At 37.2% G+C, this 71,970-nt stretch overlaps 7 protein-coding genes across 11 annotated transcripts in view; 2 read left to right on the top strand and 5 right to left on the bottom strand.

Moving 5' to 3' along the window:
- The first annotated feature begins 14,359 nt into the window (after window positions 1-14,359).
- LOC135207443 (basic proline-rich protein-like) lies at window positions 14,360-20,499 on the top strand. The gene is made up of 3 exons (XM_064239169.1): window positions 14,360-14,490; window positions 17,674-19,303; window positions 20,281-20,499. The coding sequence occupies exons 1-3, from the start codon at window positions 14,360-14,362 to the stop codon at window positions 20,497-20,499; spliced, it is 1,980 nt and encodes a 659-aa protein (XP_064095239.1).
- Window positions 20,500-30,390: 9,891 nt separating this feature from the next.
- LOC135207442 (zinc finger BED domain-containing protein 5-like) lies at window positions 30,391-31,131 on the bottom strand. Its single transcript, XM_064239168.1, has one exon. It carries the CDS (start codon window positions 31,129-31,131, stop codon window positions 30,391-30,393), a length of 741 nt encoding a protein of 246 aa, XP_064095238.1.
- An 835-nt stretch (window positions 31,132-31,966) lies between these two features.
- Window positions 31,967-41,402, bottom strand: LOC135207549 (conserved oligomeric Golgi complex subunit 7-like). Its single transcript, XM_064239380.1, has 16 exons — window positions 41,251-41,402; window positions 40,338-40,427; window positions 40,032-40,112; window positions 39,230-39,334; window positions 38,596-38,727; window positions 38,299-38,482; window positions 37,862-38,055; window positions 36,700-36,919; window positions 36,416-36,541; window positions 36,199-36,299; window positions 35,241-35,409; window positions 34,625-34,795; window positions 33,504-33,706; window positions 32,647-32,756; window positions 32,286-32,440; window positions 31,967-32,161 (listed from the first exon to the last, which is right to left on the bottom strand). The coding sequence occupies exons 1-16, from the start codon at window positions 41,251-41,253 to the stop codon at window positions 31,989-31,991; spliced, it is 2,217 nt and encodes a 738-aa protein (XP_064095450.1). The 5' UTR covers window positions 41,254-41,402; the 3' UTR covers window positions 31,967-31,988.
- A 6,547-nt stretch (window positions 41,403-47,949) lies between these two features.
- Window positions 47,950-61,222, bottom strand: LOC135207546 (homeobox protein Nkx-6.1-like). The gene is made up of 3 exons (XM_064239373.1): window positions 60,331-61,222; window positions 57,006-57,292; window positions 47,950-48,413 (listed from the first exon to the last, which is right to left on the bottom strand). The coding sequence occupies exons 1-3, from the start codon at window positions 61,220-61,222 to the stop codon at window positions 48,075-48,077; spliced, it is 1,518 nt and encodes a 505-aa protein (XP_064095443.1). The 3' UTR covers window positions 47,950-48,074.
- On the bottom strand, window positions 61,088-65,492 carry LOC135207548 (NF-kappa-B inhibitor epsilon-like). 2 transcript variants are annotated; one of them, XM_064239379.1, is made up of 5 exons: window positions 64,655-65,492; window positions 64,053-64,224; window positions 63,697-63,907; window positions 62,667-62,839; window positions 61,088-61,222 (listed from the first exon to the last, which is right to left on the bottom strand). In XM_064239379.1, exons 1-4 carry the CDS (start codon window positions 64,769-64,771, stop codon window positions 62,713-62,715), a joined length of 627 nt encoding a protein of 208 aa, XP_064095449.1. In that variant the 5' UTR covers window positions 64,772-65,492; the 3' UTR covers window positions 61,088-61,222; window positions 62,667-62,712. The 2 variants fall into 2 exon arrangements, with proteins under 2 accessions (XP_064095449.1, XP_064095448.1); XM_064239378.1 differs by lacking the exon at window positions 61,088-61,222 and adding an exon at window positions 61,501-61,639.
- The window catches only part of LOC135207547 (cathepsin B-like), a 47,748-nt gene continuing 39,961 nt past the window's right edge, over window positions 64,184-71,970 (top strand). The window contains exon 1 of the mRNA XM_064239375.1: window positions 64,184-64,242. Coding sequence (XP_064095445.1) covers window positions 64,199-64,242 — 44 coding nt within the window. The 5' untranslated portion in view covers window positions 64,184-64,198. The remainder of the gene's footprint in view (window positions 64,243-71,970) is intronic.
- Window positions 70,791-71,970, bottom strand: part of LOC135207545 (stress-induced-phosphoprotein 1-like) — a 19,331-nt gene continuing 18,151 nt past the window's right edge. For 3 of the 4 annotated variants that reach the window (XM_064239370.1, XM_064239369.1, XM_064239372.1), the window contains one exon: window positions 70,791-71,970. This exon is cut by the window's right edge and continues 598 nt beyond it. Coding sequence is in view for 1 of the 4 variants with exons in the window: in XM_064239371.1 (XP_064095441.1) it covers window positions 71,363-71,435 (73 nt within the window). In the remaining 3 variants the exon portion in view is untranslated. The other variant, XM_064239371.1, reaches the window with a different exon arrangement.

Below are 71,970 nucleotides of genomic sequence, written 5' to 3'. Positions count from 1 at the left end.
CGACCTCCAAGTACCTGACCGTCTTCCCCTACAATTGGGTTGAATACCTGGTTGCCGGACGAAGCTCCTCTGTTGCCAGAGGTTCCATTTACGTCGTTGTCGTTTATTCCTTCATTTCTTTCCATCATTGCTGAGTTTTGCTATTTAACCCATAGCTGGACCCTACCCCATCAGGGATAGGTACTCATTTACAGGTGAGTAGACTGAGGAAATTATGGTAAAGATCCTTTCCCAAGGAATCAACGCCGAGGAGAGCGGTCACCCATCCAACGACTGACCAGACCCAATGTTGCTTAACTTGACTTAAGTCTATTGACGACCTAATGGTATTTTCCTCTGATTATTATTATTATTATTATTATTATTATTATTATTATTATTATTATTATTATTATTATTATTATTATTATTTAGAAGATAGACCCATATTCATATGGAACAACCCCACAGGGGCCATTGACTAGATCTTCAATCTTCCAAAGAATATAGTGTTCATTTGAAAGAAGTAAGAGACTACTTATGAATTAGCAGAAATATTCTTAGGAGTTGAGAAGGTGGTAAGTCTATCATCATCAATAAACACCTGGAATATATACTTTGCAAAAGAATATGTTTCATTTCAAATCGCAGGAAAGCGTTTGTATTGACTCGGTAGTGTGTTTACTCCTACAAATTCAGAAAGTGAATAGTCTTTTGTTTTCAACTAGCGCATGAAATATACCCTCTCCAAGGGAGTATTTTTATTTCATTTTCAGAAAATTCAGGAGTTTAATCCTTCAGTTGTTTATTCCATCAAATTTAGAAAGTAATTTTCCTATTGTCATCAGCGAACTCATTAAATGTACTCTCTCCAAAAATTAATTATTCTTCTCTCACTTTGAAAATTAAAATCCTCTCAAAAAATAAATTATTTTTCTCTCGCTTTCAAAAATCAAAAACATATCCTCTCAAAAATCACTATTTTTCTCTCGCTTTAAAAATAAAAAACATATTCACTTAAAAATTAATTATTTTTCTCTCACTTTGAAAATTAAAAACATATCCTCTCAAAAATGAATTTTTTTCTCTCGCTTTGAAAATTAAAAACATCCTCTCAAAAATCATTGTTTTTCTCTCACTTTAAAAACTAAAAACATATGCTCTCAAAAATGAAGGATTTTTCTCTCACTTTCACAAATCAAAAACATATGCTCTCAAAAATGAATTATTTTGCTCTCACTTTCACAAAATAAAAACATATCCTCTCAAAAATAACTATTTTTCTCTCGCTTTCACAAATCAAAAACATCCTCTCAAAAATAAATCATTTTTCTCTCGAAAATTAAAAACATATCCTCTCAAAAACGAATTATTTTTCTCTCGCTTTAAAAATTAAAAACATATTCTCTCAAATTTCTCTTACTTTGAAAATTAAAAACATATACTCTCAAATTTCTCTCAATTTAAAGACAAAAAACATCCTCTCAAAAGATCATCATTTTTCTCACTTTAAAAATTAACAACATATCCCCTCAAAAATGTATTATTTTTCTCTCGCATTCAAAAATTCAGACGTCTAACCTTCGACACCCATTCCCAACAGGAAGTTCAAACCGAGCGGCTTGGAACCTCTGCTCCTGAAGGCGAAGGAGAAGGACAGGACGAAAACCACTTCGAAGATTTATGGGCCCAGATAGCAGATGGCTTGAATAGCCTCGACAAGGAGTCACGAATTCAACCTCCTCCCCACTCTCCAACCCTCTTTGACCTCGTCTGCCCTTCCCCTCCTACAGGATAAAGGCACAGTGACCTCCCCTCCCCCACTACCCTCTTTGACCTCGTCTGCCCTTCCCCTTCCTACAGGATAAAGACACAGGGACTTCCCCCATTAACTTATTTGGCCTTATCTGACCTAACTCTTTCCCCATCACCCTCCTACAGGATAAAGACACAGTGACCTCCCCTCCCCGCTACCCTCTTTGACCTCGTCTGCCCTTCCCCTTCCTATAGGATAAAGGCACAGTGACCTCCCCTCCCCTCCCCCATTAACCTATTTGGCCTTATCTGACCTAACTCTTTCCCCATCACCCTCCTACAGGATAAAGGCACAGTGATCTCCCCTCCCCTCCCCCATTAACCTATTTGGCCTTATCTGACCTAACTCTTTCCCCATCCCCCTCCTACAGGACAAAGGAGCAGTGACCTTCCCTCCTCCCACCCCTCCCTACTCCCTGTGACCTCATGTGACATGACCCCTTCCCCTTTCCCTCCCTTTCCTACAGGACAAAGGAGCAGTGAACCATTTTCCTCCCTAACTCCTCCCTCCTTGAGCAAAGGGAGTTCGTCTCCTCTATCCTCTTTGGCATCGTGTGAGCTTACCCCTCCCTCTCCCTCCTAAAGGACCAAGGCACCCTGACCTTCCCTACCTCCCTCCCTCCCTCTTCCCTCCCTCTTCCCTCCCCCTCCCTGAACAAAGCTATTAGGTACTACAAACCTTCAGATCTCTGGGGAGTTATCAAGAAATTTATGGATGCGTCTGTTGAAGGAAATACGTAGTGGAATACAAACGTAATTGTTGGTCAGAGTGCACGTTTTTTTTTTTTTTTTTTTTTTTTTTTTTTTTTTTTGCAAGAGTAAACGTGCTTTTTTATGTTTGTTCAAAGTGCACGTGTTTTTATTTATGTTTATAAAGCCAAAGTTATTACAAAAAAAATTAATAAACAAACTGAGGTGATGAAATATACCCGATTATCCATACGTGTAATCCGTGAGTTTTCGTGTGATAGTAATATATTTCGTGTGTATGTATTTGTATGTGTGTGTGTGTGTGTGTGTGTGTGTGTATTACGCATTTATGTTTGTATTATTGCATATACATATCCACATGGCATTTTGAAGTGCATAAAGGAACTAAAATGTAAAAGAGACAATGGCAAAAGGTAAAATGCATATCTTAAAGTAATGTGTTATCACTGCATTTATATTAGTACAAAATAGGCATTTTTCTCACGATGATATAATGTTAATAAGAAACTGAAATGATAAATGTAAAATTGCATCATAAGATCAGCCTTTTGCTAAACTTTATATATACGTGTTGTTGGCTATTGATAAATAGATATATAAATATATATGTATATATATATTCGTATGCATATACATATATAAATATAAACACAGTGTGTGTCTGCATATGTGAATGTGTGTGTGTATCAGTGTAACTAGTAAGTAAGTGTGAGAATTATTTTCAGCTTTCAAATGGTTTTTACTTTTATCTATTATGCCTCTCAATTCCCTCAATAATTTGATTGCATATCGAATTCGGATAATATGATGTTCAGCATATATTTGTTGCTTTTTCATTAAGTTTTCGTATAGTTTTCCTGAGTTATTGAAAAGTATGTCATTTTAGAAAGACATGATAACATTCCTAATACGAGTATTTACACCGAAAAAAAATTATAACTCGTGATCTTTTGAGCCAAAGATTCGCTTCACAGACCATTCCAGCACATGTATGGTGCAATTGTCATATGTCTGACAACTTTGATATCACATTAGTGTTGAGAAGGGGGACTAAAGTTATAATCAGTAGCCATTCCAACGCAAGGAGATGCAATTGTTATTGACGTGAAGACCCAAGTTATTGCTAGTCATTTGTCTGATAAGTTTAATATCATTTTACTATTTTTATGAAGACCAAAGTTATGGTCAAGTAGTCGTGGATGTACCTTTGTACCTGTAATGAAAAGATCTGAAACTGGTTTTAATACTGAAACAGGATATTACAGCTGAAACTGAGAGTAACCAAGTCGCTTCCAGTATCAGCTGACTATACTCTGTTTTTTTTCCATCTGTCCACCCGCCTGTGTTGTTTACGTATGGTAACACTGCGTCCCGGGCTTTAGATAGTTACATACAGCTTACATTCAACAACAATAATAATATCCTATTTCGAATATAAACGGTGTAATTAGCATACAGTAATTTATTAAAACACTTCAGTTGCAAATGTACACCCAGGTATCCTTTTCTTTACTTAAAACTTACACAAAGCGTAACTATCTACAGCCTGGGACGCAGTGTTACCATGCAAAAACACCACAGGCGGATGGACAGATGGAAAAAAACAGATCATAATAATTTATTTCAGTAATTTACTTAAAGGTTAAACTTCATTGAATTTAGGGATAATAATATTCTTGTGTCATTAGAACTTTCGGATTGAAAGGAAGAGATGCTGTGTCTTACTTCTTAATGAATAAGAATTGCATGTTACCGTTGTATAAATGCTAAAGTGTTCTGATATTTCAATGATGTATTCGTGTGCCAAAAGTACAAATTTATATTTGTAAGTTATATGTTATATATAATACATATACATACATACATATACATATATGTGTGTATGTGTGCTATATGCTGCTACATGTTCCATCATCTTAAGGACTGTTATTCGTAATTCTCGCTTCTTCAATATAAGTTGTCAAATGATTCATAATATAATTGATTCTGCAGCTATTCACCTACAACAGAATTTTTGGTCTAATAATTGCCAGCTTATTATTATCCACGTTTTAAATCATTTAACTAATTCATTCATACTTATTTTTGTATTAGAGGAAAAATCGTCGCCTTTGAATACATATCATCGGCTTTACCTCTGTAACAAAGTCAAAACACATCATTTCATGAAACTGTATACTGTACCGGCCATTTGCATAATACATAATGTATTTATAAAATACATACCGTAACCTAAGACTTACCGATATGATATATATGATGTGATTTATGATATAATGATCATCTTGAAACCAAAGATGTCGAGCTTCCAAATAATAATATGCCGTAGTTGAATAGATGTTTGTAGATGGTACATAAGTGTAAATAAACGGGAGAGGTGTTGTTCCTCCTTTAGCTTATTATGTGCATTCCTGGCTGTGTTTGCTGGATGTCCAAGAGGAACGTTTGTTGTAATATATTTCTTGTATGTAAATACAACTGAACGATGAAAGAGTCTTGTGTTTTATTTTTTCCCTGCGGATGAGATGGTTGGATGTCTGCAGTACCGCACAGCTCGTGCAACTATAGGACTAGTTTTTGCATCAATTTTTGATGATGTAATTGTACGTTTTTGTAATCGTTTACTTTAAATTGTTTCCGACTATCAAACTGCTTATTGTGGTCATCATCTTTTCATAGCTACAAATTATTAAGCAGGAATTTGTATTAGTTAAGAAAAAACACTTTAACTCATGTTTTGTGAGTCCATGGTATTTCACAAGTGTATGCACTAAGAAATATTTGTCATAAAACACTACGTAAAAGAACTTCTTGGGTAAATATCACTGGATATGCCATATTCACTCTGATTGGCTGATGCGCTTGACCAATCAGCTCTGTGATCAAATATCTCTTGAACAAACTCCAGTATCCAGTTCGGTAAGTCTGTTATCATGAACTCAGCCTGATTGCATCAAAGTGCTGCACTAAGGTCTAGTATTATTAATTTCTACATTCGCTTCATTGGTCAATAATCATTCAACGCTTTGGTTTGTAAGTTTTGGAAATTTTATTTGTCTAAATATTTCGTATAATAGGTTTAGCATGAAGCTCTGGTACTGGGTACTAGATTATTTTATAGAAGCTTTTGTTTGTTGAAGTTTCATTTTCCTTTATTATGTGAGAACTTTGTAAAGTATCTTGATTGCGTTTATTTTTAGAACTTCTTCAATACAGACAATGTCTCATCCCATTACATTTACCGAAGAGCTATTCAATAAAACATATGACATTCGACCCCTTTACCTAAAATAATAGATAATCATGCTCTTAGCTCCTGGCTTAGAAAATTATCATAAATATCTAAGTAAACTGCAATAAAGGGCGCTAAGAAAATGTCTCAAATAACCTCAAATTGAATTATTGTTGTTTACCCTGTCAAATTTTCAAGAAAAAAAAAATGCATCCCTACGATTTCGTTACTGGATACAGTTCGGAGTATACCAACCAATCAGCGTAGGTATTACATACGCTTTAGTTTCGCCTGACACAGGATGGACGTCTCTGATTGGCTGAACTAAAAACTGTAACCCAGCACCTTGGAGGAGACCAGAGTTGCTTACAGCTTACTCAGCCTTCAGTAATCATTTAGTGTTGTGACCGAGAGGATGTGCTATATTGCTGGAAGGTAAATAGTTTAAAATTAACTTTTTGGAACATTTGTATCTGTAAGTATTCTTATATTCAATTTTGTTCGAGAACTTGTGCAATTTTAATAGTTTTAATTAGATTTCAAGGTTAAAGAAATTGGTCCATCTGTGAAAATGCAGTAGGGCGTGAATAAAGCTATGAGATGTTTTTAAAATCATTTGAAATGCAAAAACTTCCTTTAGTTCTAATTTTTTTTTTCCTTGACATTTTGACATTTATATATCAACAGTTCGACCAATCAACTAATTAGACTAAAATTCCTTCTCTCTCTCTCTCTCTCTCTCTCTCTCTCTCTCTCTGTCAGGATGACAAAGTATTACCACTACTAATAAGTTCAAGAACAGATTAAAGTTATCGACAAACTCATTTGCACTGTTTATCTTACGTGTTTCCTAGGATAGAATAAGTTTATGAAGTACCTCTATTATTGTAACTCGATATAGTTCTGGTTCTATCCATTTCCCATGAGGTATTAGCCTTCCCCCCCCCCCCCCCCCCCCCCCCCCCCCCCCCCCCCCCCCCCCCACCCCCCCCCCCCCCCCCTCCACTCTGTCTCTCTCTCCAACTGCCAAACAGAGAGAGGAAAAGATGATATTCGATGAATTAAGGGGGAAAAAAGCAGAGACAGAGGAAAGCACTATAAATCCATCAAAACAGTACTGTAGTATAGTACATAGGATTCATAATTAGAATTCATCATTTGACTCCCTTTTATATCCTAAAATTCCGAATCAGTTCGAGAAAGCCACTAATCAGTAAACCTCTGGAATGCATTTAGGCTTCGAAATAAGTTATTATAACCAATGACAGTTATCTTAAAAAATATGACTATACAGCCTTCGAGAGTTTTGTATTCGTAAGGAATTTGAGGTTTAGATTTATAACATGGGCCTTTTTTTTTACATATCCTTATAGTAATAGAAAACTACTAAAAATGAGTGATTTATTCTAGTTTACTGATATTGGAATTCGTATTTGATTGAACGTATTCATTTCCATACGATGTACAGTCACTGTAATATTCAAATTCTACGTTCACAGTTTGTTTTGGCGTTTCAAAATTCGTGTACGCCTTCCATTACCAAACACTATTAGCGGAAACCCTTCAAGATTATTTATTTTCTTACCACAAACTTTCATAATAATTCAAAATATTTAATTAGATAAATTATAAATATTTATATACGGATGTTATAGATTCAAATATTTTTATTTAATTTCTGAAAGAAGGGACCATTTATATTTTCGAAGAACTTTACCAACTAATAAATGTAACTTCTTTAAGTGGTTTATCTGACAAGAATGACTTATATTAGTGATATAACAAATTAAGTACCATCTATAAAAGTTATATATTATATCACAGAGGTGAAATCTAACCGTTTAAATAAAATCATAAGTTTTTCCGTCGTTTAAGCTAGAGTGCTAGGTAGGCTATTGTTTACAGAATTTTTAACTAATTTCACAACTCTCAATAGATGTCACTAGCAGCAAATATGACAGTGCCTCTTTTCATTATGGTTGTGTCTGCAGCTTCAAAGAAAACGTAAGAATCCTCGGCTGACAACAGTTTTTTTTAAACATTAGGTTATTGAAAGCCATGACTGACAACAGTTTTTTCAAACATGACGTTGCTGACACGCTTTATAGAGAGAGAGAGGGCTGGTTTTCCACTCATAATGGAGCATAACGTTACAGTTATGGATGATGAGGTATTACAATATCAATATTTTAAGGAGAAAGTTATCGTACTTCACTTGAATTTCCAATTCTAGGCCTAAAATGCCAAAAATTCAAGAGCCAAAGAACTTTATTTATTTAAACTTCCATCGTTTCCTCTTCTCTTACAGGGGCAAGTCCACTAAGTCGTTGTACAGTTTATCGTGCTAAGGATATCTTTCTTTAAAGGTCCTTCATTTAATAGTGTCTAAAACCGTGTCATTTCTCGCTTTTTCCTGTTTCTAAGTTTTTGTTTCCCAGACATTACAGGAAGTCACAAATTTTATATTGTTTAGTATGCCTACTTCATTTAGTTAATCTTATAGTCTTGCGCACTGACTACATTAGAACTGGTTCTTACGTTGATCTCCGTGAAAAGCATTTCACATTATGGAAGAAATGCAAGAAGTAGAGCTAGACCTTTGTTCAGTGACTGATGCTGGTTCGTTTATTATTAGCTTAATCTAATGACTAGAGAAATCAGAGAAAATCACATTAATTGCCATCCAAAGCCCATCATAGTAATTTGTGCGTTTTAGCAGCCGTTACGAACTTCGTGCTTCTGCATAATGATTTTATTTGAATTTCTGCATGGCTCAAAAGACCGGGACATTTAACCCTAACCGGTTTCTCATTCACAGCTTATGCACGAGACGCCTTAAACGCCATCATAGCTTTCTCTATTCACCAATAGCTCAGTACATCATTCTGTATGAAGATTTTAGACTTATACAAATTCTTGCTGTCGTTCAAGATGTGACAATTCCATGTGTCGTCTGCTTTGTCTGTGTGTCAAAATTATTTTTTCAAAAATTCTTTTAGATTATTATTTTCATTATAAATTTACCTTTATCCGCATAAAGTATCAATAACCTTTATTAAACGAGAACAATAATCATTTATTTTTTGCAAAAATAATTATAGCTTTGTTTTTTTTAATCAAGACTATAGTTCTTTCTAATTTTGCCGTTACTCATATTTGCTTTCACCTCCACGTATGGCTACTGGCTAGCCAATCAGCAACTTGAAAGGCGGGGACTGTGGCGTACTGCAACTCTTAATTGTTAATCTCTAGTGATTTTTTTAGCAGGTTCCCGCTTTCATTCATAGATCGATCACATCTTGAATAACCTACTTATTTTTTATATATAAACACCGTTAAGCCCAAGTTTTTCTTGTGCGATTAGTTACAATACAATTAAATAAAAAAAGAAAAAGGATCGCCTTATTGTCCAACCACTCCAAGTCCATCTTTCCACTCTCTTAAGCACTGGCTAGCAGAAAGTGCTCCAGTGCTTGGCATGATAGGCCTATATTTTCTAAATCATAATTCAAATCAATATAAACATGAGAAGTTTCATATTAATTCGCTCACAAGAGCACATAGTCATTATTTGAAACGAGCAATTTGTTCAACCTGTGTAATACCGAGTTGTTTGACACACATTAGCCTCTCTACAACATAGATGGTGCCACCTTAGACGCTAAAAAAAGGTAGGGACAAGGTCCTACAAAATATTTGACCTAGTTTTTAAGTTATAGAGGAAAGTTAGAGAGTAGAACCTCGCCTTTTCGTTTTTGTTAGTGAAGTGAATCGAAAGTGAAGGTAAGATGAGTGTAATTCTTTAAAAGTAACTGTTTTTCACAAGATATCAACTCTTGAGAGTCTATGGTGTTTCCATAAGTTCAATTCGTGAATGTGAAACTTCCTTGTTGATAGCTGTGTGGTAGAATGGTTATAGGAAATTTTTAGTGTTTGTGTATAGTTAAATTATGTTTGAGATACGGTTTCTCGTCCCATGGTTTGCCATTTGTTCATATTCCAAAAGTCCTTTATGATAGCACGTGAAACAATTCTCAAAACTGCCAGGTGCACTCAGCGATTTGGTTGAATTAACATTGGTCGATGTTAAGTTTCTTCAAGTTTAACTTTAATATTTCGCCCCTCACGTTCGTTTGATCCGAATATTTCTGTGAATTACTGTAATTTCTGCTTGAAACTTGAAGCTGAAGTAAATCCTTTTGGTGTTTTTGATCGTGAAAAGTTACTTCAAGATTTAGTGGTACCCTCTAGGATGGTTCGTGAATGAAAAACTTTATGGTGGCATTTGTTGTAGTGCAAGTTAGGAAATTTTAAAAAATTGTAGATGGATTTTATTTCATTTTTATTTTTTTTATTTTATCTAATTTTTTAACGATAAAATTTTATTCAGGGGAACTGCTAGATTTTATTTGCGTAAGCGATGCATATTTACTTTTTGCATCGTACTAGTTATTGGGTTTTGTTGGTTGTAAGTGTTTAGGCAGGCTCAAAATGAAAAAGAATCTGGATTAAGTTTATAGTCAGCTCTAGCTTACTCCAAACTTTACGAACATTTAATATACATTCAGTTGTGTTTGGGCACTTGATCAAAGATTCATCATAGCACACGTAGCCATTCGTCCTAGGTATTACTTGGTACTATGCTGTATTTTTGCTGGACTTCGTAATCAAGGGTTATTAGCTCTGTTTAGTTCTAATGTCGACGACGCAACATTTTGTGTTATAGCGCACATTCATGAATCATTGGCTGAAATGGTTTAGTGACAAAAGTTAGCCTGTATATAGTGGGGTATCTCACGCCATTTGATCAATAGTTAAAAAGATAAATTGACGATTAAAATAGAGGGGCCTCCACGAAGCCAACTCAAAAAGATTAATAGTAGAGTTTATGGTATTGGCTTTAACGGCGTTATGTTCCTTGGCCAGAATCGGCCTATAGTACATAAATTGAAAAGGTGCAGTTATAAGGTTTGTCAAAAATTGCCATTTATTCCCCTTGAATGAACTTTTCTAGTTTTTTATGAGGACTTGTTTTGAAGTATTTCCCAGTTTCTATGAAAATACGTTCATATATGATTATTTTGCTCCACAGAAGTAGTTTTATTATAGTAACTATAGCAATGAGTTGGTATAAATTAGTACATTGATATTCAAAGTAATAAACCACTTTTTTTGCATATTTTGTCCATCTCTATAAAATTAGATGACGTATCATTACAGTGTCAAACTTCTTCCTATGGAGACTATATATATTATTTTCTTATTGTAAGGGCACATGCCAGTAATTTATGCTTTCCTTTTGAACGAAATCCCTTTTTTTTTTTTTTTTTTTTTGTATGTTGGGTTACGATTAAAGCTCTTGATGTTTGTTACGTTACCTTGTAATTTTGTAGATGTGACAATGTGTTATGCAATATACTCCTCCCTAGTTTTCTTCTAGGGTGGAAAGGTGAATCTCTCGAATTTTAGCATCTGACTCCACGAAGGCAAGTAAAAGAAGATATTCTTGTAGAATCCAGCCACATCACCTCGTGAATTGTCTTCGCCATTGCAGTAACTTCTTCATAAGGATATTCTGGGATCCTGTTTTGCCATTTATGTTTTACTATCGAAGTAACGTAACGTTTTGTTAATTTTTGCAGTAATTGTTAGTTTTCTTGCTGCTTAACGTAATTTGGATAATTATTTAAATATTAATTGTTTAAACCTTTAAATGCGTCTTTGTGAACCCGTGTGGCATCACCCAAAAAGAATTGGTGCAGGAAATACAGTTGATTGTTTCTTAACTGCACTTTTGTTGAATAAAATGCAAGGTTTCTTGACTTTAAGTAAGTTAGTAAACTCCTCAGCACTGTAACTTGGTCTCATTCAAAGCTAGTGCAGGAGGGCTTAAGGTTGAATGAAATCGTAACGAATGTGGCCCTAAAATTCAGTTTAGTTTCACCACAAGGTTTATCAAATATAGCTTAAGGCTTATCAAATATAGTTTAAGATTTATCAATTGTTATGCAGTTCAGGAGACTTTGCGTCTAGGTAACAGGCGTGAGTGTTAACCTTATCTATCACCTTACGGCATTCATTTATGCAACAAACTTTTACAGCCTGTGATTTTGCAGAGAGCTAAAATGCAGTACGTTTTTTATGATCACTACTGGCGTCCAAACATTACTTTTAACATTAAGAGCATTTAGATAACCATCCCGGAATAGAAACGCTCATGATAAAGCCAGGGAATACGTAATGTATGGTTTACTGGATTTTGGTTTGTAATTCATCGGTTGATTTACTAAAAACAAATTGACAGATTTAAGACTCTTTATACAAATGAAGCTACAGGAGTTTACTTTTAAATTTTTATGGGAAACTTAGGTCAAATGGAGGAAGTTTATGATTAGTAATATTGAAACTAAAAAATTTTGACCGATTTGAAGGACTGAGTGAGTGTTTAGAGCTTCTTTCATGCCTTTTTAACCTCTTTTTATTGGGAGTAATTCTAGGTAATAACTCCCCATTGGGTATTTCTTAGGAAATTGGTTTCCTATAGTAATTGGATTGCTTATTAAGACTTCACTGTTATTTTTTGTGGGGTCGACTGTAATTAACCCCCAGGGGCCAGTACTAAGCAAGGCGAAATACATTTAACGCCCCAAACCCTAGTGGCTTACGTATTCACGGGAACGTTACTTGCGGTGCGTGCGGAGTTATTAACTAGAATTACCATAGCTTCTTTCATGGCTTTTGTATTAGGTCTAGGGAAGATTTTCTTTTGTTCCCTATAACTTCAAGAAAGTTCAGTCTTTAACGTTCGTAAATTGTCCCCTTGTGACGAATTTTTCACTACCTTGAAGTGGTGATCTTGACTAATGATACTCTGTGGATATTTCTGCCTAAGGATTTCTGTTTATGGCACTACTAAAATATTTAAGCTTTTTTTTTTTCTGATGCATACCAAAGCAACTTACCTAGGCCCTGTTTAAATACTACTTATCAATTTAGAATGCTTTAACTTATAAATTTAGATTTTAGCTTGGAATTGGTCATTCACGTGAAACATTTATTTACAAACATTTCGTTGTCCGTAGAAGTATAATAATCTGTACATAATTTTCAGATTGCTTTGTGAATGACAACGTTGAATCACAGGAAAGAAGCTTCAAGACAGTTTCCTCGTACACTTTTCCTCATACACATCACTAGGAAGTAAGTACTGTGGATTTATGTTTTACTTTGGGTTTTATAGTAAACTTAATGTAATTCTCACTAAAGCTCTCCTCAAACCCTTATAGCTTAATTAACGAATATCACGTAGATTGTGAATGGAGTTATTTGTGGCTGCATAACAAAAGCTTGCCTTTATAACTGTAGGAATGCTGTAATTCGAAGGCTCCATTAAATGAAATAAAGGATAACAAGCTGCCTTTGGTGAAACGCAAGATTAACTTTTTGTTGTTTTAAGAGATATGGCACAATTATTGTTTGGCGTGAAGCTCAAGAATTAGAGAATATTACTTTTTTTTTATCAAGCTTTGATTATTGGACTATTTTGGATAGCCTCCAAGGGACGAAATAAATCAGTGGAATAACTACAAGCGAAACCTTCGTGTCCAGTAGAATAATAAATGTGTGTTAATTTTGAGTAGGAATTATTGCCAAAGTAAGGCTGTACCAGATGCACATTATGGTGGAAGCCTTTTGAGTCTTTAGTCCGCACACATTGAACTAGAGTAATGATAGCAACACTTATTTCTACAGCTTTCCAGAATATAAACTATTTTATTAAAGTCTTTTAAGTATTATAGTTTTCGTGCAAAATGCTAGACTTGAAGCTAGTTTTTTCAATGTTATTTTTTTCAGTTTTATTTACTTTTTTCAATTTTTTTTAAAGCTGCCAGACTTGAAACTTATATTTCTTTGAAAAGTTTATGAAAACTGCTAGATATTTTTTTTTTCAATTTGAAAAAGTTTATGAAAACTGCTAGACTTAAATCCTGTATTTTTTCAATCTGAATCATACATCAAAATTAAATCTGTTTCTCTGCGAAGTCTGTGTCAATTAAGTAATTTTTCTCAATTTCAGGCGAGACAGTTGAAGTGGCTTTTGAAATCAGTTTCCTTTAGTTTATTTGCTGTTATGTGCAGGCAGAAGCGTGGAGCGTGATAGTTAAGTCCTCTACTTTTTTTTTCAGCCCTTATACAACTTGCATACATTGTTACAAGAATCCTATATTGAGCGTGTTACTAGAATCCTATATTTAGTCCTTTTATCATTAATAAAAGTTTTGTTAAAAAGGCACAGATTACCTGTAACTGTAAATCTCAAAGTTAAGCTTCAAAATTTAATTTATAAACTTTATAGTTTTTTAAAAAATTCAGACTTCAGTGTAATCTCTTGATCTTAAGTATCCATGATTAGTATAGAAAAGTCTGCCAGTTATGTTTCCTTCGGCAATACGTATTTGATAGTTTTTACTTTATGCTAATAACCAAACTTTTCAGGCAAAACAATGGCGTCCACAGCCCTGCCAGCTTATGAGATTACTTCTAGCAAGCACGGCTAAAATTTCCTGAAGAGCGAGCAACCACACGAAGAACAACGCTTTAGTGATCTTGTTTGGACATGCGATGGAAGTAGAAGAGCAGCATTTTACATTATTTGATGGTCGAAGAGCAGCAGTCAACACAGATATGGAACGGTCGAAGAGCAGCAGGAGTCTACGTAAATATGGAATGGTCGAAGAGCAGCAGGAGTCTACGTAAATATGGAATGGTCGAAGAGCAGCAGGAGTCTACGTAAATATGGAATGGTCGAAGAGCAGCAGGAGTCTACGTAAATATGGAATGGTCGAAGAGCAGCAGGAGTCTACGTAAATATGGAATGGTCGAAGAGCAGCATGGAGTCTACGTAAAGATTGGAATGGTTCGCAAGAGCAGCAGGAGTCTACGGTAAATATGGAATGGTCGAAGAGCAGCAGGAGTCTACATAAATATGGAATGGTCGAAGAGCAGCAGGAGTCTACATAAATATGAAATGCAAGATCTAAAGTTGATGGAAAAAATTTTTTTTTTTTTTTTTTTGGGTTATTCGGGTCGAAAGAGCAGCAGTCTCTACGTACCATAGACACTGTTGTTCAAAGATTCACCTTGAAACTGATATCGACGTCTACAATGTATTTACAATATATTCGAATGGTTCAAGTGAATTCAAACCACTAACAAGATTGCCCTCAAAACTTAGGGCACTCTTCTATCGTTAACCAACGTTAGTAGGTTTTTAACCAGACTCCTTAGTCTTCGTTAGATATTATGTCTATATAGGGTATGGAATAAAATTACACAAATAATTTATATTTCCAGGGTATGGTTGATAAATATTACAATATATAACTGCAGGTGACTAGTTGTTGCATACTACAGAAACAGGACACACGGCTCATAATCTAGTTGCTTTATGGCTTTTTCTCCCTTAAAACTCCTCATGGCCCGTCGTTGCCCAATAACACTATACGTTCCAAATGCAGGGCATGGCCACTTCAAGCACTTGCTGCTCCTGATAGCAGCAACTTACTAATCTCGGCGGTGGCCACTCCACTGGAAGCACTTGCTAGTTAGCCAGTGGCCACTCCACTGGAAGCACTTGCTAGTTAGCCAGTGGCCACTCCACTGGAAGCACTTGCTAGTTAGCCAGTGGCCACTCCACTGGAAGCACTTGCTAGTTAGCCAGGGGCCACTCCACTGGAAGCACTTGCTAGTTAGCCAGTGGCCACTCCACTGGAAGCACTTGCTAGTTAGCCAGTGGCCACTCCACTGGAAGCACTTGCTAGTTAGCCAGTGGCCACTCCACTGCAAGCACTTGCTAGTTTGGCAGTGGCATCTTTCGAAAACTTATAGGCTGCAAAACTTAAACATTGCTAGTCTCGCCAGTGTAACTTCATCGCAACCATTTGCCCACTAGCTAGTCTGCAGTAGCAAAACTCTTAACGTGCTGGCTGCAAAACACACATTGCTGATAGCTGCGGTGACACAAAATTGCAGAAACACTTATCCGCTAGCTGGTTTTGCTAATGTGTAAGCTGCAAAGTCTCTTGACTATACTGTTTTTTCCATCTGTCCACCTGCCTGTGGTGGTTGCATATGGTAACACTGCGTCCCGGGCTTTAGATAGTTACGCAATATGCAAGTTTTAGTTAAGTAAATAAAAGGATATCTGGGTGTACATTTGCACCTGAAGTGTTTTAATAATTTACTGTATGCGAATTACACCGTTAATTTTCGAAATAGGATATTGTTATTGTTGAATGTAAGCTGAATGTAATTATCTAAAGCCTGGGACGCAGTGTTACCATACGCAAACACCATAGGCGGGTGGGCAGATGGAAAAAAACCGAGTATAGTGATCATGGTAGTAGCATTTCCTAGGCCCTCCACTGCAAGCACTGGCACGATGGCTGGGTCTTGGAAGTAGTATGACTCTTGATATAGACGTGCAGTTCTCAGAACCTCATATTTCTGATCTTGGAGGTGGTTTTCATCTCTTGGCAGCAAAGATAACAGAGAAACGGATTTCATTGACCTCGACTCACTTTTCGAGTAATACCTCCGCAACTACGTTGAATTCATCTGACTAGTGGAGTCTGTTTTGACGTTCCTCACGAACCTGTAAAATAAAAGTCCTTACTAAATGATTTTAGGGCATTTTTAGTTATAAAAATTTGCATAAAGTCTAAAAGTAACTTAACCAAAAAGTCTCTACAAACCTTCCACAATCAAATTATCCATTGCTCGGTTACTTGAATCAAAGGTTTTAGACCAATTGCAACTATAAGTTCAATTGTAACATAAGAATTTAACTCGGCAAGAAAATTGTGCAGTTTACGTATACATGACAATTTTGCTTCAACAGAATTAAATTAAACAGAACTTAGAAAGTGAAACACCAAACACTGCCCATCATGAGCAATCCTCTCAATATTTTCTTCTCATGAACAATCCTATCAAAATAATCATTTTATCATTTCATGATTATTCAGAGTCACTAAACTAAAAATTTACTAGATAAAGTGTGGTTACACAGTACTGTAGGAGTGATGTATATTTTATTGGAATACAACATTCTTTAAAACTACTGTGATTCAAATTGACCGTCCGTCACAGAATTGTACAAAGAATTTCCAGTCACATAACATGGATTCCCTGGAAAATGACTTTGTGGTTAATCAAAGGTGTGTTTACTTTTGTTCTGTTACTGAATTGGGACTGAATTTAGATTCCAGGATTAATGGTCGCTGAACCGCATTCATTCAAAACAATTCTTATTATTTCTATGTTCTCAAATAATAAGATAATTGTGAATTGCATATTTACATCGCATTTTTAATGTGTTACAAGGGGTCTCAAATATTTCCGACGTTCAGAAAGCTGCTTGCATATTATATTAAACATATACACAACGTCTTAGACTAAGGTTGCGTTCGCACCAAATGCGTCGCGTCGAGTCGCGCTAATTCATGGCAAGTGTCATTTTCGCCGTAAATAAGAATAGGGATGTTAGTGTTTTGTACTTTGTTTTCATATTGCATTTCAGTTTAGGAACGCAAGTTATGTTCTAATAAAATTGTACTCCTTTATATCTTTTTTTCACTTTTATGTAGGAGAAAATGTAATATAATTAAATTTCAGTTCATCTTTTCTTTGTATCCATATGATATACATTTAAAATCTTAAAACTTACCATTAGTTTTTGAAAATGTTTATGGTTGAGTTATATATATATATATATATATATATATATAATATATAATATATATATATATATAGATATATATGTGTGTGTGTGTATATATATATATATATATATATATATATATATATACGCCTTGGGGTGCCCGCCCAGTCCCGGACGCCTGACGGCCTCCCGCCCCCCGTCCCGGGACGCCTAGCGGGCGGCCCCGCCCGGGGCCCCCGTCCCGGGCCCCGTCGGGGCTGGCGGGCCAACGCCCGCCCCCGTCCGGGACGCCTGCGGGCCTCGCCCCCCGCCACGTGACGGGGGCTCGCCCGCCCCCGTCCGGGACGCCTGGCGGGCCTCGCCGCCCCCGTCCCGGACTGGGACGGACCCTCGCCCGCCCCCGGGTCCCGGGACGCCTGGCGGGCCTGCCCGCCAAGTCCCGGGGACCCGCCTGCCCCCGCCCAGCCCCCGTCCCGGGACGCCTGGCGGGCCTTCGCCCGCCCCGTCCTGACCGCCTCGGGCGCCCCCTGTCCCGGGACGCCTGGCGGCCTCAGCCCGACGCCTGGCGGGCCCCACGCCCGCCCCCTCCCGGGACGCTGGGCCTCGCCCGCTACACGCCTCCCGTCCCGGGACCTGGCGGGCCTCGCGCCCCCGTCCCGGGACGCCTGCGGGCCTCGCCCCCCCCCCCGTCCCGGGACGCTGGCGGGCCTCGCCCGCCCCCGTCCCGCCCCTGGCGGGCCTGCCCGCCCCCGTCCCGGGATCGCCTGGCGGGCCCTCGCCCGCCCCCGTTCCCCGGGACGCCTGGCGGGCCTCGCCCGCCCCGTCCCGGGAACGCCTTGGGGGCCCTCCCGCCCCCCGCCCACCCCCGTCCCGGACCCGCCCCCCCTGGGCGGGCCCTCGCCCCCCCGCCCACCCCGTCCCGGGACCCCCTGGGCGGCCTCGGGCCCCGCCCTCCCCCCCCGGTCCCGGGACCCGCCCCCTGGCGGGCCTCCCGCCCGCCCCCGTGCCCGGGAACGGCCTGGCCCGGGCCCTTTCAGGCCCGCCCCCGTCCCGGGACGCCTGGCGGGCCAGCCCGCCCCCGTCCCGACCTGGCGGGCCTCGCCGCCCCGCCGCGGGACGCCTGGCGGGGCCACGCCGCCCCGTCCCGGACGCCTGGCGGTCCACGCCCGCCCCGTCCCGGGACGCTGGCGGGCCTCGCCCGTCCCAGTCCGGGACGCCTGGCGGCCTCGCCCGCCCCCGTCCCGGGACGCCTGGCGGGCCTCGCCCGCCCCCGTCCGGACGGGCCCTGGCGGCCCGCCCGCCCCGTCCCGGGATTCGGAAGGCCTGGCGGGCCTCGCCGCCCCCTCTCCCGGGACGCCTGGCGGCCTCGCCCGGCCCCGGGGGGTCCCCCCGGACGCGTGGCGGGCCTGCCCGCCCCGCCCCCTCCCGGGACGCTGCGGGCCTCGCCCGGCCCCGGGTCCCGGACGCCTGGCGGCCTCCCGCCCCCGCCCCGTCCCGGAACGCCTGGCGGGCCACGGCCCGGCCCCCGTCCCGGGACGCCTGGCGGCTCGCCGCCCCGTCCCGGGACGCCCTGGCGGGCCAGCCCGCCCCCGTCCCGGGACCCTGGCGGGCTCGCCCGCCCGTCCGGGAGCGCCTGGCGGGCCTCGCCCGCACCCGTCCCGGGACGGCCTGGAGGCCTCGCCCGCCCCTCGTTCTCCGGGACGCTCTGGCCGGGCCCTCGCCCGCCTGTCCCGGGACGCCTGGCGGGCCTCGCCGCCCCCGTCCCGGGACCCGGCGGGGCCCTCGCCCGCCCCGTCCCGGGACGCCTGGCGGGCCTCGCCCGCCCCCCGTTCCCGGGACGCCTGGCGGGCCCGCCCCGCCCCCGTCCCGGGACGCCCTGGCGGGCCTCGCCCCCCGCCCCCTCCCGGGACACCTGGGGGCCTCGCCCGCCCCCGGTCCCGGGACGCCTGGGCGGGGCCGGCCCGCCCGCCCCCGTCCCGGGACGCCTGGGCGGGCCTGGCCCGCCCCCGTCCCGGGACCCGGGGGCCTGGCCCCCCGCCCGCCCCGTCCCGGGACCCGCCTGGGCCGGGCCACGGCCCGCCCCCCGTCCCGGGACCTGGCGGGGCCTCGCCCGCCCCCTCCCCGGGTGGACGCCTGGCGGCCCACGCCCGCCCCCGTCCCGGGACCCTGGGCCGGGCCCCCCCGCCCGGGCCCCCGTTCCCGGGACGCCTGGCGGGCCCTTCGCCCGCCCCCGTCCCGGGACGCCTGGCGGCCTTAGCCCCCCTGGTCCCCATCATACACACTACCTTTGCTTAGTCTTAGAACCAGAATATACCACTGACTCCTCGCAATTCTTCTGGGGCTTCTTTGAGTCCTTTCACTTCTCTTGGGGCTTCTCTCAATCATTTTACTTCTCCTGGGGCTTCTCTCAATCCTTTGCTTCTTCTCCTGGCGCTTCGCCAATCCTCTCATTTTCCTCACGCTTTCTTCAATCCCCACATTTTCCTTTCCCTCTCACGAATTAATCAAATTCATAACAAAACATTTTACCATATTTATTTCCCTATAACTTCAACTTCCTACAACGATCAACAAACCAAACTTATTACAAATAAGCACTCAACTTTCCCTACAACAAACATTCTCTTCAAATTTTTCACATCTAATCCGTCTTTGTCAGGCCAGCCTCATTCCTTCAAGATCGCCCCATTCCTTGAAGATCGCGCCATTCCTTCAAGACCAACAGCTGCTCCTTCAGTTTCCAATTGCCTTTCTCCAGGCCTCTCTTTTTCCCCTGCACCTTCTTCACCTTGTAAACCAATTTCTCCTTCACTCCTCACAGCTGTCCAACCTCATCTTCCCCTTTTTCCTTCTGTTCGCCCTGGACACCGGTCTTCCTCTCCAGCCACCATTTCCTTTCTCTACAAGGCATGTCACCTCCTTCCGCTTGAGTTTCGCAGCCTCAACTTCACACTGGAGTCCACAATTTTCCCTCCTGAGGTCTTCAACTTCCTTCTGCAAGCGCTCCAACCTCACCTCCACGTCTTTCCTGCCGGATTAGCGCTTTTCGCTCGCGTCCTTTTGTTCCTGGATGAGCCTCGCCATCCTCGCCGCTTCTTCGTTTTTTAACTGCGGCTCTTTCTCCTTCTGTCCTACGAGTTCCTCTTGCCTCTCAACCTGGCTGTTTGCCTCTGCCAACCGCACTCTTAGTTCCCTTATCCTCTCACATAGGGCATCGTTTCTCTACCCAATTTCCTTTGTCTTTTCCATCAGCTGCTCATTTTCATCTGTCATCTTGACGATCTTGTCTTCCAGCTGCCCATTTTCCCTCTTTTCTTGGTCGTTCTCCCTCTTCAGCAACAACGTGACATCTTCCAGCGAGTAGGCCCTTTCTTGCCAGGCCTGCTGTTTGTAACACCTCCTCAGTCATCTCGATCACACGAGAGTGTTCTTCCCTTCCGCCCGCCTTCTGAATCGCTTCATTCTTGTCGAGCCTCTGTTGCAGCTGAACAATTATCCCGTCCAAGTTTACCTGCTGCTCTCTCTGGCACCGGATGGTGTCTCGCCAACCCGCAATTCTCTCCTTCACTTCCTTCTCCTTGGGCTGTTCAACTCCATCAACAGTAGTCAGGGAGTACTTCACCAGTCAATAGGCAGCCACAATAAACAACATGACTATACCTGCGTTAGACTTCTCTCCGAATTTCGAACAATGTCTCGACATACCAAGTTCACATAATCTCCTCTCATTCTCTCTCGATTTTTCGTTCATTTTCTATATTCCACGACAGATATTTCCATTTATCAAAATATAGCAGGAAATATTCAGAACATTTATTTAACTCTGCCTTGTCTCTTGGTGTTATAAATTGCTAAAATCTCTTTCTCACTCTCAGGGATTTTTTGCAGTACGTATCTTCTCTCTCTCTCTCTCTCTCTCTCTCTCTCTCATCTTCAGCATCGTCTCTCTCTCTCTCTCTCTCCTCTATCCCTCCTCTCATCCTCTCTCAGTTACGTATCTTCTGTGTCCTGATAGCTCTCTCTCTCTCTCTCTCCTCTCTCTCCATGCGGGATTTTTTGTTAATCTTATCTGTTAAAATAAATTTGGGGATTTCCCTTTATTTACCTTTTTGTCTATAAGAAAAACAATACTACTTACAGGCGGGCAATTGCAACTTAGGGGAAAAATGGCCATTTTTCTAAGGCAAGTTTCATTTTTATTGAATTTTACAGGATACCTAATTAAAAGATACAATTCTAAACGAATTAGCCGAAACATCGCGAGAAATATATATATATATATATATATATTTATATATATATATATATATATATATATATATATATATATATATATATATATATATATATAACTCAACCATAAACATTTTCAAAAACTAATGGTAAGTTTTAAGATTTTAAATGTATATCATATGGATACAAAGAAAAGATGAACTGAAATTTAATTATATTACATTTTCTCCTACATAAAAGTGAAAAAAGATATAAAGGAGTACAATTTTATTAGAACATAACTCGCGTTCGTAAACTGAAATGCAATATGAAAACAAAGTAGAAAACACTAACATCCTTATTCCTATTTTCGGCGAAAATGACACTAATAGCCATGAATTAGCGCGACTCGACGCGACGCGTTTGGTGCGAACGCAACCTTAGTAAGACGTTGCGTATATGTTTAATATAATATGCAAGCAGCTTTCTGAACGTCGGAAATATTTGAGACTCCTTGTAACACATTAAAAATGGGATGTAAATATGCAAGTCACAATTATCTTATTATTTGAGAACATAGAAATAATAAGAATTGTTTTGAATGAATGCGGTTCAGCAACCATTAATCTCCTGGAATCTAAATTCAGTCCCAATTCAGTAACAGAACAAAAGTAAACACACCTTTGATTAACCACAAAGTCATTTTCCAGGGAATCCATGTTATGTGACTGGAAATTCTTTGTACAATTCTCTGACGGACGGTCAATTTGAATCACAGTAGTTTTAAAGAATGTTGTATTCCAATAAACTATGCAGCACTCATACAGTACTGTGTAACCACACTTTATCATCAAATTGTTTTAAAACTGAAAATTTCATAGAGATGATGAAAATTTGAATTCCATTTTCAAGTGTTCAGTCATTGACTAATTAATTATGTAATATACTACAGGGTGTTTCGAGATTAGAGCCCCCCCGTCCCACTCCACAGAACAAATGGAAAGTTATGAAGTTTTCTGCTATAGGCTATCTCCAAGTACATTATCCTAAGATTCTATTAAGTCATTTTTTATTTTACATTTCTTGTATTTTCAGACTGAGTGACGGAGTTAGATACAGCCATGGCTAACAACTTGGAGGAAATCAGATGGATTGACCAAATCCGGGCTATAACCTTCAGAGAGGCCAGGGATGCTGGCGCATCCTTCATTTCACGTTCCTGGATAGCTAAATTACATTAAAAGAGATGAATCCTTTGTTAAAAGAAACTGGAACAAAAATCCATATGACTGTCATCGCAAAAAGAGTGAGAATCCTGTAAGGGCTGAAGTCCTTTCTCAGGAGTCAAAAGACATCATAACTGAGGCATTGGGTAAACCAAGAAAGTCTTTATGTAAATTGGCGCTTGAACTAGAAACAAAAAGGGGAAAGAAGAGAAGTTATAGTGCTGTATATCATGAGTTGAAAAAATCTGGTATCAAGCCATTTCATGTTATCAGCAAGCCCAACATCACGCAGCAACAGAGAGAAACCGTGCATGGTTTTGTGGTTCATTTCTTAAAGATTGGGATGAAGCTGACTTTCTCCATGTTGCCGCATCAGATGAATTCTTCATTTACACAGTCAGGAAGCTAAATAAAAAAAATTATATCATTTGGGCTGCAAAATTGGATGATATCAGCGATGACGTGCGCTATCGCCAAGTTGTGAAATTTCCTGAACGTTTGGTAATTTTTCTCCATTTCACAGCCAAACGGTTAATGTGGATCATCAAAGAAAAAGGACAGTCATGGAATGGTGAATACTTCAGAGAAACTGTGCTTACTGGTGGAGTATTTTCTTTCCTCAAAGATTCTGAAAATGTGTTATCTGTTGAAGAAATCACATTTTTGCATTATAAGGCACCATGTTTCAAGGCTCTTCAGACACAGGAGCTGCTTCGAAACAGTGGTATCGATTTCTTCTCGTCAAGTGAATTTCCAGGTAGCTCCCCTGACCTTAATGTGTGTGAAAACATTGGTAGTATCTTAAAGGATCGTGCTGAAATGCGTACAGTGAACTATGATGGTATACCAAACCTCGACGACCTGCGAAGAGAGGTGACCGAAGTGCTCAGGGAAATGGAGTTTGAGTCTCAGCTTTTTTGCAATTTACTGAAATTATACCCCTCAAGAATGCAATGCAGGCTGTAGTACAGGCAGATGGAGGCCACACAAAATATCAAATACTCAAAGAGCAACTTAAATAAATACCTGTTCTGAATTACTATTGTTTTTGTCCATATCAATTTTAGTTTATGCTGTAGAGCGGGTGGGGGGGCGGCTTTAATTTCGAAACACCCTGTATATATGTTCATACAAACGAGTAACCTACCTATCATATTGGATATCATTTCTATTGCTATAGAATGCATCCACCTACAATTCCAGTACCTGTTATTTAGTATAACACTGAACTGTCTTCTCTACCAGAGAGAGAAAAACGACAGTTACATTTCCTTTGAACTTGAGAGCACTTTTTTTTTTACCTGGTGCAGTAGTTTTCATCAATTGAGACGCAATAATCCATATTTAAGATATTTAATTATATAATTAATTTTGTCTTAAGACCACTAAACTAAACAAAAACAAGAAAATGCTGGCACATATCATAATCATACAAACTCACATTGTTAAGAATGCAGAAGTCTGTAGAAACAGTTATGTAGGGAATATATTAGCTGGGAAAATCTACTAATAGCGTTATGGTAGATGAAGGCGAAGCAGAGGTAGAGAGAGAGGTAGAAATTGAACGCAAAATAGGATGTTTGAAAAGTAAGACCCATAAAACCAGCGCCTTCGACACAACAAAATGTGATGAGGCAAGTTGTAAGTGTTGAACCTTGACCCATCAAGTGGGTGGTTACGATGGATCACAGCACCCACTAGGATTCGCCCAAGGGTGGGACCGGAAACAGTAGGCGTTCAAGTTCAACCAATTAAGAATAAATAGGATGTTCTCCAGTTGAAAAGGAGGAGGAGTCTGATTTATCCTTATTTTCGATTGCTTATTGAAAACAAACTAATGATGACATATGACAGGGAACAAATTTTAATCTGTCCTGGGTCCTGAATCAAATATTGGGGCAAATACAATAGAAGCTCAACTTCTCACTGCATAAAGAAAACATAATTTCAGGTCTATTTTAAATGTATTATGATGCAAACAGATATTACTATAGTAAATTCACATCACCGGTGCATCTGATGTCTAGGCCAGTCCCTTACGACACTCCTGATTGGCTGTTGATAAGCCAATCACGGTGCTGGAAACTCTCAGTCTCTCTCAAGAGTTCACATAGGCAGGATGTATGTTCCACCTCTCATGAGGGATACGTCTTTCAAAAGCATCCCTCAGGAGAAGTGGAACATACATCCTGCCTATGTGAACGCTCTAGCCTTGTCATTGGCTTATCAACAGCCAATCAGGAGCGTCATAAGGGACTGGCCTAGACATCAAATGCACGGCTGATGTGAATCTATTATGGATTGAATAATGTGCACTACTAATTTTACTTCAACATAAATGTCATAGATGACATGATAATGGATTGGCGATCTGGGAAGATAGAATACTTAGTCCGCATAATTATGGTTGCCACTTGATCTTTACGAGTTTTGCAGAGATGCAGGTATATAATATTATTAGAAGTTTCATTGTCTATGAAACGTGAGCTCCAAAGATGTATTTTTGAAACTCTGGACATTACCTTTGTACATAGCAAATTAATTAAAAGCGAGAATTCTGGCATTGAAAATCCTTCGTTGAAAACACTGAGTATCGCACTTGTTTAGCGTACTACCTACTAGCGATAAAAACTGTATCCCATAGGAGATTGTGGAGGTAATTGATCACTTGTTTACTGCACCTATTCGTAGGATATGATGATCATGAACTTCACACACAGGGATTTGAACGATTTATATCAATTTCGTTATACATAAGGTACATTACTATATATATATATATATATATATATATATATATATATATATATATATATATATATATATACAGTAGTACCTCGAGATACGAAAGGCTCAACTTACGAAAAATCCAAGTTACGAAAGCAAAGACGAAAAATTTTACTGCTCTACATACGAAAAGTTTTCAAGATACGAAAGGTTTCTGAAAGTCCGAGATTCGCCCATAACAATTTTGAAACTCGCGCCGCACGCCGCCATCTTAGTTATAGTAGACTCGCCACCATCCTCCTGCTCTCCCATTGGTTCCTGATGCTAGCCAAGCCATGAGATCCTTCTCTCTAATTGGACAGCATCCCTCTCATCATGCATCTTCTATACATACGTACTACGTGTTGGCGTGCTTTACCTCGGCCACTTCGCACCCGAAACTTTACCGTACGCAATCGGCATTCGTTCGCTCCAACGATTTCGTTTGGTAACGTAAATTCATTAGTGATTTCGTTGCAGTACGTACATATTATCGTGTTGTGCTACTTTATCGTGTTGTGAGAACGTAACTTAATTACGTACAGTACATAGAGTCATGGGTCCCAAGAAAGTTGCTGAAGTTCACAGAAAGAAGAGAATGCTTTCTATGGAGACAAAAATGGAGATAATAAAAAAGTATGAACCTGGCTTGCGGTTGAGTGTGATCGCTAAGGAATACGGCCGAAATCCGTCGACGATAGGCACCATCCTTAAGCAGAAGGAAGCCATCAAAGCAGCTACACCTTCCAAGGGCGTCACTATTTTGTCCAACAAGAGGAGCCATGTGCATAATGAAATGGAAAGGCTGCTTCTTGTATGGATCGAGGACAAAGAAATCGATGGTGATACGATAACCGAGACGGCAATCTGCCAGAAGGCCAGCGCTATTTTCGGCGATTTGATTGCCCAAGCCAAAGACGACGGCGGAGAGGGGACATCAACGGCAACCCCAGAGTTCAAGGCTTCTCATGGGTGTTTCGAAAAATTCCGTAAACGGACTGGCATCCATTCGGTGGTGAAGAAATTGAAATTACGTAAACTATAAAAAAGTAAAACAAAATGTAAAAATCAAAAAAAGACAAAATAAATTTTATTTTAAGTTTTCTGTAAAGTTAAGTTTTACAGTTTTGTTAATGTGTTTTGTAAAGTTTAGTTTGTTTTTCTGACATTTTTTTATGTGTTTCGTAAAGTTAAGTGTACGTATCTGCCGTTTGTCCTCCTCCTCCTCCTCTGCCGCCACTTTCGGAGATAGCCTCACTCGAAAGGTAAGCTTCGACATTTTACGTTACAGTAATAATATTTCTTGTACACTAATATACACTTTATTTACAGGTTTGGATTTTTATTCTTAATTTAGGTAATGAATGGTCCAAATTGTTGCAGTATTTCATTGTTTATAGGTCAATTTAGCTTTATTATGAAATTTAATGGGGTGTTTTTGGAGGGCTTGGAACGGATTAGCCATTTTACATGTAAAATGTGTTCCAAGATACGAAAAACTCATTATACGAAGGCCGCCTCGGAACGGATTAATTTTGTATCTCGAGGTACTACTGTATATATATCATATATATAGATATTATATATATATATATAATATACATATATATATAGATATATATATATATATATATATCTATTATTATACACACATACATACATGCATATATAGACATATATATGCAAGCATATAAATTTTATTTATATATACATATATACAAATACATATACACATATATATACATATATAATATATATGTATACTATATATACACATATATATATGTATATATATATATATATATATATATATATATATATATATATATTATATATATATATATATATATATATATATATATATATAGGTATATATATATATATATATATATATATATATATATATATATATATTCATACATACATATATATACATTCATACAGTATATATCTATATTACATATTTATATACATTATATTACATATATTTATATACAATGCACTGTATATATATACATACATACATACATATACATATACCTATATACGTATATATAAACATATATATATATATATATATATATATATATATATATGTATGCATATATATATATATATATATATATATATATATATATATATATATATGTATATATATATATATATATATATATATATATATATATATATATATATATATGTATGAGACAAGTATTATTTTTTCCTTTCTTATTTGTCCCAGATATATTTGCAGATAAGTTTGTAATAAGCATAACAGCATTTATGTATCAGTATATAACTCATTAAATCATATAGGAAATAATTTTATAATATATTAACAGATAGATATACATTAATCATATCACCGTCATATTCTGATAAGAGTCTTATCTTTTATAATATTGTATTTGAATGAGAAATTTTTTATTAGTAAAAAAAAAATATTGCAATTTGTATATGATAAATTTACATGAATGCACCATGAAGATATTGCTGCTGAAAATGCAGATGCGGAATCCGCATCGGCATACAAACTTGGATAGCTTGCCCGTAGACTTTTTATCCCGCATAGCAGACGAAAATTCCGCACTTCGGCAACACCGATGGCCACGTTGCTCTGGAAGGTTTCAGTCTAAAAGCAGTACAAGGAGGACGAAACAAGGTGTTAAAAATTAGGTATAAGCGTCACTGGAAAACGTGTGGGGCCATCTGTAGTTCTGTGGCTTAATTAATTCATTTATAAGGTTATTTGAACAAAGAAATTATTAATCTACCTTTTATGCTCAAGAATTACCAATATCACAGCCACTTTAGTTTTATAATGCCAAAATAAAATCCTACTTGGAATTAAGGTACAATTATTCAAAACATATTTAGCCATATATAATTATCATGGATGTGTGCGTGCATGTACAGAAGTATATAAATGTACTTTTTTTCAAAATAGCCAAATCATAACCACAACTTGACATTTTAAGGATTACGCTAGTTTATGTGACAAGAATTATGACAGAAAACGAAACTCATAATTAAGAAAATGTATATATGAGGTAACTAAATTAAACTAGACCAGTGCTATTCAACCTGGGTGGACAGTCCACCTCATTGTGGACGAGATTAAGTGACGGGTGGACAGCTGTCTAAGGGTGGACTACTGGATGGACGAGATCCTCACCTCCTATATTTCTTAAAATACATACTACAAATACATATTTACCTGTTGTAACATCGAGTTTGCCACCTCGCCTACTGCTTTTTTCTCTTTACATAGCCATAGAAATGAGATATAAAACAGATTTTAGATATTAAAAAAGTAAGAATTTTAATGAGACTTTTTTTGGGTTGGGGGTGGACAGCTTCTACTTAATCACCACCAGCGGTGGACGGCATTAAAAAGGGTTGAAGACCACTGAACTAGACTAAATTGGTAATTTGAAAAATATTTTTTTTATAATATCTAACACAGGTATTGCTGCGGGGTATGTTAATGTTGAAAGCTTAAGCATTATCATTCTATGATTACACAAACCTGTATGAGGTTGTTTAACTAATGTTACCATGAGAAATGAATGGCATGACCTAAACAAGTGTGTCCCAAAGTCTATCAAATTAGCCTAAATGACCGGTACTCAAGACTAGGTGTATAAGTAATTTATAAAGGAATTATCTTGATTGACATATCTTTGTTATGTTAATGCTAGTGATCTTCTGTAGGCCAAAGCACCTTCAGCAAGTCATAAATACAAAATGTTGAAATACTATAGCTAATTATTTTTTTGGCTCCGATCTCCTTGGCAACTACCATTGCCTTTGCCTATGACCAAAAAAGGTATCAGGATTTATATATCTTCATGATGCCGCATACGATGGGCAAGCAAATCAGAGCCTTAATATTAGAGTAAAATCAATAGTAGCAACAATAACCACATTATAAACACTTACCCTAACAATATTTATATCATTAATCCTTGAAAAAGGGCGAGATTCTCAAGAATTCATCCTGTTGTGGAAATGTCTTCATTTCTCACACATTCCAGAAAATACAAGTCTAACTTTCGTCGGCATTGTTATTTGTGGTCACAATCTCGTATTGCTCAACAAGGGGATTTGTTCTTAAACGAGAACTAGAAAACAATAGCAAATTTGCCCACTATACTCAGTTTTTTTTTTTTTTTTTTTTTTCAATCTGTCCATCTGCCTGTGGTGTTTGCGCATGGTAACACTGCGTCCCGGGATTTAAATAATATCCTATTTCGAATATTAAAGGTGTAATTCTCATACAGTAAATTATTAAAAAACTTTTCAGTTGCAAACGTACACCCAGATATCCTTTTATTTACCGAAAACTTAGACATAGCGTAACTATTTAAAGCCCGGGACGCAGTGTTACCATGCGCGACCACCACAGGTGGATGGACAGATGGAAAAAAACAGAGTAGTATAGGTGGGAAGAGGCCCAAGGAAATGTATGAAAATTAAAAGGCATACAGCATTGTGGCAAGGCCACAGGGTTATTGGAAATAAAACCTATATTTTCATCTACATTGTTCCATGTGAAGCAACTAGGAATCTAGAGCAGTGGTTCTTAACCTTTTTACTACCACGCCCCCTCTGGGAACAGCTCTTTCCCTCCACGTCCCCCTTGCATCTATAGACAAATTTCACTCCCAGATTTAAAAAGAAAATTACTAAGCATGAATTACATTAGAGAGATATTTGACACTGCTCTAAGCTACCAGATCTTGAATACGTGGTCGAATGCTTGAGAGTGCACATCGTAAGTCCCCTTCAACGTTCAGGCGGTTTCTGTACTTGGTTTTGATAGCAACGAGCGTGGAAAATGCAGTTTCACATAGATATGTGGATCCAAACATTGTTAGAATCCGAAGAGCCTGATGTGAGATCAGAGGGTAAACAGGAAGGTATTTGATCCAGAACGTCTCTAAATCCATATCTTTGAAGTCTTCTTTAGCTGTAGAGTTGAACTTCAATTCTAGGAACTCTTTTTGGACTTCATCAGCAACATCAGCTACTTCACATTGAAATGGGTTCCTGATGAATTTCCAGGCTTCACGCTTGTCATCTATATCTGGGAAGTATCTGATGAATTCTGCTTTCAAGTCACTTAAATGAGTGATTATTTGTTGCTTTAAGTCAGAGTCGAGGTTACTGTCAGCGAGAGCAGAATCCAAGTTCCTAAAACTGGCTGCATTTCCCTGCTGAACCCGACATTTCCAGAGGTCGAATTTGGCCATGAAGGCTCGAATGGTGTCATGGTGCGTGATGATGTTGATGCTTTTCCCTTGTAGTTTAAGGTTCACAGCATTCAATGCTTCAAAAATGTCCACCAGGTAAGCTAGAGTTATCTGAAAGCCTTCAGATTGGAAATTGTCATGAAAGTCTGCCTTCTGCTGTGAATCTAAAAATATTGCTACTTCTTCTCGTAGCTCATAAAGCCGTCCAAGCATGTTCCCTTTTGATAGCCATCGTACGTTCGTGTGAAAAAGCAAGGCTTCATGTTCAGATTCCATGCTCTTGTCATGAAAATAACCCATAAATGGAAAAACTTCTTCTCATCACCTGAGACTCGTGTCCCCCCTGGAAATCACTGACGGCCCCCTAGGGGGGCGCGCCCCCCAGGTTAAGAACCACTGATCTAGAGGATTGTTAGTACAGCTTCAGCCAAGTCTGAATGATTAATAAAAAAAAGGCATGGAGTCCAATCTAAAATCACAAGGTTTTTTGGGAATGTGTTTATTAATAACAGAAAATATATGTAAATATAAAAACTTATGGGCATACTGTACATTGTCTTAATACCATCTTATATAATAATTTAAACAAACTGTAAATATAGTGAATTTTCATTTTACTGCTCTATGGAGCAGAATGGAATAAGAAATTTATGTCCTTGGCCATATGAGGTCATTCGGCTCTGAAAGGGGGACTTGAGAGTAAAAATGTTTTAAATGTGTAACAGAAAAACTTCACACTTGCACTAAGAAACAATTGTTAGGAGGGTGTAAAGTAATACGGAAGAAAGATAATATGAATGGAGGTACAGTAAAAGGAATGAAAGGGGTTGCAGTTAGGGGCCAAAGGGATACTGCAAAGAAGCTTTAGTAATGCCTACAGTGTACTGCATCAGGTGCACTGATGGCACTACCCCTCCACAGGGAATGTCATAGATTAACTTCAATCAGTAGCAAATAAAATTCCAAAAACCAAAATTACTAAATACATTTGATTACTTGAATAAATGCACTCAATTTTTTTTTGTTTTTTTTATACAAAATATCTACGTAGTGTGAATTCTTTATTCAGACTATGACTGTACAGGAATATTCCTCATCTGTCTTACAGCTGCAATCAATCTTGGGTTATTTCCTGGTGCAATTTTCCAATACTGGTCCACTGGAGCCTTGAGGAGAGCGTTAAGTTTGTCAAGGGGATCGCATGTGGTTACGCCCAAGTCTTCCAAGATATTACAAATGTAGTCTGGGGAAGACAAATTAAATATTAAGGATGCTAGATTTGAATAATTCATATATAATCCTGATAATTAAACATTTATCAAAAACATTTATTAAAATATCTACGCAGTCATAGACCAAACACTCACCAATATCAGTTGTCAACTGTGTGATCATTGAGGAAGATATTTCTGGGATCTTCAAGATGGCATCAGTGTAAAGCTTACAGGTGTTCTGCCCTACGCTATTTATGAGGAAATCTGCTGCACTGACTTCACTCTCGCTAACTACACGACCCCCAGGGCTAAAAGGCAAAACATACATTGGTATTTTTACAAAGAAAACTCGATAAAATATAAATGATTGATATCTATAATAAATATAATTCAAATATAATTAAATTACATCATGAGTGACATGATTTAAGATACAGAACTTAAACTTGAATTATGAAATATTCTTTCATTGCAAATTTATTAATTGCTGTCACAAAGAAGGGGGTTAACTTACCTTGAAGCAGAGGACGTATTAGCTTCCTGTAAAGCTCGGTTGAGAGCTGGACTGTGATTGACTAAGAGAGGCTCCAAGTGCTGAGGAAGTGTCATCAAATACTGCCCAATCTGGATGATAACAAAAAGGTTTAGTTAAAATTAGGTCAAACGGATAATTTCCAAGAAAATCAGCTGGTAGCCATTGATATTTCAGTAGGGAAAGTAATTTTATTCAAACCACATATTTATACGGCACTTACCACAACGAATCATAACATATATCTAAGATAACAATTTGGAAATGGTGCAGTACAAGCTAAGTATTTTTGTCAATCTACAATACATCAGCACAAGGGTACAAAACCTCCAAGAAAATTTGGAATAAAATAAGTGTACCATAAATTTTTTTATTTGTTATATTCTGGGAGGGACGGTAAAGACCACAACAGAAGAAGCAAACCAAATGGAAAAATGATGAAAGCTGAGGTTTAATCAATGAGGATGCAAAATATCTTTACTTTAAAGGAAGGCATGTCATAAGAGTCAGGATACACAAAAGCAGATTGAGAATTCCAAAGTATAGCAGTAAATGTGGGAAGAGCCAGTCTGAGAAGTGTTACTAGGTTGTAAGACAACATGAGATTTATAACAAATATAACAGAAGCAGGCTGTTTAGTAATCCTAACTGGAGATACAACAAATATTAATCACAATTCTTAAACAGAAATCATACACTATTTCATGACTATTTTAGTCTCTCAAAAGAGATCACCGACAATGCAACCAGGAGTGAAAGAAAAATTCTTGAAAATCATTTATCTGAACCTTTCTGCTATATGCACATTAAAACAGCTAAACACATCATATAAATTTTACCTGAGTGATGTATTCTTGAGGAGAAAATGAGAATGACAGATGAGCAGTCGCTCCCTGACGTGAATTCCAGGCAGGGAGGTCTGGAACAGCGGCTAACTGGGTCGACACAGGATTCATGATTGTATGAAGTGCTGCTTCTACACTACACTGACACTGCTCTTGTGCTTGAGTTAAACTGCTCTCAAGAAGGCGCCCATCTTCATCTGATGATAAACACAAGGTGTATTTAACTTAATTTGTCATTTGAGTTGAAACATTATTCCTGTCCCATATAAAGATGTGCCAATACATGCCAATGAATGCCAAAGTATTTCTAGACCTAGGTCATAATAAAAAAATATCAGTTATTACAAAATAACACTATTTCAGAAGACACAAAGCAATTAAAAATCATATAAATACTACTAAAACTGCACAAACAATGACTAACACAGAAAAAGATTTACAAAAGAGATGAGTTATACAGAATGGGTGCACTTCTGACAACAATGGGTGCCAAACTGCTAAAATGTATGTAGCACAATATCTGTGAATGTTAACTTACAAACAATTGAATCACTGATAATTTAAAAATTATTTTAAAATATTAATATATTTTGCAACAACACTTTCTCAATAAAAATTCAAACTTTTAACATCGCCTATTCCTGCACTATGCACAAATCTCAAACACATACTACCACTTTTAAAAGAAAAAAAGGATCAGGTGATTAAGTTTTATTGAAGCAAGCACCTACAGTTCAATACAGGCAGTAGTATGCCTTTTTTTTTTATTGTATTTGCAATGGAGTGTTAGGGATAGTATACACCCAAATGTGCAAATTGGCTACGTAAGAGTAATGGGTTTGAAGTGAAAAAAATTATGATTCACAATTCTAATCTATACACAATGATATATTACTACTACAAAGCATAAAACTAAACAAGCACCTAAATTCTAGATAGGGTACTTTCTCACAATTGCAAGAGCCTCACAAACACTAGAAAAGGCTTCTTATGGAAGTATGAAATCCCACATAAATCTGACTCATCCTATGAAACTGGAGTGAGCCCATACCTATAAAAAAAAGGACTCTGAATAAGAAAATTCATCAAAAATCTGGCAATTAGCCATCACATACCTACAACCTTTGTCACAAGTTTTTTCAAAACCTGGACTCGCTCTCTGGAGAGAAGTAAGTCCGGTGTCACTGAAAATGGCGTTGCTGCTTCCCAGACAAATTTTGAGGCTGCATTTGTAAATATTGTTGCTAATGAATGCTCTATGCTGTCTACTGCCATCACTAATTCACCTGGAAAATAATCAAGAAATGTTATTCATAAAACAAACATTTTCAAAGTCAAAATTGCCCTACTTGAAACAACCAGCCTAAAGTATAGTCTCAGTGGTCACAAGATTCATTGTGTACAAAGTCCATATAATTTAATGTACTAATTATATCTTTTAATGTTTAAAAGCTCTACAAGCTAGTAAAAACTAACAACTGGGACACAACTGGACAAATACAGTAAGTTTACAAGTGTAATATTTACTAATTAGTGCTCAGCTGGAATTATGTCAACAAAATTTACAAACAATCAGTCTTATGATGGCTGTAACCTCACAACAGTAAAATAACTACCATATTTGGTTAACATACAAGAGGAGCTTTTTCCTAAACATATTAATTTTTGCGGAATATCTGTAGATATCGGCTCTGTCCTATAAACTATAAAGTACACATATCTTTAATTTACCTGCAGCTTGTATAAGGTTCAGACACGTTGTGAATACTGTCCAGTCATCAGTAATTGATGCTTTCTGTTTTTCAACGTATCTGGCTGTCTGAGCTAATCTGCTTGTGAACTGTTCCAAGTAGATCACTAATGCTCCAGTTAGATCAGGGAAACTCCAACCATTAGTTAACTGAAACAACAAATTAAAGAGGTTTTGCTTTTTATGACCAAACACAAGGCTTTCCCTGGAGGATTATATACTTTTTTAATAAGTCTGAGCACATAAAACCCAGCCTAATATCTCTCGTAAAGAAATATTATGCTTAATTACTTGTAAAGGTTTGTAATATAAGAAAGAAACTATTATCAAAAGTTATCACAATAAACAAAAAGTTCTGTAGATGATCCAACAAGACAAAAAAATTTATTAATAAACTGCTCAGTTCTTAGCCAGCATGAAAATAGATATATATTTTCAAAATACATAGTTTCCATGTCTTGTAGACACAGCTACTTGTTTACAAATCCATCTATTACCAGTCAAGGAAGTGAAACAATTAAGAGGGTATATTTTCACAACCAAATTTCTATATGTATAGGTAATAAGAAACCAACAGTTGAAACTGTAGTACTTTCCTGTAATTTCCTCATTATAAAAAAAGTGCCAATTTATCTAATAGCTGTTATCATCCTTTACCTGTAGCACCTTCTCAGATAATTTTATAGCATTGTAAGGCAGCCTTATTGCTGTACAATTTCTACATTGTAGTAATCCTTTTCCTTTACTTAATACAGTAAGGTCAAACTTTTCTCATTCTTCTGGCCCTATGCCAAGAAGCTTGAAAAGAATAAGACCATAATAAAGAAACTGTACTGGTAGGAATTGAATCTTTTAAAATGTATGATGTTTGTTATATCCAAAAATTTAAATATCCTTTTGTCATGAAGCAAAAAACAGATTAATTGACAAATATCCTACCTGTAAGCATCTTCCTGCTGCAGCATCAGCCTGGTTACTTAGTTTACTACAGTACTCTCTCAGCCCATGAAGAGTTTCAGCCAAATCATGCTTCACAATATCTGAAATGTAAAGATAAAGGTTTATATTCTAATTGGAGCAAATATTAATAAAACTATTCTATGATACAAAAACTTCCAAAGTATAATACAAAAACATTAAACTTTACATATATTACCAGCTGATATAAGATGAGAAAGCAAGAGAGCTTCTTCATATTCTTGATACTTAGCTACTTGTTCTTGGAGAGGAGAGTACACAGCTTGTGTAACTATTCGTTGCGACTGACTAAATTCAACTTGACCTGAAATATTTGAAGTGTCAATCAGCAGCCTGACCTTATTCATAACACTGGAATTTATGAAAAAACAAACGAATACATAAAATCTCTTTACAATATCATAATAACTTTGAATCACCATGTTATGAATCCACCTGTAACTGAAAAGCAATAGAACCTACCTGCCTTTGCCGTACCAACAGTGGACTCAAAGTCTCTAAGAAAATTATCACCAGCTACTTTCACTTTTATGAGAAAAGCCAGTGGTTCTTCTTGCTGTTTTGCAGAGGCAGCAATGACTTGCATGATTGGAGGATCCAGTGTACTTAAAGTTGATGCTGCTAACTGACTCAGAAGGAAATTTGGATCTGATCCTTCAAAGACTTGGCCACACCACCTCAGCTGGAAAAAGGGAACCGTATATGAATAATCTAAATGAGAGAAAGTTTGAAGGTTCAAAGATGCAAAAGTATAAACCTGCAATTTAATAATTTCAAAACGAATATATATCATAGAATACTCCCAAATATAACTGAGTGACAATTATCTTGACTGGATGGGGAACATAAGTTGACCCTTAAAATTCTGAGGTACAATTCCTGTTTAGTCCTACATTTGTCAATTAAGCTGACCTCCAAAGTTAGGAGCACTAAGTCCATCTGATTATTGCAATTTATTTTACACATAAACAGACACACCATGGAATAAAAATATAGGCCGAAATTCTAATAATATAAAAGAAATGCCAAAAGGACCTTTTTAATATTCAAATTTCAAATTTGGCTCAAAATTTTGACTCACTACTAAAATATATATACACTATATAAAACAAACTTGACACATTAGTAGTATAAATTAATATACTGTAAATATAGCGCATATGATATCATTTAGACTTGATAATGCTACACGTAATATGACATGCAAAACTAAACACTATAAGACTACCTTGCCTCTGAACACCTTTAACTGCACTTTAATAGATACATACAGCATTTTTAAATGAAATTAGTGCAATCCAAAAACCAATTTTTCATGCCAAGTAAACATAGTCATGTACAATCTGGGTTTCCTTGTACAAAATAGTATACAGTCAAATTCTAATTTCACATGACTCTATTAATATATTAAAAAAAATATTGTTAGGCTTATTTTGATTCTAAAGGAGTTAAAAATGAGAAGATTTTCATCTAATATACCAGCTATTACAACTTTCAGTTTTATCTTTTCATATTTTGGTCGATCTGCTGATGTTTGTACAAAAAGAACATGCACAAATCTTGGACAACTCCCTGACATGACGCCAGTAAACAAATTCTTATACACTTATGACATAATACAGACCTGTTGAGATATAAGAGCTCCAAGCTTATCGTAAAATGACTCCAGCCAAGCTGGAGGCCCACTTAACTGGGAACCTTCAAAGCCTCCACGCCATATGATGCCTAACTGCCCTATTTCACATTTGTGATAATAGCTTTCCAGCTCACTTACTCGACCCAGTGACTTGAGCATCCTGGCATATTTCATAGACTCATCTGAAAAATCAATAAGGAAGGCAATGCAAATCATACAGAGAGTAAGTGAAAGTCCTATTTCCTTTTCATTAAATGCTATTGTATAATTATCATGAACTTACAATGATCAAAGAGAAAAACTGACACAATTATGGTGCATCTTAGTCCTTCCAATTGGCAAATTGGCTATCATTAATCCTCCGTACTTTTCCATTATCCAGCACATAACCAGGATCTAAGCTATGAAATGACAGAGTAAATTACCTAGATTATGTTGTTGAAAAGCTGCAACAATATGTGGACTAGCCTGAGCTTCTAGTCGAACTTTCAAGCTTTCCAAGTGGGCCACACGTTCTTCATAATCTGGGGCATGTGTTAATATCCCGAGGCAATTCTGAAGAGCCACCAATTTACCAGCAATGGCATCTATATCCCCACTGTCCATTACCTATTTCATTACAAAAGAAAACATAAAAGAAAATTATTTATTAAAATCTATGAAATAAAAAGGTCTTTTATAAAAATTGGAAAACAGTATTCAGTAATAATTCAGGAAATTACCTCTTCAATATCAGTAGTGAGAGTGCTCCAATTATCAGCTTCTCTTAGTGCCTGTGATGAGGCTACAATACGCCCTTTAACAGTGTCAAGCTTAACCAATGTCTGCATACTGGCTGCTGTATTTTGTTCCACCTGTCAAAAATATGGTTTCAAAAAGATGAAATAATAGAATAATGCATACTTATCTCATTAATGAGTTATCTTTTATTTCAACTAACAGATCCTAAAAGCACCTGTGTTGGTCAATATAAAAAGACTAACAAACAAACACTATGCAATATTTATTCAAACAAATATACCCATGCTACCAAAACAATCTAGAAGAATTTTCATTTTGTATCATCCAAAATCCTTTAATTTACAAGATCCTTTTGCACATCAGCACAAAAGTTTATCTTCATTTTGAGAAATACCTCAATGCAAGTATATTGACTTGGATCTAAGCTACTACCATAGTTTCATGGATACCGTTGTGCTGGACCCTCGCTTGATAGGTAGTGCTCACATGGGTCAAGTGTCCATATAACATCCATATAACACATTTACGGTATATCTGATCCAACTGGCAACATATACTTAGTTATAGCAGGTAAAAGTAATAATCTTACTAAGAAGAAATATCGTTACAACTTACCTTCTCTATATCCTGACGCACACTGTTCATCTGGTTTTTAAGAACAGCAACTTCATGTCCCAGTGATTCAATATCCCTGAGCACACGCGGCAAACTTCCAACCACCTGCCAATATTCATTCATGAGTGCTATACATATCTAAAGAGGTATTATAATAAGGAAATGAAAAGACTATATTATTGAAAATAAAAATAAAAAGCTGCCATTCCATAAAAATTAAGTTTGCAAAGCAAAATTTAGAACATTTACTTCTGATAATAACTGCAGAAGAAATATTTTTCAGTCATCTAATTCATGAAACATTCATCTTTACAATGACCAAATAAGCAAAGTGCAACACACACAAAATTATGAGACACATCAATGTAGATAATCTCACTCATGAATAAATAAATAAATAAATATGGCACAATGAAATCTTGATGAAAATTAATAACATTCTAATAGTAAAACTCGCCTGCAGCATTTATAAGCTTGTCTCCTTTCAAGTCATTTTTTCTAATACTAACCCCTTGCAGGTACGTAATTTTACTAAGATAGTGAACCTCCTGACCATATTTTATGTCCTTGCTAATCAGACTACGCAAAAAATGATTCTATTACTTACTATAGGCCTGAGGGATACCTAACATGTATTATGCCATCCTACTTATGCCATATGATGAATTTTCACTGAACAAATATATTTTGTTCTGAAAAAATTATATCTTGGAATCCTTTCCTGGAGTAAATATCTACTAACAAGAAACAATGCTAGAAAAGTCCAATTAATATTAAAAAAAGAACAAATGATCATAAATACCTGTTGACTAGTCTCTTCTAAGGCATTATTTACTTCTTGAATGGCAAGCTGGAGCCTCATCACGAGAGAAGAAGCATATTGCTGAAATTTCAAAAATAGGAAAAGTAAAACCAATGATGCCACTCTAGTTAAACAATAAAAGTAATTTTCTTAATATATACCATTGCTTTGAAATGGCACATCAAAGCAAATCTTAAATGAAAACTTGAAGTATGTAGAAACAAGTCTTAATTTGTACATGAATACACTTGTGGTGGACAAAATGCTTAACATAAACTGCAGTTTGGCAAAGTAGTTATCACTTACATCTCTATTCTGCTGAGCTTCCTGGCTGCGAAAAACATTATTGATCCAGTCCTTTGGGTCAAAGCTCTCTTGAGAGAATGCAGTGAGATCCTGTAAAGCAAACCATCATAATATGTCTGGATGATACAAATCACATTAAACATCAATAGTGTTTACTTATCTGACAGTGTTCCTAAAAACTACTGACTGACTAATAAAAATGTTAACAGCTAAATCAAAGACCGTTACACACAAACAATCACAATCATTACTTACAAATAAAAATGACAAATTTTAAGATTGGCATTTTTCCCAGATACACAAACCCAACTCTGTAGGCAGACCAGCAGAAGCTAAAGCTAGGAACAAGAATTCAAAAAAAGGATTCTGGAACTCCATGAAACAAAAGTGAAGAAAGAGGGAGTTTCAGTATTTCTTGTTCAAGATCTAAATGTTGATAAGGCCCCATTTCAAGGCCTTCGCACTGGATGGTAGGCTAAGAGTTCTGAAGTGATATCATGGACCTCTGCTATGAAGGCAACTTGCCATAACTAGACAGAAAAAGCTACTTCAAGTTTGTCATAATCTCAAATGGAAATGTTAAATAACTACTTGTATGTTAATTACTAGGAAAACAAAATGTTAGGCTACTTACCCAGTGACTGGGTGCATAGCCTAAGCCAGTAACAATAATCTGTCAAGATTATATCCGTTTCAAGTAGCAAATTAATGCCACAATATTGCAATACTATAAAATTATTACTATTCTTGTAACCTTAACCAGAGGCCAAGTTCCCTGCCGTAACCAACGATACCAGGTAGCTAGCTACCTAACCTAGGTTAGGTTACCTCGCATGAAACTATCGTACCGGTAGAACATGATAAGTTAGTTATGTTAAACGTCTTTAACTCATAAAATTAATTGTTTCCTTACCATTTTAACAGCAATTTAAATCACTCCAGCCTCTCAGAGAAGTGATCACTTATCTTCAACTGGATTCCGAGATCGACGTTTGGCCAGAAGCGACATCGACTTGACATGTCAGCAGTGGTTATAGTAGTAGTAATCATCGTATGGCTAAACTGTAACGGCTCCTTATCATGTTTTCCTTTATTTTGACATGAGTTCCTTGATTTAATTGCTTGGATATGTCAGTTATTTTCAGCAGGGAATATCTACCCTATATGACTGTTTAACTGAATAATTTCACATCTTTACTATAGCGAACTCATTTACGTTGCAAAGTGCAGAATGTTGGAGTATGCTATATACTGGACTAATGTCAGTGCTTAATATACATCACACATTACTGAAAGGTTTAAATAACATATATAGATTTGCTTAGATGTCTGGCACAATAAATGCAACGATTGATTCAAGTACCTGAAAATCTTAGCCAGAATCAGTATACCATAATGTCTAGCTGGTCTAAATCAGAACAATGACGTTTGTGGTGGTACAATACAAATTTTAAATTATCTTTTTCTAAAGATGGCAGAGAATTGCCAGCTGCGTCCGCGTTACTGGTAATTAATCGTAAACTAATATCCTGCAGTCAGACAGGTACTAAGTTATTTAACAACCTTTTCTGGTCATTACTATGTTGCTTAACGTTCCTGGTATTAACTGTAATGCATATTTTCAAAGGGGGTCATTACCTTTTGAACCTTGGAACATAACAGGATAATTCTAATAACAGTATCAGCGTCTTCATTTTTTTAATGAATAAAGTAATTTATATATATATATATATATATATATATATATATATATATATATATATATATATGAATGTATATATATGTATAACTGAATCACGAAAGTTAGGAACGTGATAAATCCATAAATAAAGAAACTAACATAAATGAGGCAAAAGACAATACAAGAAGATTCGTATAACTGACAGATAGGGATTATAAAGACATTAGTACCTAGAATCCGACACACCTGGAAGATGAGAAACCTTCCCAAACAAGCATAAACAATGGGTGCAATTAAAGGTTTAAGATAATCATCTCAGATACAAGGACAAGACAATTAAAGGATTATAGGTGACAGCTATTCAGAACTTGGTAAACAAAACCATATTCACAATACATGTCAGACATACATTACAACAAAGATAACTCTAAGGCAACTGATTTTTATTTAAGTCAGTAATTATATCTTTGAGGTCATTCTTAAACATGTTACAAATACAAGGGTCTAAATGAAAAAGGCCACGACTAACATTGAAATTACAATGAAAAGTAAGTTGTATTAAAGCAGATTCTAAAAGATTTCGTGATAAGACATCTCTTGACCTTGCAATTACTGAACTACCAACCCAATTTATTCGGTGGTTGTTTTCACTTAAATAAATGAATATTGCATTAGATGTTAGCCCAGTTTTTACAGAATATTTATGCTGGCTTAGCCTTACTTCTAGGCCTTTGCTAGACTGTCCGAGATAAAATGAGGGACAATCCATACATGGAATTTTATATATTATGTTGTTGCTTTCTCTGGGGCCATTTTTTATTAACATTCCTTTTAGTGTGTTATTATAAGAAAAAACAAGGTTGACATTAAAAGCTTTTAACAATGATTTAATGGTTTCAAATCCGTTAAAATAAGGCAAACTGAGAATGTCCTTAGAATTTTCTTTCTGCGTGTTACTTACACTATAAAACTTTATGTGGGCTTTATTATAACAAATATCTAATATATGTGAAGGATAGCATAAATCTTTCCCTATTTTTCTTATGTATTCAATTTCTTGATCCAAATATTATGGACTGACAATGTGCAATGCTCGTAAAAACATAGAGGAAAAAATTGATATTTTTATATTAAGATGGTGGCCTGAGAAGAAATGAACATAAGTTAAGTTGTTGGTCGGTTTCCTATAAATGCTGAATTTACGTTGAAATGGTTCTCTATGTATCAAAACATCTAAGAAAGGGAGGCAATTGTCTTTTTCTAATTCTAGAGTAAACTTAATCGATGGTACCTGCTTATTTAATTTTAGCTGTTCTTCCTGTCGGTATTGATGTAAATTATTTACTCTCTAAATTAAATAAGCAGGTACCATCGATTAAGTTTACTCTAGAATTAGAAAAAGACAATTGCCTCCCTTTCTTAGACGTTTTGATACATAGAGAACCATTTCAACATAAATTCAGTATTTATAGGAAACCGACCAACAACTTAACTTATGTTCATTTCTTCTCAGGCCACCATCTTAACATAAAAATATCAATTTTTTCCTCTATGTTTTTACGAGCGTTGCGAATTGTCAGTCCACAATATTTGGATCAAGAAATTGAATACATAAGAAAAATAGGGAAAGATTTATGCTATCCTTCACATATATTAGATATTTGTTATAATAAAGCCCACAAAAAGTTTTATAGTGTAAGTAACACAGAGAAAGACAATTCTAAATGAACATTCTCAGTTTTGCCTTATTTTAACGGATTTGAAACCATTAAATCATTGTTAAAAGCTTTTAATGTCAACCTTGTTTTTTCCTATAATAACACACTAAAAGGAATGTTAATAAAAAATGGCCCCAGAGAAAGCAACAACATAATATATAAAATTCCATGTATGGATTGTCCCTCATTTTATCTCGGACAGTCGAGCAAGGGCTTAGAAGTAAGGTTAAGCCAGCATAAATATTCTGTAAAAACTGGGCAAACATCTAATGCAATATTCATTCATTTAAGTGAAAACAACCGCCAAATAAATTGGATTAGTAGTTCAGTAATTGCAAGGTCAAGAGATGTCTTATCACGAAATCTTTTAGAATCTGCTTTAATACAACTTACTTTTCATTGTAATTTCAATGTTAGTCGTGGCCTTTTTCATTTAGACCCTTGTATTTGTAACATGTTTAAGAATGACCTCAAAGATATAATTACAGTGTTAAATAAAAATTAGTTGCCTTAGAGATATCTTCGTTGTAATGTATGTTAAATATGTATTGTGACTATGTTGTTGTTTACCAAAGTTCTGAATAGCTGTCGCCTATACTCCTTTAATTGTCTTGTCCTTGTATCTGAGATGATTGTCTTAAACTTTTAATTGTACCCGTTGTTTATGCTTGTTTGGGAAGGTTACTCATCTTCCAGGTCGGATTCTAGGTACTAATCTCTTTATAATCCCTATCTGTCAGTTATACGACCCTTCTTGTATTGTCATTTCCTCATGTAAGTCAGGGACATTTGAACGTCGAAAGATGTCACGGGTGCTCCGTTGTTTATTTTCCCTCGTGGCTCAATATCTATATATATATATATATATATATATATATATATATATATATGTGTGTGTGTGTGTGTGTGTGTGTATACACACACACACATACATACATACAGTAAGTCCTCGGGTTACGCTGGTCTCGACTTACGATGTTTCGTGGTTACGAACGCGCCCCCATAAAAATATAAAAAAAAAAATAATATTTGCGTCGTTCCGTCTTACGCGGTTTAGCGTCGTAAGCAACGTAAACAAACGCGAACTAGTTCCGGGCGCACGGCGGAAGAATACGCTTTGTGGGGGAGAGGACGGCATCGCTTCGCTACGCTCATTCCTCGCCCATACGCCATTTTGGTTGTTTACACTGCCTCTCTCTCTCTCGTGTTGTATCGTTTTTGTAACTTTTTGCTCTTTGTTATGGCTCCCAAGCGCAAGGCGGACTCTTCTGATGGTAGTGCATCGAAGAAAAGAAAGGCCATCACCATGGAAATTAAAGTGGACATTATAAAGCAATCTGAGAAGGGAGAAACGCCAACAAACATTGGCCGCTCGCTTGGCCTTAGCCGTTCGACCGTTGCTACCATTATCAAAGATAAAGAGCGCATCGTTGAACATGTGAAAGGATCTGCTCCTATGAAAGCGACAGTGATAACTAAGCATCGGTAGTGGTCTAATATTGAAATGGAAAGGTTATGGTGCTTGGTTGGAAGACCAAAATCAAACGGCGTATCCCAGTCAGCCTTATGGTGATTCAGGAGAAGGCGAAAAGATTGTATGTTCTGCCTCACCTCAAGAATCACCTGCCTCAGCATCTCCAGCAACTTCTGGAGGTTCTTTTTCTCTTCACTAACCTCCCCCAGTCTCTCCAGCACCGCAGCTTAATCTCCAGTGTGCAAGCCAATCAAATTAATAAAGGTAAGGAATTGTTCTCTCGTTGTTATTGATAGGTATTTACATTAAATCATGTGGTATTTTTCAATGTTCCGACTTACGCTGAAAATCATGTTACGACGCATCTTAAGAACGGATCAACGTCGTAACTCGAGGACCCCCTGTATATATATACCTTCCTCGCTTTCTTATGAGTTATGTATTAAAGTTCCTTGGTACCAAATGCCTGCAAGTATATATCTTAAAGTTTTAAGGCCAAGACTCTCTGCGCGCGCGCAAAGAGAGAGAGAGAGAGAGAGAGAGAGAGAGAGAGAGAGAGAGAGATAAAAACCGTTCATCCAAAAATCCTCTAAGAAGATGACGTTCGTATTTTACGCTGTCATTTCAACTCTTGGCTGGATAAATAAAGTTAGGTTGTTTTGTGTGAAGGGTATTCATAATTTTATGCGTCATGATTTTTTAAGATCTGCGATTTTGTGATTTAATTATTTATTTATGACTTTTCTTGGCGTTTATCTGGTTTTCATTTTCATTCTTAATTACTTTTTCTGTGATAAATTAGCGTTGGTATTATGGCATGTTGGAGATTGGTTTTGAGTAGACTTTAAAAAATGAGATTGGAATGAATTATTAAATGCATTTGAACAGTAATTTCTCTTTCTCTCTCTCTTACACTATATATATATATATATATATATATATATTATATATATATATATTTATATATATATATATATATATATATATATATATATATATAATATATATATATATATATTAGTACTACTCTTTCCTCCAAAACTTAGCAACCTCCTGATTGTCAGTGAATCTTTAAAAATGATGTGTCCATGTATATACTCGCCTTTACGTATCCTGGTTGCTACCCACCACAGTCGACTACTACCAACTACATGATTCACTCCTTGAGTCCATTTAGACTTGGGTTTTCAGAAAAACACTTTAAAAATGGTCATGAAAGTGATATTTATTTTTTTTCTTTTTTCTCCTTCAAGCAAGGAGTCTGAAGAAATCATGGGTAAGGAAGACGCGTGGAGAGAGAGAGAGAAACTCCAAAGTGGTTTAACCATCGGTGAGCGACCGTAATATACAGCTATTGACGGGGTAATGTTTTCAATCCGAAAATCTTTTGAGCTGGCTCTCTCTCTCTCTCTCTCTCTCTCTCCGTGACACACGCTGCGTCTTTCAAATCGATCCCGTGAGAGAGTCATTGATTTATTTTATTTTCTTGTTTACATATTGTTGTCGAAATTCTGATTAAGGAGAAATGTTCTGATTCAAATTTCAAAGGAAGATTCTGGTGTAAGATATTCTATATATATACATATATAATTAAATATATATCATATACTATAGTATATAATATAATATATGTATATATATTATATGTACTAATATATATATAAACAGTGCCTGATTATTAATAATCGAAAAAAGTTTAGGTATATTTTTTAGTGCTAATTTTAACTTGACATGTATTACAGCAAAAGTGTTATTGATGTATCGCTATCTTAACCTATTCCCTCTCACACACTCTCTCTCTCTGTCTGTTGTATATTTTGTCTTTAGTCTCACAAAATTTTCAGAAAGTGAACTTACCTCGTTTTTTCGATTTCAAGAAATTGCACTGGAAATGGTGCTATGAATCTATAGCACACAATTTTTAGAAATGCAGGTTGTTGTACCCTCCTCACACTTTGGAAACCAGGAAAGAACTGACAAAGACGGTTGTAAACTGTCTGTCTCTCTGTCAGAACCATTGGTCATTTCAACAAGCGGCAGTTTCCGTTTTCTATCTGTATCGCTTCCCGTTTTTTTTTCTAATGTCTCTGAATAAGAACTGTGCTGCCTGTATTTTCTCGTAATATAATCTGCGACTTTTGGAGTGACAATAAATCTCTGCATTTACCTACACAATGTTTCCTCATTTCAAAAATGATTGTTTGAAGATCCCACGAAAAACATCTCATAGTTATCTTCAAGAGTAATTTCAAAAGAAATAAAACGATTAATTTAATCTAATTACACGTTTTTATTAATAGGGTATTAATAAGTTATATTGCTATACACAATTACATCGTTTTATATATATATTATTAAAATTGTGTCTCTGTATCTCTGTGCATTAGAAACCAGGCTGCAATAAATGTATTGGAAAACCATTTAATTTCTTAAATGAAACGCTAAAATTCACGAGGAATTAAATATTGTCTTATTAATCTGAATATGCCTTCCCTAAAGAATAATGCAGAGCCAGCCATATAGTTAGTTTTCAAAGCTGGGTAATGACAGACATTCTGGTAATATATATATATATATATATATATATATATATATATATATATATATTATATATATATATATATATATATATAACATATACATATACATATATATATATATATATATATGATATATATATATATATATATTATATATATATATATAATATAATATACATATATATAATATATAATATATATATATATATATATATATATATATATACAGCGCATGCAGTACGCGATGCATATGTATTTGTATTGTGTATCAGTAATGCCTTCCCATATTTACAATCTGCGGCAGTCAACTCGTTCTCACAAGCGTTACACAAATTTAGTCTCTGAAACAGCTGTGGAAGAAGCGTCCTCTGGAACCTCCGCTCTTGCGACTACTTTGGCCCTCTGCTGGGGAGACTCCGTCGCTGTAACTTTCCTTTGCACAGAATTATCCTCCTCTGCGGCTTCTATCTTTAATCTCACGGTGGATTCCTTGTTCACTTTCTTGAAGGTTTTCTTGGTGTCTGACGATGAGCCTACGCGCTGCTGCTGCTGCTGCTGTTGGTGGTGGTGTTCTTGAAGGTGACTTTGTTGTTGTTGGTGCTCCTGCTCTTGGCGTTCTCTCTTCTGCTTCCGCCACTTTGCACGCCTGTTCTTGAACCATACCTGCAAAAGAAACCCGCGGGTGAATGAGAGATTAGTTTCTGTTTATATCAATTAAAGCTAATAACCATTTCCTTGCACTTTCGTGCCATTTTATGACGCACATTCAAGATCATAAAATACCTGTGAGTTAACATTTATGGTACTACATGTTAAAATTACAATCAACATACCAAATAGCTTTCAGATGGACTACATAACCAACAACATCTACCACTTCCCACAGCTATTGCCTTGACGCGTACGCCTAAGGCCGCCCGCTGTGCGATTGCCATTTGTTTGGAAGGACAAGAACAACCATCCGATTCTCATTCATGCTAAAATTTCGGCCAATGCACCAGACACCTTTGAAGGAGAATATATAGGTACCAGCATCTACCAGTTTCCACTGCTCTTGCCTTGGCAGGCGCACCAAAGGCTGTTGTGTGATTGTCACTTGTTGGGAAGAGGGGCAAGCAAAACCATTTGATCCTACTGAGTAGATCGAAGTGCTCACAAACCACGGAAAAGTATTCCTCTGTAGTGCCATTCATTTTCATTCATTCAGCGAGTTATGAATTTAAGTCAAAAGTCAGCCTAGATCACACAAGACTAGATGAGAAGGCACACCAATGTATGATCCTGTCAGTGGCGTGAGGTCAGTCTCGTGTTAGCATGATTAGACCCACACACAAGCAATATTACTCGATTTAGTCATTCGTTAATTTATTCGAGTACGGAGGTATTGTATAAATATACTACTAAGAAATAAAGAAAGAAACAGAAGAACAAGACGGCAAAAATTCAAGTCACACTCGGAAACCTAAGACACGTTATGTCAACGCCCATAAAAAATAAATTTTTCATCAAAGTCCATCTTCTCTTTCTTTTAAGATTCCTACTACCACGTAGTGTCATCAGCAAAAATCATACGCACACACACACACACACACCTACCGGAGTAATCTGTATAAATCAGCGGTGGATATTTTCTAAAGCACCTGAAAATAACCCGATTTTTTCGATTGTCATTTTGCTGTACGCCATATGAAAATCCCTGAATTAAGTCCGGAAGACGGACTTTAAATGCAAATGCCAAGCTAAGACAAAGCCGCTTTCTGCCTTCGCCGCTAGAGCTCCTCCGAATTAGCATACGTGAATTAACGAAGGAGGAAAGAGAAGAAGAAGAAGAAGAGGAGGAGGAAGAAGAAACCATTGCACTCCTGCTAATATTTGTCGAGCGAGACAACGAGAAAGTTGTTGGATCTAGACCGAGTCACGGTTGTCGCATATCACATAGCGAGATCGACTCAGTTTGCGCTTAAAAGCCGTCACTTGATTGCCATAAACCACTTAGCTATCATTAAAAACGTATCTTTCTTCGTATTTTTAATTCATGTAAATGATGTCAACAAAAACACAACAATGTATCGGGGTAAGGTCTATTTAGTCTAATAATATCAGCGCGTTGGAACAGAGCGTATGGTAGTACTATCTAGCTAGCTAGCTATCACGAAAAACTAGTTGTTTTTTTATTCCTATAAATGACAGTCAACATAATTATGACAATACATGGACGAACGCTCTCTTAGTCCTTATAAAACCATCGCTGTGAAACGCAATACTGTCCCCTCGGGCAAACCCACTTATTCTGATCTGGCACAGGATGCAGGATGCTGATAAATTATTACCAATTATTTGGGTCTGTATCTTTTATTCCATCTTTTATTTTCTAAGTATTTTTAGTAACCCACCTTTTAATTTGAATAATAGTTCAACCAGTGTCTCTTTAATCCAATAAAATTTCATATTTTATCATAGGCCTAAAAGGTTCTTCACGTAAAGACGAGAGAAACATTAAGCCTTGTACATATGTATCTGCTTCTCTTGCTACTTTTTCCAGATGTTTAATATAGAACTTTTTTTAATATCTTTACGCCTAGGAACTATATTTCTATAATCACTGATAACAGTACTTGAAGTAGTAACCCAAATACTATTATCCCACAAATTATCCGTGGAATAAGTATATTTCGTGCAGTGAGATTTCGAGCCTTCTTACTAAGACTGCGGATTCAAAAGGTTATGTCAATAGCATATTTCAGCTTGGCCTCCCAATCAATACCTTTGGCAATTAGTCAAGTTAATCTTGGGAAGCTGTGAGATGAATTTCTTACTTAAAAGAAAAACCTGTGTGTGGCGTTCATGAGACTAAAAACACTTAGGCTAGAATTGATGAACATCCAGTGTGGAGAGCAGGTACCGAGAATGCAAGGTATAGAGTAACTTTTATGACGTGAATGAATCTTTATGACGTATGTGAATCTCTATGACGTAAATGTATCTTTATAGAGTAAGTGAATCTTTATGACAAAAACTAAGAAGTTAAGAGTCATTTCTCTGTGGTAAAACTACGTCTAAGACAAGAGTGTTATATCTCTAACTATATAATATTTTCGTAGGTAGATAAATTAAAGAGAATTCAGAAAATGGGCAAAAATAAATTAAAAATGAATGAAGGAACTGTTGAGCCAACTCTCCTTTATGGGAGTGAAGTGGGAATGTTGGATGCAAATGAGAGATGAAAGGTAACAGTAACAAAGGTGAAATGATTATGCGATAAATGTGGAGTTAGAGGGTTGAAGTGAGAAATGAAGATGTAGTACAGAGATTGGTTTAGGTGAATATATATTATATATATATATATATATATATAGTATATATATATATATATATATATCTATATATATATATATAAAAAAAATTATATTATATATAACTAAAGCATTATCATGATATCATGAGAAGTTGAAAAGATCATGAACCAGGAGACGATCTCTTAATGCCTAATAGAATTATTATGGATGAAAAGACACCCTTTCCTTTCCCTCCCACTCCCCCCCCCCCCCCCCCCCCCACCTGCACTCTCTCAATCCTCTCTTTCCTCCTCTTCTCGCCTTTTCCCGGTCTTCTTCCTTCTCCTCCGTCCGTCTTTCGACGTAAGTAGCCGAGAGCTTAATGTATGCATCCAAATAATGATAATTCTCTCTCGCGTTCTGTGTTTTTATCTCCTCAAACAAATCCGTTGTTTTGATTCCAAACAACTTGGAATAGGGTGGAGGCCATCTTCCACAGGATCTCCTCCTCTGCTCCTCTCTCTTCTTCTTCTTCCTCTTCCTCCTACTTCTTTTGGCCTTGGATTTTCCTCTTAATCTTCTTACTTTCCTTTCCCTACCCTTTGCTCTTTCGATGTCCTGATTCTTCTTCTTCTTACTGTTATATTATCCTTAATAATTCAGTCTATAATTTCGCGCGGGAATTCGTAAGAACAACATTAATACTCATGCGTACTCTGTCTACGTACTTTTCGTTCGGCCGTGCGTCTGTATACACACATATATGTCTTAGAATGGTGTAGTTAAAACTGTCTACGTGCAAGTGTGTTAGTACGTGTATGCGTGTGTCTATGATGAGCTGGGCTTATAAGCCCAACTGCAGTCAAGGGTGTGTATACAGTGTGTAAAAGTGTAAAAGAAGAGCTGCTGCTAACTCTCCATTTAGGCGTGAACGTTTAATAAGTGTATATATGTGTGTGTACGATTATGCGTGTGCGAACATATACATGTATACCATGGGATAGTCCTATAGGCCTACCTGCAATTCAAAGGTGAATGTGTATGCAGTGTGTAAAAGAAGCGCTGCTACCAGCTATTAACTCTTTATCTAAGCGTGCGTGTGTAAGTGTATATATATATATATATATGTGTGTGTGTGTAAGAGTTGTGTATGTATGTGTACAACTGTGTATACAATGAGCTAGTACTATAAGCCTAACTGCAATCAAGGATGTGTATGCAGTGTGTAAAAGAAGCACCGCTACGAACTCTTTTATGTAAGCGCGCGTGAGTAAGTGTAGATTTCCTCCGTGTGCGTGTGTGTGTGTGTGTAGGTGTACGTGTGTATGTGTACCTAAGAGATTCCGTACGCGGGAGCCACTTACTGCCCGTGCCACTTTTGCGGCGGTGTCTTTGCCCGACGGGGGCTCAGCGACCCGCGAAAACCATTCATTGTGTTTGGATAATTTCGCTTCAATCAAGATTACCTGAGTTGAAAAGCGACTTGGCACAGGTAATATTGTTGACTCTGAAAACACAAGAACTCGTCCCCGGGATGAAAAATTCCCTCCGAGGTTAATTATCTTTAATCTGGTGGTTACATTAGAGTTAGCGAGGGAATCTCAGCCACGGCATAATCTCTTCCGTTATGAATGTTAAGGAGCCCGGCGCCCAGGCCAGAGAGAGAGAGAGAGAGAGAGAGAGAGAGAGAGAGAGAGCTACGGGAAAGAAGAAGAAGGAGGAGGAGGAGGAGGAGGAGGAGGAGGAGGAGGAGGAGGAGGAGGAGGAGGAGGAGGAGGAGGAGGAGGAGGAGGATCATGGAAAAGGGAGAAAGGATGGGAGAGAAAGGTTCAGGAGAAATCTAGAAAAGTATAGGAAAAGAATATATATATATATATATATATATCTATATAGATATAATATATATATATATATAATTACTATAGATATATAATATATATATAGATATATATATATATATATATATATTATATATATATTATATATATATATCAAGTAAAGATAAGCACTGCCGGGGAGCTTATCTTTACTTGCTCTATTTAGCAATACCCGATGTTTTTTAACGATTTGTTTTCAGTTTTCATTGTTAAATCATTACTTTTTTTGTTTCTAAACACATAATTAGATACTAATCTTTAACAAGTTGGTTCAGTTTTTTTCGTGAAGTTTGCCAGAAATATTTTGAAAAAAAAAACTATTAAACTTGGTGGACTAGGAATAACAGTGCAAATTGATGAGTCTTGCTTCAGCCACAAACCAGAACACCACAGGGGACGCGCTCCTCAGAATCCAATTTGGGTATTTGGGATAGTTGACCCTATCTTCGTCACCAGCTTTGGATTATATGGAGATAGTCTATTCGCGTAATGCCGAAACGCTATTACCGATAATTAAGAAAGTAGCTATGCCAGGAACAACCATTCACAGTGATCAGTGGGGAGCATATTGCAACGTTCAAAGGGACCTATAGGATTCGCTCATCATACTGTAAATCGCTCGTTAAATTTCGTTGATAGAGCTACCGGAGTTCATACTCAATCGATCGAGTTATTGGAATAAACACAAAATACGAATAAACGCATGCTCGGATGCAGAAGGGAATTGTTGAACTCTTACTTAAACGAATTTTTGTGAAACGAAAGAAACCACAATGACAAATTTTATAGGTTTTGTGAAACAGTAGCAAATCAATATTGTTTTGATTAAATTCTTCATTTATATTTTTATGTGTACGCATGAAATATGTATTCATTAAGTATAATTTTTACCTATATTATGATGTATCCATTTTAAAGATATTTATATTTTATTTAGTTTGACAATAAAATTCTAAAACAACATATATATATTATAATATATATATATACTATATATTATATATATTTATATATATATATATATATATATATATATATATATAAAATATTATATATGCTTAAAAAATCATCACAGTAGATGCACGTGACTTCATTAAATAAGCGAATACCACAGGAAAATGATAGTCAGAAATCCAAGCGCTTTCGTCTTTACTAAGACATTGTCAAGGAACGAATGCAGTACAGTTGGAGAGAAAGGTCTCAGGTACACAACAAGATCAAGAATGCCAGGTTGTTAATTGTCAAAAGGGTAAAAATTAAGAGAGATAATCCAGGATTATCGGATGTCACACGGTCACAAACCTAAACAGATTTGACCCTAACCGAAATGATAGAAATTTCACCTTTTGAGTCTTTCGGAAATCAACTAACATTGCCTCTTTTGTTCATTACTACTCCAATCACCATCAAAATGTTAAATGCTCTGTTTTTTCTGGGATGTTCCTTAGGGCTTTACGTGTCTGTAGCCCGCAGTTTATTGACGCTGAGATTAAAACTATTTATGATATTGCATTGAAACTTAAATACCCAAGGACTTTTGTAGATGTGGCATGGAAAAGAGCTAGAAAAACATTTTATTCAACTAATGACAAACTTGAATTTAGTAAGCATAACATTCTAAAATTACCCTATGATGAAAGGTTTTTAGATACTCCTAAAATTTTAAGTTTTTTAACATAAATGTTGTTTTCAGTAATATTAATGTCAAGAGTTTAGTAATCAAACATTCTCCTAAAGATCTTCCAGGCTGCATATATGAAATTCCTTGCAAAAAGTGTGATGAAGTCTATTACGGACAGACCGGTAAATCTCTTTCACAACGTCTCAAACAGCACCAATATTCTGTGAGAACTGGGCAAATATCGAATGCATTATTCGTACATATGAAAGATTTAGATCATCCTATTAACTGGAGTCAAGCAAGAGCCTTAATCCCATGTAATGACACAGTTAAAATAATGGAAATGTTCTAAATTTAAGTCTTGGTTTATTTAAACTTGATGCTTTCACAATGAAAAAAGTTGTAGATAAATATAAGCAACAAAATTAATATGTTCAGTTTTTACATGTTTTGGACTGTAAGATACTTTGTAATTTCGGTTAGGGTCAAATCTGTTTAGGTTTGTGACCGTGTGATATCCGATAATCCTGGATTATCTCTTTTAATTTTTACCCTTTTGACAATTAACCATCTGGTATTCTTGATCTTGTTGTGTACCTGAGACCTTTCTCTCCAATTGTATATGCTATTTCATTCGTTCCTTGACAATGTCTCAGTAGACTGAAAGCGCTTGGATTTATGACTATCATTTTCCTGTGGTATCCCTATATATATATATATATATATATAATTATATATATATATGTATAAACATTCTAAACACCACGCTCTTGGTTCTAACAGTGGGTGTCTCTAAAACTTAAAAAAATAAAAAAATAAAAAAAAACAGTGAAGCAATAGTCACAAAAACACAGATAGTTAAATAAGGGAGATGAACCCTTTGTTTGAAACTTCCACTACAACCTTAGCCACTTTGCAACCCAGCCCATAACGCTCACCAGCAGCACGTTTGCCTCCTACACAAACTCAAAAACCCACTTCTGTACCTCATTCACATCGTCTACTCAACGCTAAAAATTAATAAATCCTTCTCTCTTTCTTGATCCTTCCAAAATTTGAGAATTGAACTCCTTCCATTAAGGGTTCAAACTCCACTTTTTATTATATAGACCGAACTGATTTAAGAATTTTTTTATTATCTTTTATTAGAGGAAATATACAATATTTTACCATTTTAATAGTATTAAATGCAGAATTTTTTCAAAATTGACTTCAAATTGCAAGAATTAAAAAAAACTATCTTGCACATTTTTTTTACAAATAATCTATGTATTTTCGATCCCGTCGGTAACCTACGCCTAACGTAATCTACGTTTGTGTCTATACTAAATACACACAAACGCACATACACTCACATGCGTGTGTAAAGAAAGCAATACTAAGGTTTCTTTCTTTTTTTAAAGAATGACTAAATAAACGAATAGAAATATAGAGTATAAGTAGAAGTTTGAATACAAATCAAACCCGCAGCCGGAACATTTCGAGCATGCGCAGTGTGACGACAGACTTCCCCTGACAACAACAGAGGAATGTTGATAATGTATAATCTACTTCAGTACGAACATATATATATATATATTATATATATATATATATATATATATATATATATATATATATATATATATATATATAGAAGAACTCCAAAATAACTTGTCCATGTTAAGATATAACGACGATTCATACCTACTAACTAACGTTACCAAGAATCCCACACTGTCTACCTTTTCTTAGAAAGTTGGTAGGATACAGAACTTAATTTTGTGAAGATTCTTATATAAGACTAATGTTAGCCTAAGTTTAGATTTATTATTAAAAAAAAATCAATAGCAGAGATGGCAACCAGCATTACGTATGAGAAACAGAGGCAGGTGTCTGTGTACGTGTATAAGTTTGCACGTAAGTAAGCTTATGTGTATTTACGTACATTTCCCTTTGAAAATCCTTTCTGTATGTACCTCAACTCTCTCCTCCATGAGAAACCAGAAGCTGGTGTTTGTGTACGTGTATAAATTTATCAGTGTACGTGTATAACTTTGTACGTATGTAAGTGTACGTGCTTTCCCGTACATTTCCATTTGAAAATCCGTTTACTTACCCCCAATCTATCCTCCGTGAGAAGATAGCAACAGGTGTCTGTGCGTGTATAAATTTGTACGTACGTTACGGTAAGTACTTGTTTTTTCCTTTGAAACCCCTTCCTTTACGTACCTAGACACTCCTTCATGAGAAACCAGGAGCAAATGTGTGTACGTGTGTAAGTCTGTACGTAAGTGTACGTGTCTTTCCCGTGCATTACCAGTCATTAACTAAAGAGATGGCAACCAACATCATATAGGAGAAACAGGAGCAGGTGTCTGTGTACGTACGTAAGTGTATAAGTTTAGTACGTACATAAGTGTATAGTCTCTTTACGTACATAAATGTAGCCTACAGTCTTTTTTTACGTACACCTCCATTTGAAAACCGCCCCTTTACGTACCTCGACCCTCTCCTCCATGAGATCCACCTTGGCGGCTAACTGCTCCCTCAGAACAACATCCGGGTAATGTGTCGTGAGGAAGGTCGCCTCCAGTTCGTCCAACTGGTCCTCCGTGAAAATCGTTCTGTGTCTCCTCTTCCTCTTGACTGGCGTCACCCCAGTTGACCCAGAGGGCGTGGCTGCCCCTTCGCCAGCGGACGACACCGATGCCCGGGTACTTAAGGGTCTCTGCTCCTGCAGGTGGCTAGCGTCGTCATCTTTACCAGGAGGCGAAGAGGTTGGCAAGCCTGGGATTCGAGATAAAGAATGGGGGTGTTTGAGTAACTTTCTCATTTATTTTGGATTTTACGGGTTAAAGTCGTTGACTTGTACTAGTTATTATCATAATAACTTTGTAATAATAATAATCATTAATATAATGACGATAAAGACACAAGTGTTCGTGATTATTGTTGCTAAATAAAGGCATCCACTGCTAAATCTACATCAACAGAGCCTACGCTAAACCGCCTACGAATGTAACATTTCAAGAACAGCAAATCTAGCCGTCCTTTGAGAGAGAGAGAGAGAGAGAGAGAGAGATGAAGAGGAGACGAGAGAGAGAGAGAGAGAGAGAGAGAGAGAGAGAGAGAGAGAATGCGCAGCGATTGGAACAATAGTCGTATGGAATCACTTCACGGAACAATGAGGGGTTCTTCTTCTTGCAATTGACAACTCGAGAATCCAGGTTCAAACTCCCGCTCTGGTTTTTTGAGATTAGTGCCCTCGACGACGATAACGGCCTAAGTAGGTTTCCAATGGCGAGCGGTGAAGCAAACAATTGTTCCTCACTGCCATTTAAAAATGCATGCTTGAAGGCGAAGGGAGGGAAAAATGGATGGCTCGAGTTGGGAGAAGAGGGTATGCACAGATGAAATGACAGGAAGGCGGGAGCCGCTGAAGGCAATTTTTTTATTTCATGTTTCTCTCTCTCTCTCTCTTTATCGAGTGATTACGGTAGGTTTTATTAACACTGCGATATTCTTCTTTCAGTCATTATTTACGGTTTAAAGGTTCAGAAACAACAGCAAGAGTAAAAAAAAAAATACTTCCTTTAAGTGAACGTGATTAAAGAGCGTAAGGTTAAACCTAGACCGAACATCAAATGCTAACGTTAGTTTAAAGAGAGAGAGAGAGAGAGAGAGAATTTGTTCTTTGCTTTCTACAATTTTTTGTCTTCTCTTATCAAAATTCCGTCTCTGATAACTTACGAAGTCATAACCAAATGTTCTGAACTACGTGATCTGTAGCTATGTTCATTTTTTTTTCTTTTAATCGGGAAATGACGCACGTCCGTTGTTTACCTTAGACTCATAGCTCGATGCTAATGAATAGAGAACTTTCCAAGAGCTCTAATAACTCAGTTCATGTAATTTCTAGGCCTACATTCGATTAGAGAGCTGTCAGAGAAGTGAAGAGAAATACGGAGCCCTCCATAATGATTATTTTTTTTTATTCTCTACCTACTGAAATACCTTTTCTTGTTTGCCAGTTTCGGATGAAAAACTAGACTTAACCTTGGGTCATTCTAAGTTATCAATTGTTCATACTTGGTAATTAATGATCCTGCTACTTAGCATTTCGAACTGACACTATTATCAACCAGAAGTTCTCGTTGTGGCCAACTGGTCAAGGACTTGCAGAATCTTAAGTATTAAGCCAATAACTTTTTATCCTTTAAACTGCTGAGTGAAACATCAAGTGCTTTGTTTAGTACAGTGTTTTTCAACCTTTTTGTGCCCATGGGCCATTTTTGGCATTCCTAAGTACTCGTGGCCCAATGCCATTCAAAATTGTGTAAAATATAATACTAGAATTTTATTAACGTTTTTTAGAACACTTTTATTAGTTTTACATTATCATTTACAGAACCATTTCTTTAGAGCGCTTCATTAGTTTACATTTTCATTACTGGAAGAAAATGTTGGCCTTTATTCACTGTTAATAACTCATATATGTTGTAATCAAAACTCAAAGGACATGTATTCACTTATGAAATTAAACACTTTCCAGTATTTGCGTAATTAAATTTTATGGGTTGTAATAATAACTCAAAATACCTTTTCACTTATGAAAATAAGCACTGGTCTACATTTAACAGTATTCTAAATTAATTTGGGACATTGAAATAAAAACTAAAATTCCACTTATGAAGTTAAGCGCTGGCGTGCATTTATAGTAAATAATATTTGTCTACTTGTATTGTAATAAAAACTAAATTTACACTTGTACAACAATTATAGAAATAAAAATTACAGTACTTTATTGTAGGCATATAAAATACTGCATAGATTTGGTAGCTAGTGTGATGGTTGTGCTTGCTTTTCAACTCTCTCTCATTTTGTGCTTCATTATTTCTAGATTTTTCACTTTTAAATATTATTTTAAAGATGCTTGTGTCATGGCCCCCCTCAGAACCAGCCATGGCCCACAGGTTGAAAACCACTGGTTTAGTCTCATAGTCTTAATTCTAATTTCCAACGATAAAATTTGCCTATGAATAAAGATGCAGACCAGCTTGCTTCTTTTATAGTTAATAGTTTTGTTCTCTCTTTGTCAGACGTAAGTGTGACCAAGGTACCTTGAGTGTGACAAAGCGTGAAAGTGAACAAGGTGTGATCCGACCTCCAGCCTAGTCGGGACGCGTGCATGATTTTCCCCTCATGCATAAGTTGTCAACATCATACGCATTCCAAACTTTTAACGGAAAATGAAATGTGCTCAAATCTTAGGTCAAATAGAGCTTTGTTTCACCAAAATATTAAAATAAATATTTTATATTTTATTAGAAATCATTTTTCTGTACTGTTTAACAAGCACATTATCTATTTTTTTTATTTTTTTACATTTTTATTCTAATAAATAAAACATGAATATCGTATCCAAAAATTTTTGTATTTTAACTCAGTGCGAAACCTTATTCTAACCTTTTTAGGCTCTCCATTGACCTAGCCTTTCCTACAACCCAGCCCCCCAACAAGAACTATAGATAACGTGGTCTTTTGCCGTTTGCGTTGTGCAAAATATTAAGTTTTAATTATATATATATATATATATATTTCTAAAAATGTAAAAAGTGTTTTTGTGTCCTGTGCCTTTTGCAAAATCCTAAATTGTGATATTATTCAGTTGTCAAGGCATCGATGCGGATAAAAATATCAAAATCATTAACAAAAATATGTCAACTACATATTGTAGTATACATGTTCGAGTAGGCCTAAAGAAAGAGGTGTCACATGGTTATAAAAAAACTTAAATAAAAAAATAAATAAATAAACCTACTCACCTCCGCTAGGACTACGGGAGGGAAGCTGTGCTGTTATGCTTGCAGCAGCAGCAACAGCATTAGCAGCGGGCAGATGAGCTGTGAAGTGGTGATGCGCTGGAAAATGCGAGGGACGAACGTGATGCAGCCAAGTGTCCCTGGGAGCCAGGAGGCTGTCAACCGTGAAACCCCGATGACGCCAACTGCCTGTAGACGCCCCTCGATCCTCCGCCCTTTCGTCCTCGTTGCTCCTCAACAGTTGGTTGTGCAACAGCGAGGTAGTACTAGGAGACCTTAGCGCCGCTGCTGCAGCCACCGCCGCAGCAGCTGCGGCTGCGGTAGCCGTTGACGAAGAGCTGAGAAAAGCAGTCCCGCTATCAGCAGCCATGGAGGAGAGAGGCCACAGGTAGTGGTGAGAGCAAAAGGCGCACTCGAAGCACCTGCGAAGGTGGTCTCTGGAGAGGAGGTAGACGCCCACAGCGTCTCCTGAAGCGTGAGTCATGAGCGTCCCTCCTCCTCCTCCTCCTCCAACTCCTTCGTATGCTAGGGCTGCTGTCGAGGAAGACCCTACGACGTGCCTTTCCTGGCTTCTCGTAGGAGGAGGAGGAGGCATTTCAAGTTGCGAAAGGGAAGCAGGAGGTGGAGGGAAAAGGAGGGAATTAGGATGTGTAGGCTGAGGAGGATGTGGAGGAGGGGGAGGGGGAGGAGGGAAAGCAGTACTGCTCCCTCCACATTCATGAGCCAACGAAGGGGAAGACCCGAAGCAGCCGCAGGTGGGATGGAAAGGAGAAACGCCGTTGGTACTGTTACGGTTACATATCGGGATGATCCCAACGCCGCTGCTGTTCTCCTCCAGCGGGGCGGCCGTTTGTCGCTTGTCGAGCCCTTTGTGAACTTCACAGGGAACAAACATCTAAACGAATGAGAAAAGGGCTGGACTCAGTTCGAAACGCGAAGTAGTGTCTTTTCAAAACCAAATTATTCTATGTGTCGCAATATAAAAACTGATTTTACTCTTAAATACACTGTCACTATTTATCCTGATTTCGCGTAGATTACGTTTAGTCATTTCGTGTTGAATAACCAGTATTTTCTTGCGTAAAATAATTGACCCGGTTAAGAAATCTGCGTTAAAACAAACTGTATCGAGAAATGTCAGATTACTCTCCTTTTCCTTATAAATAATTCAGTGACTAAAATTCCTTATTGTCATTCTCATATATATTATCTGTGATGAGAAAACCGTTCACGTATTCAAATTCCTCGTATAAACAACAGCGTTTGATAGCGTCACTTCACGATGCCAATTAAATACTTCTCGGTACATTTCCTGTTGTGAAAGAAAAATAGAAGATTTTGAAAAATAACGTCACGAAGAAATTAAAAAGACGATATTCTCTGAAACGCATTTTTTTCTTCTGATTTTTTATTTAAAGACTTCTGGCGGGAAAGTCTGTCTTTCCCTGGAGTTAGAGGGAGAAAAGGCGGGAAGGTTCCTCCCGGAGTACTGCCCAGCTCCGCTCCTAGGAGTTTATGGCACAAGTTGATTGTTGCCATCGGCCAAGATTCCCTGGAAGCAACTCCCACCCATCCCCCTTTCTCCCTCCCCCCCTCCCCCCCTTTTCCCTCCCACATATAGCAAACCCCCCTTCCCATCGTCCGTCACTCATTCACTCACCTGACCCTCGTACCTACGGCACCTTGCCTACCCGTGCGCTGATCTCTCTCTCTCTCTCTCTCTCTCTCTCTCTCTCTCTCTCTCTCTCTCTTTATGTTGGTCGGGTAGATTACGGAGGTCCACACTAAGCCTCTTAATCCACTTCTTACCCTATCAAATAAAGCCAGCTTAATCAAAACCATCTCTCTCTCTCTCTCTCTCTCTCTCTCTCTCTCTCTCTCTCTCTCTCTCTCTCTCTCTCTCTCTCTCTCTAGTTAACGTAAAAGAAAACTTCTGTTCGACTGGAAATTCATAACATTTGAAACAGGAATGTAAGGCACTTGTTTTTATTATAATTTATTAATGTTTTGTTTCACTTAATATTAGATATTTGGGGACACAGAACATATTCTATTGTCATAAACTAATTCACGATTCTGAGTTTTAAATAAGTGGTTTTATTATTCATTACAGGAAAGGAATGTGGATTTTTTATAATTTCAAAGTTCAGCTACAAATATCCTTAATATCAGACTCATTTTATCTTAAATGAACTTATATACCAAAAGGGAATTATTCATAAGAACAATCTAAGGTTCGATACAAGAATGACAGTAACTCATCCAACTGGCCATCGACTTTGCTCTAAAGATTCCATGATAAATAAGTGCCAAATTTGTAAGTGTCTGAAGATACTTACTTCATCACATCCTTATTTTTCATTATGGAGGTTAGGTGATTTCAAATTATTCTAGGAATACGTCCCCTTCCCTCTCCCTTTCCTGATAGTGATGCGTAAGGATCAGATCAGCGCAGGCAGTCGCCGAGGGAGTTCCCGAGAGCGTAGCTACGTCCCAGCATGTTTCGTGATATCTATGAATGAAGGACAATAAAATAATATTTATATAATAATAATAATGTGCAAGTTGTAATCATTTCGTTGGGGTCCGCCTAAATCTCACACTTCGAGTTCGATTCCCGATCTCTGTCTGTGAGATTTAGGTGATGGCATAGTATAGGCCTATGTGTTTCGTGATATCCGTAACTGAAGGAAAATGAATAGACAAAATTGTAATAAAATCGATATGTATATCGCCTAAATCGCACCCACTTCGAGGTCGATCTCTAAGTCTTTGAGATTTAGGTGATAGCATAGTAGGCCTTTGTGTTCCGTATCGATAGTAACGGAAAGTGCAAACTGAAAAAAAATGTGCTAATTGTAATAATTTCGTTGAGATTCGTCTAAATTTAACTGACTTCCAATCCCATCCTCGGTCATTGCGTCTGTGAGATTTAGGTGATAACACAATGTTTCGTATATACGTGTATATATATATATAATATATATATATATATATATATATATATATATATATATATATATATATATATGTGTGTGTGTGTGTGTGTGTGTGTGTGACTGAATCACGAAAGTTTGGAACGTGATAAATCCATAAATAAAGGTATAAGTCACGACGGAAAATAAACAACGGAATATCCTCAAGATCTTTCGACGTTCAAACGGAACTGCTAAGTAAAGGACGTTTGAATGTCGAAAGATCTTGCGGATACTCCGTTGTTTATTTTCCCTTGTGGCTTATACCTTTATATATACACATATATGTATGTAATATGTATGTATAGTTATTATATTATAGATATATACATATATATATAAGATATATATGTATATATATAATATAGTTTTTGTTTTTGTTTTTTTAACTCACCTGTTATTGGCAAGAGGGTCTGCCCCGGCATCCAGCAGGACCTTGGTAATGTGGACAAGTCCCTTTCCGGCAGCCAAGTGAAGGGGCGTCTCCCCAGCGGCATTGGTCGACTGAGCTGACGATCCATACTCGAGGAGGAGGTTCACCAAGTCGTAACTGCCCATCCTGACGGCGGCGTGAAGCGCGCGGTCGCCCAGGTCGCTCTCGGGAGCTGTTAAAAGGACGAGAGACTTAAGGAATTACTTAATTGATAAGGCTTATGAAATCAGAAAATCCCAAATACCTCAACGTAGTACCTCATAAGATCGCAATTTGTACTTTCTTTCAGTCTAAGAGACCCATAGGCCTATTACTACCTTCTGTGGGAGCTCCCAGATGCAGCAGCAGCTTGGCACACTGCGCCGCCCTTTGGTGAAGGGCTAGGTGCAAGAGGGTTGCCTTGACGCGTCGAGGTTTACCCAGTTCTGCCCCGAGGACGAGGTCGTGCGTTGCTCCGACTTCGATGTTGCCGGGTATACAAGAGACAACCTTGAAGCAATACAGAAGGTAATATTTACGAATTATAGTGAAAACTTTGCGTTCAAATATAATAATATTTTCATTATTCAATAACAGAATGGGAGACAACATCTGTTCAGTCGATAAAAAAAAAAAACGTAATGAATGACTGCGTTTGAACCAACGACCTAAGGGGAGAGAGAGAGAGAGAGAGAGAGAGAGAGAGAGAGAGAGAGAGAGAGAGAGAGAGAGATTAAATCACACTTTTTGCGTGGTTATCCATGCAGTATATTTTATAAATTATCATCTGAAAGCGAGATCGTTTTGATGTCGCATATAGCATCTGACGTAATCATTCTCCGATTCTCATCATACAGCAGAACTTACATCACATTAAAAAGCTGTGTGTGTGAGTGTGTATTAACATCTTCAAGACTATAATATATCTCATCATACTCACCGTGCAAACATCATCAGCAATGATGGCTTGGATGGCCGTCTTCAGGCGCTGAAGTTTCTGCTCGGGTGTTGGACGGTCATCCAACATCTTGTTCGTACGACTTCGGGAAAATGGCATCGTGTCTCAGATGGTGTTCCTGGCGTTGATGAATGTTTTCCCCAACCTCTGATTGACCCAACCTCCTTCTCTTTCTAAGTATGCGTATGCAAATTCGACGGGGAAATAAAAATCAGTGACTAGGCCTAAGAAAAAAAAGACACTGGCTCTAGTACCACATGAAGCGCCACAGACACCACGTAACTGAGGCTATGAATAACTGATGTGACTTCCACTTCCTGTCGCTGACTTTCGCCATTGTTAACTGTTTTCTAGTTCTCCTTTAAGCCGAGCTAGTCGTGATCCAATTCTTTACATAAATCGATATAAACTAAACAAATTGGAAATAATTTTTTTCTCAGTCTTATATGTAAATTACACAAGTCAACTTACGGGAAAGCCAAAGTGACGCTTTGGGCTTATCAACAGGTCCACAGGATGTCGTGTTTAGTTTTTTTACAGACAAGAGAAAACAGTAGTCATTTTTCTTTTATTCATGAGCAATTTAGGCGAGAGTGGTCCTCTAACATAATGTGTACCAGATGACAGAATAGACTGGCACTCAAGTATATTACAAAAAGTTGGCATAGACGAACACATAGGCCTACCCTCATTTTAGAGGACATTTTGTTAAATTCGCAATTCGAGTACGTATGAGTGAACTACATGTCTCAGTTGGTGCTCTAAGTATTACCAACAGTGTCCGTTGTATTTTAATAGTATTCAACTAGTCGTAGAAAATCTATTTGTGTGTGTATTACCAGGTATTATATACCGCTAATCGACGCCCAGCAAATCTTGTTTAGCACTACACACAATTGCAATTAAATGCCAATACCACAGGAAAGGTTCAATAAAAGACAAAATAGCTGTTTATCGAAACATCTTATTTCTTCGATGGTTATCATTACATTATCATATCATCTCACCGACGTTTTACAATATAGCGTAAACAACTATAGGCCTAAATGATGCAAAATTATAAAAAATACCATGTCAGTCAGTAGCTTAGTTTAAAGTGAAAATGGGAGTTAATGAATACATAGTAGTGTCTTTTTCGGTACAACTCGAATACAACCGTACTCGAATAATTAACAGCAAGATATTTATCATTTACTTGACCAAAGACTTGGAATAAGCACATCACCATCACCTTCTCGAAACGGATGTTGAGCAATCGTATGGACAGTAAGTAATCTTAATAATCAATAATACTGCTCAGATATAAGTTTTATTTCAATACTTAGTGGATAAAGTGACTATCCCTTGAATACATTGTCACAAGGGTTAAAAGATAATGCTATCTTAAAATATTGTAATACTGCACAGTCTTGTCTTTTTATATTTCCTTCGAAGATCTTAACCATAGATATAGATCTTAACCCTTCGTCACGTTTGGGGAAACGTCTTCCTTTGTGCTGCAGTCAAGTGGAGGCATAAGTTAATTTCCTCTAGCCCAGCTGTTAAATAATCTTAGAATAAGGAACTTTAGTCTAGAGGTAAATGTTTAAAGGATATACATGAAACGCTAGACAACTCTCATTACTCCATGATGGGAGCAAATATAACAGCAAGTCATCGACTAGTTTTACGTTTTCTATGATAGTGTCTTGCAAGTTAAGGCAATAATATAGATGTTAGGGAGGTCATATCCACACGTTATCTTTCTTTTATTGCAAGAGCAACATGCATGATGTATTTCCATGTCTTTTTTTATAAGCTTCATGAAGTAAACACTTGGACTTTTCTGTATTCAGATTTGCTAGTTATTAAACAAAAGGAAGCCTTACTTTGCACTTGAACAGTTACAGTGCAACAGTGCCGTTTTCTTAGACCTAGATAACACAAAACAAAAACATGCAATGCTAAGTGCATTCAGTTGTATACAGCAAATAATTACAGGCTTTTTTTCATTGTTTCTACAAGAAACAAATTACTGCATGCAGTCTTGTCTTGCTGTTTGTTGAGGGAATGTCTTCCCTAATAACAACTTAACCATTTTCGGTGGTAAATTTCTCTCCTTTACCATAGAATATAATACTGGAATATTTATAATGTTTAAAAATGCTTTTAATGTTAAGTAACATTCCATTATCACAGATGAACATGGTCCTTGCATTCTCCTTTTAATATTACAAGTCTACCTGTTACTGAGACTAGACTTCTTATCTAGCTGTGGTTATATATAAAAAAAATATAAAGTTAAATGAAATCTGATTTATTATACCTACAGAAAAAAATGAGGGACAAGTACTCACGTCAGACATACCAACAATTGGTCCACAGTGCTGCTAACCATGAGAAAACATGAAACCCTTTCGCAATGTGAAAATCTATCCCAAACACTCGGTCATGCAACATCAAAGTACATCAAAATAGGAAGATCTTTGAAAACAGTAAAGTGTTCTGCAATTTCTGAAACTTTACATCAAATTACTCATAGTACTATATTGTTTGCTTTGATTTCTTTTAACCTGACAGTAGTTTAAATCTGCTAGACCAATAAAGCACAAATACTTCTTTCACAGCCTATTTTATAATCAGATGCTATGGTTTCTTTTAAAGCTCTTGTATCAAGCTGGCCTAACAGCTTATTGTCAAGATACTGAATCTGTCTTTGCCTAGTTGCTAAATACATTACAGGCAGTCCCTGGCTTACAGCGGATTCGGCTTAAGACATTCCAAGGTTACGGCGCTTTTCAATTATATTCATCAGAAATTAATTCCAGGTTTACGACGCATGTTCGAGGGTTACAGAGCATGTTCCAGGGTTACAGCGCCGGTCTGACAGAAGAAATATGACTCCAAAAGTGGTAAATACTTAACCAATATTTGAAGGTTTTTTTATGAAAAATGCAATAAAAATGCAGTTTACATAGTTCTTTATACAGCCAAAGCATTAAAAGTAAGGTTTTCTTAGGATTTTTAACGATTTTCGGCTTGTGAAGTCTCAAGAACGGAACCTCCATTGTAAACCGAGGACTGCTTCTAATATAGGTGTGTGTGTGTAACCAAATGGATGTGGAGTAAGAGGTCAAACCAGGTGGGGACATATGCCTTGATTACAGAAATTAAAACCTCATTGACATTTGAGAAGTCATGAAGTCGGGGATTTTGCTATCACAGCAAAAATTCCCTGCCATGGAAAGTTATGGGTAAAGGTTCATACATCAGCCAACCAGCAAACTTCAGAGGAGGTGTTTTATAAAGGCAGTTCGAAGTCTTGAAAATAAGTAAAAGATTACAATGTCAATTTAATTATATAAAACATTAACTACATGGCAAAAGTTGACCCCAACACTTTCAAGATTGGCACTAAAGCATTTGCAATCCATGTGGATCTACAGCTTTCCCAATTCTGGTAGCAACCATGGGGTCTGCAATTGACTATTACTTACTTCTTTTAACCATTCACAGTTGCCATCCATCTTCATTTAGTCTTCTTTCCTGAACAGTCAGACCTCTCAATACTCTACACTATTGGAAGGCCCTTCTTCATATCAGGTCCTTCAAGAAATACTGACAGGTTATTCACAAACCTTACAAGTTCCCTGGCCCCCTCCTTCTCTATCAAAGAATTATCTCACTACTGTACACTGTAAGGGGTAGGGGTGTTGGAAATATCTTTGGAAAGATTGAACACGAGTTTCAAGTTTAGAATATTTCAATTATTTTGATATTCAATTTAGTTTTTTCCTAATCTTTTTTTTTTTGCATGTCTACAACTTATTAAACATTCTATGTGAAGTAGAGGCTAATCACTCACAGATAAAGGCTGATTATAGTAGTAATAATAACATTATTATTATTATTCACATCATGTGAAATGATGAAAGGATTACAATTACTTGGCATAGAACCCTGTATTTTAAATGATAAATGCTGTTGAATTTACAGTAAAATATATTGATCGTGATGGAATACCTCTTAGGCTTCATGCAGAAAATGGCTCCATCTTGACATCATATTAAGGCCAATCTAAAACATGGGAAAGACCTCTAGTTAACCAATAAGGTACTATTGTTTGTTTCACATGATCTTAACTCCAAGGCCGAGAAGTAATTAGAGCATCTGTATAAATTAGCAGGAGTGCTAATCTTGGCCCAGTGTGCAACCACGAATTTAAAATGAGTATAAAACATTACAAATTCACACAATATAAGTGGTTGTGGATGAATGTGATATAATACTGAATCAAAACATATGTATATTGTAACCACTCAGTCTTTGCCAATTTGGTGTATCCATTCAATACTGTACTCAATCATATCAATGCATACAGATAAATAAATAAAGGAGCTGTAAACATAACATGCCACACCCTTACAGGTTCGCTACATCATAAAAAGAAAATTAAGAGCGAAGATATCATTACAGTCATCCATTAATCACTCACATCTGCAGTACATTTGTATCACACCTTACTTTATGTAATCATCCATAGATATTAATAGAAATGAAGAGCCAGAATGCAAATAGAACTGCAGTGCTAAAAAAATATGGGTCTGCATACAGAAACATTAAATTTTCCAAATTGCAAGCTCTACAATATTTACCTCTGGATATAAAAAAAAAAAAAATTAAAATGGTGGGCAGATTGAATATTCTGAGTTTACTATTAAAAAGGACTTGCTTTGAAAAACTTTCTGATATTCAGAGCCACACTGAGGCATAAACTCACCCCACTTGCAAGTAGGGCCTCATAATGTGTACAAACTCAAAATTTCAAAATGCATTTTGAAATTTTAACATTAACTGGCTCTTTGTGTTTTGTAGTTTTTAATACAGCCTTTGTACAAATTTTTATATCGGTTTAAAATGGATCAACTTACATAATGCAATTCAATCAGTTATCAGAACACATCCCAGTGGCAATCAACTGAGTTTTTTTCTAATTTGCAATTTTCATTTTGTTCTTTAAACAATCTGGAAATTAAATAATTCATAACAATTCCATGGCACTAACTTTCATCAAGCGTTGTACTTGCAATGACCGACTTCCTTGTGCCAGGCATAAAACTAATGAAAAGTATAATGGAAAAAAGGTAGTATGTATACAGTAACTGAAGGAGTGATTAAACATCACTATATAAAATATGATAATCCTAGAAGAGCAGCTTGGAATATGTTTGCACACAGCAGAGCCACACGGAAGAATGAGGCCTCATGGAATAATGGAGATGACTGGTGTGGCTGGAGATCTGTTCTATGGAATAAGGCTATTTATGATTAATGGGTTAGTGCCTAACAAAGATTAATTTTAGCATTCTTTTTCATTCACCAAGAGAAAAAATACAAACAAGTTTTCTAGTAGGGAACAGGAATTATGCTAAAAAAAATTGTCTAATAAACTGATATTGCTCATTTGGCAATGAACGAATTAAAAAGGAAATTTGGTACTCATGAAGTGGAGTCATTTTTCTCTTTGTGACACAGACAATGAACGAAATGTGCATGCTCTCCAAAACTTCTGGTGAATTTACTTGTGCTGTGCTTTCTTATCCAACAACAACAAGAGACATAAAGAAAAAACTCAAAAATTGAAAAGGGCAAACAGTTTTACCAAGAAAAACGTTGTGGTTTTGTGGGTTTTTACAACTATAGTGATTTTTTAATGGTGCCACTTTCCTCATGCAAAAAAGATGCAATTCAATAACATTTCAGTTGATTGTGACACCATAAAACTCTTGACAATAAAAAACAGAAAGAAAAAGTATTCTCAAATGTATTAAAACACAAAAGCAAGGGATTAAGTACCACAACCCTTTTTTTTATCCTTCATAATACTGTCTGACATTGAGTAATATAGTAGGGGACCACCCCCTTCCTCAAAACTGCTGATTAGCCAGCAGTGGGCGTCTCAAAACTTTAGTTCTCTATTTCAAACTGACCAGTTTGAAACCTACTTTCCCTTAGCAAGTACCTTGGCAGTGAATGAAAAACAACGAGCTTTCTTAGCTTTTCTTAATAACTTCACAGCCAAATGTAATATCCAGCAATTGCAGTAATGAACATCAGTATCAATTCAATAAAAATCAAATGTTCTTAACAAGTTTGAGGAGTGTTTAATCGTCAAAAATTTCTTACATAATGACAATACTTTTTATTTCTTGGATACTGATTACAGTGTGAGTGAGAACATTATGGGCGATCTAAAAACACCATGCATCAAAAGTATTGATGTACAAAACAAAGCTTTCTTTAAGAATTTTTTTTTAACTATTCCAAAAATTTAATTTCAGCTTATTATACCTGATGGAGAGGCTGTTTGTATCTAGACCATTGGAATAATATATCTGAAAGATAATCACTGATAATCTATCACTCCCAACTAAGACAGGACAAAAGCAAACTAGAAATTCCTTTTTGGCATAACCAAACAAAACACTGCCTTCTCATAGTTCAATAAGAAAACAAAAGTATAATGTGTCTATGAAACTTTTTTCCTCCAAACTGAAGAAAGGTGTAGTTAAGTTACAAATCCTGTAATACATAACAGTACAAATTATCTAGGTACTAAAGAAAACTACAAATAAAGTCTTTCCAAGAACACAATGTAAATTATATTTATATTCACTAACGATTGCATAAAAAGTGCAACATAAATTCCAGTTAGAATGGTCGTTTTACCTTAGATATGATGGAATTCACTGAAGGTTTAAGAGAAACACCTACCGCACAATCCCTAGAAATGAGGAAAGTAAAATAAATACTTGAAAATGATAGGGCATTGTATTGCTATGCTTACGTGAAAAGCCAGGCATTCCTCACATGAACTCACTTTTTATCTTGGTTCAGATTCAAAGAGAGGTTAACGAAGAGTGTGATCTGCTAGCAGCAATGAAGACTCCCGTTTAGTTTCTATATGATGCATCACCTCTTGGAATGCTGAAAAATCTTACTGTCTCCTCTTTGTCGTCAATGGATTTAACCAATGCACATCCTTTGGTACCATTATCAACGATAACATATCTAAGGTGTGAATAAATATCTCAAAACTAATTATAGAAATCTTTCTCAAGCTTGGCTACACCAAACCTTTTTTTTTTTCTTCCACAGTTATTCTTCTATTAATCTGACACAATATAAAACTTTTATAAAACTATATCTCAAAATAGAAAATCCGAAAAAACAAAGCCTGAAAATCCCATTATCATATAGCCCTAATATTCCACATAGAAAATGACTTGTATATTTTTTCTCTCACATTTCTTACACAA

This window comes from Macrobrachium nipponense, chromosome 32 (assembly GCF_015104395.2).
Source record: "Macrobrachium nipponense isolate FS-2020 chromosome 32, ASM1510439v2, whole genome shotgun sequence".
Classification (NCBI taxonomy): domain Eukaryota; kingdom Metazoa; phylum Arthropoda; class Malacostraca; order Decapoda; family Palaemonidae; genus Macrobrachium; species Macrobrachium nipponense.
The sequence above is the reverse complement of the archived record's forward strand: the minus strand, read 5'-3'. Positions and strand labels throughout refer to the sequence as shown.

Coding starts and splice junctions, on each gene's coding strand:
- LOC135207443 (XM_064239169.1), top strand. CDS start 14,360: ATGGAAGTAGAAGAGCAGCATTTTACATTATTTGATGGTCGAAGAGCA. Junction 14,491..17,673: donor GAAGAGCAGCAGGAGTCTAC/GTAAATATGGAA, acceptor CGGGACGCCTAG/CGGGCGGCCCCGCCCGGGGC. Junction 19,304..20,280: donor CCCCGTTCCCGGGACGCCTG/GCGGGCCCGCCC, acceptor CACTCCTCACAG/CTGTCCAACCTCATCTTCCC.
- LOC135207442 (XM_064239168.1), bottom strand. CDS start 31,131: ATGCTTGGACGGCTTTATGAGCTACGAGAAGAAGTAGCAATATTTTTA.
- LOC135207549 (XM_064239380.1), bottom strand. Junction 38,056..38,298: donor TTTTCAACAACATAATCTAG/GTAATTTACTCT, acceptor TTGATTTTTCAG/ATGAGTCTATGAAATATGCC. Junction 32,441..32,646: donor AATACGTCCTCTGCTTCAAG/GTAAGTTAACCC, acceptor TTTGCCTTTTAG/CCCTGGGGGTCGTGTAGTTA.
- LOC135207546 (XM_064239373.1), bottom strand. CDS start 61,222: ATGTTTGTTCCCTGTGAAGTTCACAAAGGGCTCGACAAGCGACAAACG. Junction 57,293..60,330: donor CTCCCGTAGTCCTAGCGGAG/GTGAGTAGGTTT, acceptor CTCGAATCCCAG/GCTTGCCAACCTCTTCGCCT. Junction 48,414..57,005: donor TCATGGAGGAGAGGGTCGAG/GTACGTAAAGGG, acceptor TTTCTTTTGCAG/GTATGGTTCAAGAACAGGCG.
- LOC135207548 (XM_064239379.1), bottom strand. CDS start 64,771: ATGCCATTTTCCCGAAGTCGTACGAACAAGATGTTGGATGACCGTCCA. Junction 63,908..64,052: donor TCTGGGAGCTCCCACAGAAG/GTAGTAATAGGC, acceptor TCCTTTTAACAG/CTCCCGAGAGCGACCTGGGC. Junction 62,840..63,696: donor GACCCTCTTGCCAATAACAG/GTGAGTTAAAAA, acceptor CTTCATTCATAG/ATATCACGAAACATGCTGGG.